Here is a 66,580-nt window from a genome sequence, read left to right on the forward strand (position 1 = left end):
GCAGCAGGTGAGGGGAGAGTGTGGGAGCAGCAGGTGAGGGAAAGTGTGGGAGCAGCAGGTGAGGGGAAAGTGTGGGAGCAGCAGGTGAGGGGAAAGTGTGGGAGCAGCAGGTGGGGGGAGAGTGTGGGAGCAGCAGGTAAGGGGAGAGTGTGGGAGCAGCAGGTGAGGGGAAAGTGTGGGAGCAGCAGGTGAGGGGAGAGTGTGGGAGCAGCAGGTGAGGGGAGAGTGTGGGAGCAGCAGGTAAGGGGAGAGTGTGGGAGCAGCAGGTGAGGGAAAGTGTGGGAGCAGCAGGTGAGGGGAAAGTGTGGGAGCAGCAGGTGAGGGGAGAGTGTGGGAGCAGCAGGTGAGGGGAGAGTGTGGGAGCAGCAGGTGAGGGTACAGTGTGGGAGCAGCAGGTGAGGGGAGAGTGTGGGAGCAGCAGGTGAGGGTAAAGTGTGGGAGCAGCAGGTGAGGGGAGAGTGTGGGAGCAGCAGGTGACGGGAGAGTGTGGGAGCAGCAGGTGAGGGGAGAGTGTGGGAGCAGCAGGTGAGGGGAAAGTGTGGGAGCAGCAGGTGAGGGGAGAGTGTGGGAGCAGCAGATGACGGGAGAGTGTGGGAGCAGCAGGTGAGGGGAAAGTGTGGGAGCAGCAGGTGAGGGAAAGTGTGGGAGCAGCAGGTGAGGGGAGAGTGTGGGAGCAGCAGGTGAGGGGAGAGTGTGGGAGCAGCAGGTGAGGGGAGAGTGTGGGAGCAGCAGGTGAGGGGAAAGTGTGGGAGCAGCAGCTGAGGGGAGAGTGTGGGAGCAGCAGGTGACGGGAGAGTGTGGGAGCAGCAGGTGAGGGGAAAGTGTGGGAGCAGCAGGTGAGGGAAAGTGTGGGAGCAGCAGGTGAGGGGAGAGTGTGGGAGCAGCAGGTGAGGGGAGAGTGTGGGAGCAGCAGGTGAGGGGAGAGTGTGGGAGCAGCAGGTGAGGGTAAAGTGTGGGAGCAGCAGGTGAGGGTACAGTGTGGGAGCAGCAGGTGAGGGGAAAGTGTGGGAGCAGCAGGTGAGGGGAGAGTGTGGGAGCAGCAGGTGAGGGGAGAGTGTGGGAGCAGCAGGTGAGGGGAAAGTGTGGGAGCAGCAGGTGAGGGGAGAGTGTGGGAGCAGCAGGTGAGGTAAAGTGTGGGAGCAGCAGGTGAGGGGAGAGTGTGGGAGCAGCAGGTGAGGGGAAAGTGTGGGAGCAGCAGGTGAGGGGAGAGTGTGGGAGCAGCAGGTGAGGGGAAAGTGTGGGAGCAGCAGGTGAGGGGAGAGGGTGGGAGCAGCAGGTGAGGGGAGAGTGTGGGAGCAGCAGGTGAGGGGAGAGTGTGGGAGCAGCAGGTGAGGGGAAAGTGTGGGAGCAGCAGGTGAGGGGAGAGTGTGGGAGCAGCAGGTGAGGGGAGAGTTTGGGAGCAGCAGGTGAGGGGAAAGTGTGGGAGCAGCAGGTGAGGGGAGAGGGTGGGAGCAGCAGGTGAGGGGAGAGTGTGGGAGCAGCAGGTGAGGGGAGAGTTTGGGAGCAGCAGGTGAGGGGAAAGTGTGGGAGCAGCAGGTGAGGGGAAAGTGTGGGAGCAGCAGGTGATGGGAAAGTGTGGGAGCAGCAGGTGAGGGGAGAGTGTGGGAGCAGCAGGTGAGGGGAAAGTGTGGGAGCAGCAGGTGAGGGGAGAGTGTGGGAGCAGCAGGTGATGGGAAAGTGTGGGAGCAGCAGGTGAGGGGAGAGTGTGGGAGCAGCAGGTGAGGGGAGAGTGTGGGAGCAGCAGGTGAGGGGAAAGTGTGGGAGCAGCAGGTGAGGGGAGAGTGTGGGAGCAGCAGGTGAGGGGAAAGTGTGGGAGCAGCAGGTGAGGGGAGAGTGTCGGAGCAGCAGGTGAGGGGAAAGTGTGGGAGCAGCAGGTGAGGGGAGAGTGTGGGAGCAGCAGGTGAGGGGAAAGTGTGGGAGCAGCAGGTGAGGGGAAAGTGTGGGAGCAGCAGGTGATGGGAAAGTGTGGGAGCAGCAGGTGAGGGGAGAGTGTGGGAGCAGCAGGTGAGGGGAAAGTGTGGGAGCAGCAGGTGAGTGGAGAGTGTGGGAGCAGCAGGTGAGGGGAGAGTGTGGGAGCAGCAGGTGAGGGGAGAGTGTGGGAGCAGCAGGTGAGGGGAAAGTGTGGGAGCAGCAGGTGAGGGGAGAGTGTGGGAGCAGCATGTGAGGGAAAGTGTAGGAGCAGCAGGTGAGGGAAAGTGTGGGAGCAGCAGGTGAGGGGAGAGTGTGGGAGCAGCAGGTGAGGGGAGAGTGTGGGAGCAGCAGGTGAGGGGAGAGTGTGGGAGCAGCAGGTGAGGGGAAAGTGTGGGAGCAGCAGGTGAGGGGAGAGTGTGGGAGCAGCAGGTGACGGGAGAGTGTGGGAGCAGCAGGTGAGGGGAAAGTGTGGGAGCAGCAGGTCAGGGAAAGTGTGGGAGCAGCAGGTGAGGGGAGAGTGTGGGAGCAGCAGGTGAGGGGAGAGTGTGGGAGCAGCAGGTGAGGGGAGAGTGTGGGAGCAGCAGGTGAGGGTAAAGTGTGGGAGCAGCAGGTGAGGGTACAGTGTGGGAGCAGCAGGTGAGGGGAAAGTGTGGGAGCAGCAGGTGAGGGGAGAGTGTGGGAGCAGCAGGTGAGGGGAGAGTGTGGGAGCAGCAGGTGAGGGGAAAGTGTGGGAGCAGCAGGTGAGGGGAGAGTGTGGGAGCAGCAGGTGAGGGAAAGTGTGGGAGCAGCAGGTGAGGGGAGAGTGTGGGAGCAGCAGGTGAGGGGAAAGTGTGGGAGCAGCAGGTGAGGGGAGAGTGTGGGAGCAGCAGGTGAGGGGAAAGTGTGGGAGCAGCAGGTGAGGGGAGAGGGTGGGAGCAGCAGGTGAGGGGAGAGTGTGGGAGCAGCAGGTGAGGGGAGAGTGTGGGAGCAGCAGGTGAGGGGAAAGTGTGGGAGCAGCAGGTGAGGGGAGAGTGTGGGAGCAGCAGGTGAGGGGAGAGTTTGGGAGCAGCAGGTGAGGGGAAAGTGTGGGAGCAGCAGGTGAGGGGAGAGGGTGGGAGCAGCAGGTGAGGGGAGAGTGTGGGAGCAGCAGGTGAGGGGAGAGTTTGGGAGCAGCAGGTGAGGGGAAAGTGTGGGAGCAGCAGGTGAGGGGAAAGTGTGGGAGCAGCAGGTGATGGGAAAGTGTGGGAGCAGCAGGTGAGGGGAGAGTGTGGGAGCAGCAGGTGAGGGGAAAGTGTGGGAGCAGCAGGTGAGGGGAGAGTGTGGGAGCAGCAGGTGATGGGAAAGTGTGGGAGCAGCAGGTGAGGGGAGAGTGTGGGAGCAGCAGGTGAGGGGAGAGTGTGGGAGCAGCAGGTGAGGGGAGAGTGTGGGAGCAGCAGGTGAGGGGAGAGTGTGGGAGCAGCAGGTGAGGGGAAAGTGTGGGAGCAGCAGGTGAGGGGAGAGTGTCGGAGCAGCAGGTGAGGGGAAAGTGTGGGAGCAGCAGGTGAGGGGAGAGTGTGGGAGCAGCAGGTGAGGGGAAAGTGTGGGAGCAGCAGGTGAGGGGAAAGTGTGGGAGCAGCAGGTGATGGGAAAGTGTGGGAGCAGCAGGTGAGGGGAGAGTGTGGGAGCAGCAGGTGAGGGGAAAGTGTGGGAGCAGCAGGTGAGTGGAGAGTGTGGGAGCAGCAGGTGAGGGGAGAGTGTGGGAGCAGCAGGTGAGGGGAGAGTGTGGGAGCAGCAGGTGAGGGGAAAGTGTGGGAGCAGCAGGTGAGGGGAGAGTGTGGGAGCAGCAGGTGAGGGAAAGTGTAGGAGCAGCAGGTGAGGGAAAGTGTGGGAGCAGCAGGTGAGGGGAGAGTGTGGGAGCAGCAGGTGAGGGGAAAGTGTGGGAGCAGCAGGTGAGGGGAGAGTGTGGGAGCAGTAGGTGAGGGGAAAGTGTGGGAGCAGCAGGTGAGGGGAGAGGGTGGGAGCAGCAGGTGAGGGGAGAGTGTGGGAGCAGCAGGTGAGGGGAGAGTGTGGGAGCAGCAGGTGAGGGGAAAGTGTGGGAGCAGCAGGTGAGGGGAGAGTGTGGGAGCAGCAGGTGAGGGGAAAGTGTGGGAGCAGCAGGTGAGGGGAGAGGGTGGGAGCAGCAGGTGAGGGGAGAGTTTGGGAGCAGCAGGTGAGGGGAAAGTGTGGGAGCAGCAGGTGAGGGGAAAGTGTGGGAGCAGCAGGTGATGGGAAAGTGTGGGAGCAGCAGGTGAGGGGAGAGTGTGGGAGCAGCAGGTGAGGGGAAAGTGTGGGAGCAGCAGGTGAGGGGAGAGTGTGGGAGCAGCGGGTGAGGGGAAAGTGTGGGAGCAGCAGGTGAGGGGAGAGTGTGGGAGCAGCGGGTGAGGGGAAAGTGTGGGAGCAGCAGGTGAGGGAAAGTGTAGGAGCAGCAGGTGAGGGGAGAGTGTGGGAGCAGCAGGTGAGGGGAAAGTGTAGGAGCAGCAGGTGAGGGGAAAGTGTGGGAGCAGCAGGTGAGGGGAAAGTGTGGGAGCAGTAGGTGAGGGGAAAGTGTGGGAGCAGTAGGTGAGGGGAGAGTGTGGGAGCAGCAGGTGAGGGGAAAGTGTGGGAGCAACAGGTGAGGGGAAAGTGTGGGAGCAGCAGGTGAGGGGAGAGTGTGGGAGCAGCAGGTGAGGGGAGAGTGTGGGAGCAGCAGGTGAGGGGAAAGTGTGGGAGCAGCAGGTGAGGGAAAGTTTGGGAGCAGCAGCTGAGGGAAAGTGTGGGAGCAGCAGCTGAGGGAAAGTGTGGGAGCAGCAGGTGAGGGAAAGTGTGGGAGCAGCAGGTAAGGGAAAGTGTGGGAGCAGCAGGTGAGGGAAAGTGTGGGAGCAGAAGGTGAGAGAAAGTGTGGGAGCAGCAGGTGAGGGAAAGTGTGGGAGCAGCAGGTGAGGGAAAGTGTGGGAGCAGCAGGTAAGGGAAAGTGTGGGAGCAGAAGGTGAGAGAAAGTGTGGGAGCAGCGGGTGAGGGAAAGTGTGGGAGCAGAAGGTGAGAGAAAGTGTGGGAGCAGCAGGTGAGGGAAAGTGTGGGAGCAGCAGGTGAGGGGAAAGTGTGGGAGCAGCAGGTGAGGGGAAAGTGTGGGAGCAGCAGGTGAGGGGAGAGTGTGGGAGCAGCAGGTGAGGGGAAAGTGTGGGAGCAGCAGGTGAGGGGAGAGGGTGGGAGCAGCAGGTGAGGGGAGAGTGTGGGAGCAGCAGGTGAGGGGAGAGTGTGGGAGCAGCAGGTGAGGGGAGAGTGTGGGAGCAGCAGGTGAGGGGAGAGTGTGGGAGCAGCCTGTGAGGGGAGAGTGTGGGAGCAGCAGGTGAGGGGAAAGTGTGGGAGCAGCAGGTGAGGGGAGAGTGTGGGTGCAGCAGGTGAGGGGAGAGTGTGGGAGCAGCAGGTGAGGGGAGAGTGTGGGAGCAGCAGGTGAGGGGAGAGTGTGGGAGCAGCCTGTGAGGGGAGAGTGTGGGAGCAGCAGGTGAGGGGAAAGTGTGGGAGCAGCAGGTGAGGGAAAGTGTGGGAGCAGCAGGTGAGGGGAAAGTGTGGGAGCAGCAGGTGAGGGGAGAGTGTGGGAGCAGCAGTTGAGGGGAAAGTGTGGGAGCAGCAGGTGAGGGAAAGTGTGGGAGCAGCAGGTGAGGGGAGAGTGTGGGAGCATCAGGTGAGGGGAAAGTGTGGGAGCAGCAGGTGAGGGGAAAGTGTGGGAGCAGCAGGTGATGGGAAAGTGTGGGAGCAGCCTGTGAGGAAAAAGTGTGGGAGCAGCAGGTGAGGGGAGTGTGTGGGAGCAGCAGGTGAGGGGAAAGTGTGGGAGCAGCCTGTGAGGGGAAAGTGTGGGAGCAGCAGGTGAGGGAAAGTGTGAGAGCAGCAGGTGAGGGGAGAGTGTGGGAGCAGCCTGTGAAGGGAGAGTGTGGGAGGAGCAGGTAAGGGAAAGTGTGGGAGCAGAAGGTGAGAGAAAGTGTGGGAGCAGCGGGTGAGGGAAAGTGTGGGAGCAGAAGGTGAGAGAAAGTGTGGGAGCAGCGGGTGAGGGAAAGTGTGGGAGCAGAAGGTGAGAGAAAGTGTGGGAGCAGCAGGTGAGGGAAAGTGTGGGAGCAGCAGGTGAGGGGAAAGTGTGGGAGCAGCAGGTGAGGGGAAAGTGTGGGAGCAGCAGGTGAGGGGAGAGTGTGGGAGCAGCAGGTGAGGGGAAAGTGTGGGAGCCGCAGGTGAGGGGAGAGGGTGGGAGCAGCAGGTGAGGGGAGAGTGTGGGAGCAGCAGGTGAGGGGAGAGTGTGGGAGCAGCAGGTGAGGGGAGAGTGTGGGAGCAGCAGGTGAGGGGAGAGTGTGGGAGCAGCCTGTGAGGGGAGAGTGTGGGAGCAGCAGGTGAGGGGAAAGTGTGGGAGCAGCAGGTGAGGGGAAAGTGTGGTAGCAGCAGGTGAGGGGAGAGTGTGGGAGCAGCAGGTGAGGGGAGAGTGTGGGAGCAGCAGGTGAGGGGAGAGTGTGGGAGCAGCAGGTGAGGGGAGAGTGTGGGAGCAGCCTGTGAGGGGAGAGTGTGGGAGCAGCAGGTGAGGGGAAAGTGTGGGAGCAGCAGGTGAGGGAAAGTGTGGGAGCAGCAGGTGAGGGGAAAGTGTGGGAGCAGCAGGTGAGGGGAGAGTGTGGGAGCAGCAGTTGAGGGGAAAGTGTGGGAGCAGCAGGTGAGGGAAAGTGTGGGAGCAGCAGGTGAGGGGAGAGTGTGGGAGCAGCAGGTGAGGGGAAAGTGTGGGAGCAGCAGGTGAGGGGAAAGTGTGGGAGCAGCAGGTGACGGGAAAGTGTGGGAGCAGCCTGTGAGGAAAAAGTGTGGGAGCAGCAGGTGAGGGGAGTGTGTGGGAGCAGCAGGTGAGGGGAAAGTGTGGGAGCAGCCTGTGAGGGGAAAGTGTGGGAGCAGCAGGTGAGGGAAAGTGTGGGAGCAGCAGGTGAGGGGAGAGTGTGGGAGCAGCCTGTGAAGGGAGAGTGTGGGAGGAGCAGGTGAGGGGAAAGTGTGGGAGCAGCCTGTGAGGGAAAAGTGTGGGAGCAGCAGGTGAGGGGAAAGTGTGGGAGCAGCAGGTGAGGGGAAAGTGTGGGAGCAGCAGGTGAGGGGAGAGTGTGGGAGCAGCAGGTGAGGGGACAGTGTGGGAGCAGCAGGTGAGGGGAAAGTGTGGGAGCAGCAGGTGAGGGGAGAGTGTGGGAGCAGCCTGTGAGGGGAGAGTGTGGGAGCAGCCTGTGAGGGAAAAGTGTGGGAGCAGCAGGTGAGGGGAAAGTGTGGGAGCAGCCTGTTAGGGGAAAGTGTGGGAGCAACAGGTGAGGGGAAAGTGTGGGAGCAGCAGGTGACGGGAGAGTGTGGGAGCAGCAGGTGAGGGGAGAGTGTGGGAGCAGCAGGTGAGGGGAGAGTGTGGGAGCAGCAGGTGAGGGGAGAGTGTGGGAGCAGCAGGTGAGGGGAGAGTGTGGGAGCAGCAGGTGAGGGGAAAGTGTGGGAGCAGCAGGTGACGGGAGATTGTGGGAGCAGCAGGTGAGGGGAAAGTGTGGGAGCAGCAGGTGAGGGGAAAGTGTGGGAGGAGCAGGTAAGGGGAAAGTGTGGGAGCAGCCTGTGAGGGGAAAGTGTGGGAGCACCCTGTGAGGGGAGAGTGTGGGAGCAGCAGGTGAGGGGAAAGTGTGGGAGCAGCAGGTGACGGGAGATTGTGGGAGCATCAGGTGAGGGGAAAGTGTGGGAGCAGCAGGTGAGGGGAAAGTGTGGGAGCAGCAGGTGAGGGGAAAGTGTGGGAGCAGCAGGTGAGGGGAGAGTGTGGGAGCAGCAGGTGAGGGGAGAGTGTGGGAGCACCAGGTGAGGGGAAAGTGTGGGAGCAGCCTGTGAGGGGAAAGTGTGGGAGCAGCAGGTGAGGGGAGAGTTTGGGAGCAGCAGGTGAGGGGAAAGTGTGGGAGCAGCAGGTGAGGGGAAAATGTGGGAGCAGCAGGTGAGGGGAAAGTGTGGGAGCAGCAGGTGAGGGGAAAGTGTGGGAGCAGCAGGTGAGGGGAGAGTGTGGGAGCAGCAGGCGAGGGGAGAGTGTGGGAGCAGCAGGTGAGGGGAGAGTGTGGGAGCAGCAGGTGAGGGGAGAGTGTGGGAGCAGCAGGTGAGGGGAGAGTGTGGGAGCAGCAGGTGAGGGGAGAGTGTGGGAGCAGCAGGTGAGGGGAGAGTGTGGGAGCAGCAGGTGAGGGAAAGTGTGGGAGCAGCAGGTGAGGGGAGAGTGTGGGAGCAGCAGGTGAGGGGAGAGTGTGGGAGCAGCAGGTGAGGGGAAAGTGTGGGAGCAACAGGTGAGGGGAGAGTGTGGGAGCAGCAGGTGAGGGGAGAGTGTGGGAGCAACAGGTGAGGGGAGAGTGTGGGAGCAGCAGGTGAGGGGAGAGTTTGGGAGCAGCAGGTGAGGGGAGAGTGTGGGAGCAGCCTGTGAGGGGAAAGTGTGGGAGCAGCAGGTGAGGGGAGAGTGTGGGAGCAGCAGGTGAGGGGAGAGTGTGGGAGCAGCAGGTCAGGGGAAAGTGTGGGAGCAACAGGTGAGGGGAGAGTGTGGGAGCAGCAGGTGAGGGGAAAGTGTGGGAGCAACAGGTGAGGGGAGAGTGTGGGAGCAGCAGGTGAGGGGAAAGTGTAGGAGCAGCAGGTGAGGGGAAAGTGTGGGAGCAGCAGGTGAGGGGAAAGTGTAGGAGCAGCAGGTGAGGGGAGAGTGTGGGAGCAGCAGGTGAGGGGAAAGTGTGGGAGCAGCAGGTGAGGGGAGAGTGTGGGAGCAGCAGGTGAGGGGAGAGTGTGGGAGCAGCCTGTGAGGGGAAAGTGTGGGAGCAGCAGGTGAGGGGAGAGTGTGGGAGCAGCAGGTGAGGGGAGAGTGTGGGAGCAGCAGGTCAGGGGAAAGTGTGGGAGCAGCCTGTGAGGGGAAAGTGTGGGAGCAGCAGGTGAGGGGAAAGTGTGGGAGCAGCCTGTGAGGGGAAAGTGTGGGAGCAGCAGGTGAGGGGAGAGTGTGGGAGCAGCAGGTGAGGGGAAAGTGTGGGAGCAGCAGGTGAGGGGAGAGTGTGGGAGCAGCAGGTGAGGGGAGAGTGTGGGAGCAGCAGGTGAGGGGAGAGTGTGGGAGCAGCAGGTGAGGGGAAAGTGTGGGAGCAGCAGGTGAGGGGAGAGTGTGGGAGCAGCAGGTGAGGGGAGAGTGTGGGAGCAGCAGGTGAGGGGAGAGTGTGGGAGCAGCAGGTGAGGGGAGAGTGTGGGAGCAGCAGGTGAGGGGAGAGTGTGGGAGCAGCAGGTGAGGGGAGAGTGTGGGAGCAGCAGGTGAGGGGAGAGTGTGGGAGCAGCAGGTGAGGGGAGAGTGTGGGTGCAGCAGGTGAGGGGAAAGTGTGGGAGCAGCCTGTGAGGGGAAAGTGTGGGAGCAGCCTGTGAGGGGAAAGTGTGGGAGCAGCAGGTGAGGGGAAAGTGTGGGAGCAGCCTGTGAGGGGAAAGTGTGGGAGCAGCAGGTGAGGGGAGAGTGTGGGAGCAGCAGGTGAGGGGAAAGTGTGGGTGCAGCCTGTGAGGGGAAAGTGTGGGAGCAACAGGTGAGGGGAAAGTGTGGGAGCAGCAGGTGAGGGGAAAGTGTGGGAGCAGCAGGTGAGGGGACAGTGTGGGAGCAGCAGGTGAGGGGAGAGTGTGGGACTAGCAGGTGAGGGGAGAGTGTGGGAGCAGCAGGTGAGGGGAGAGTGTGGGAGCAGCAGGTGAGGGGAGAGTGTGGGACTAGCAGGTGAGGGGAGAGTGTGGGAGTAGCTGTGAGGGGAGAGTGTGGGAGCAGCAGGTGAGGGGAAAGTGTGGGAGCAGCAGATGAGGGGAAAGTGTGGGAGCAGCTGTGAGGGGAAAGTGTGGGAGCAGCAGGTAAGGGGAAAGTGTGGGAGCAGCAGGTGAGGGAAAGTGTGGGAGCAGCAGGTGAGGGGCAGGTGACAATGAAGACCTTCTATGGCTCAGCCTAAGTGACCTTGAGAAGAATGACTTCCCATGGAATGTGGCTTGAACCAGAACAAAGGGGACACAGGTGAGAGCGGAAGCATGGGGCCGTAGGTGACAAGGCAGGTGGAAGCTGGCTGGGGCTGAGCACTCTGCGACCTGGATGAGGGAATTCCTGTGGACTTAGCTGCTTCAGCCTTCAGAGAAACTAAAAATCAAACTCCTCCAGCACTTCTAGACCCTTCTGGGAAAACTGGCATTCTTTGACCCCGTTTCTAACTCCCTGTGATTGCCCACAGGGCTTGGCCCACTGCTTCTGATGATGTGTGGTAAAAACACGCAGTAGGTATTCATGGTTGAAGCTAGGCTGAGCAAGGCTTCCTCTCCTCCTCTCCCTGCTGGTCCCCACTTCACTTTAGAGACAGCCAGGAAGAAAGGACCAGCCAAGTTGGGGCGCAGGGGTAGGGGGGTGGGGGGTGGGGGGGAAGGCAGAGGGTGGGGCGGATGTGGTGGAGGCGGGTCTTTGAAGGCACTGGTTTGACACAGAGACCCGGAGGGAGGTTAAAGGCAGCCCTGTATATAAGGGGGTGGGAGCTGTGATGGAGCCATGGGCATGAAACCCACCAACGGTCTCCAAAATAGGTACGGCGCATTGCTTAGTGCCAGGAGACCATCACTGGGCCAGACCCTGCATCACCAAAGCTAAGAAAGGGACAAAATGGATGAGAAGTGAGGCCTGGGCACTAAGAAGACCCTAGCTGTGGCTGGTACCCTGCCCTTCCTTCCTAGCTGTGGCAGGTACCCTGTCCTGCCCTTCCTTCCTCCAGACCAAGACATGGTCCAGCACTCAGGACTTTGTGAGTTGTACCTGTGGGGACATACAAAGGATTCTGGGTATCTGTTTTTGGTTTTTTGTTTGTTTTTTTTTTCTCCCTCAAGACAATGTTTCTTTCTGTGTCATCCTGGCTGTCCTGGAACTCCCTTTATAGACCAGGTTGGCCTCAAACTCAGACATCCACCTGTCACTCACTGCCTCCCAAATGCTAGGATTACACTATGCCTGAAGGATTCTGGGACCTTCCCAAAGGGGTTTGACTTCCAACATCCCCTTTGTTCTTCACTACAATGATAAAATTACTAAAAAGTAAAATAAAGGGAGCTGGAGAGGTGGCTCAGAGGTCAAGAGCACTGACTGCTCTTCCAAAGGTCCTGAGTTCAATTCCCAGCAACCATATGGTGACTCACAACCATCTATAATGAGATCTGGTGCCCTCTTCTGGCTTGCAGGTGTACATGCAAGGCAGAGCACTGTATACATAAATATATATAATGTATAAATAAATCTTTTTAAAAAGTAAAATAAGCTGGGCGTGGTGGCACATGCCTTTAATCCTAGCACTTGGGATGCAGGGGCAGGTGGATCGCTGTGAGTTCGAGGCCAGCCTGGTCTACAAAGCAAGTCCAGGACAGCTAAGGCTACCCAGAGAACCTTGTCTCGAAAAAACCAAACCAAAACAAAACAAAAAAAGTAAAATAATTTTTTTAATCAGCAATCTTTATTTTTCAGTGGGATTATTTTCTCTATCTACGTATTTTGGGTGCAGGGGATTGAACCAGGGCCTTACACACCCCAGGCATGTTCCACCTTGCTCTCAGAACTAAAGCCAAAGCCCTAGAAAGAGAGAAGAGCTAGAGAGATAGGTGGCTCTGAAGCTCACAGTTCCTGCTGCTCTTGGGGTGCGCCTGACTTCCGTTCCCAGCGCCCACCTGGGCAGCTCCCAGTGCTCGTAACTTCAGGACCAGGAGACCTAGTGCTCTCTTCTCCTCAGGCACCTGTGTTCCTGTGGTACCAATTCATATATATACTCAGCCCTATTCACATACAATAAATTTATTTATTTTTGTTTTGTTTTGGTTTGGTTTTTTTGAGACAGGGTCTCTCTGTGTAGCCTTGGCTGTCCTGGACTCGCTTTGTAGACCAGGCTGGCTTCGAACTCACAGCGATCTGCCTGCCTCTGCCTCCCGAGTGCTGGGATTAAAGGTGTGCGCCACCACGCCCGGCTGTTTTGTTTTTCAAGACAAGGTTTCTCTATGTAACAGCTCTGGCTTTCCTGGAACTTGCTCTGTAGACCAGGCTGGCCTCAAACTCACATAGATCCGCCTGCCTTTGCCTCCCAAGTGCTGGGATTAAAGACGTGTGCCACCATGCCTGGCTAAAATAAATACATTAAAAAAAAAAGTTTTCAAATTCCCAATGTTTTAGAGGCCAGCTTCTCTGAGCTTAAGATAGCATGGTAACTCCTGGAGTGAGTTCTAGTCCTCGGGTGTTGGCCAGGACACTTACGCCTTGCTCAGAGGCTCCCTGCAGGATGAACTCTCAGCTCTGCCGCTGAACCGGTGACCTTCACCTTGGACACCCAGCGACTTCCAGCCTCCTCCAGGGTGTGGCTAGTGAAGCAACAGTTGCAATGGTCACCTGCCTGAGGTGGAGATAAGGCACTTCAACCTGTCTCAAAGGCTTATTTATGAGCTCAGATGGCCATCCTAACGCCTATGGCTGACAAGTAAACGTGCAAAGGCCCCTCTGGGAGCGAGGAGGTGACACGGGAGCCTGTGGCCCCTGAAACTGCCTCCACCAAGTGTGACCTCATACCATCCACAAAGTACTCCGAGCCTCAGCCTGAGCCAGCAATCCACCAAGATACCGTCTTTTTTTTTTTTCTTTACGATTTATTTTTAGCTCAGCGGTGGTGTCACACGCCTTTAATCCCAGCCCTTGGGAGGCAGAGACATAAGGGTCTAATGAATTGGAGGCCAACCTGGTCTACACAGTGAGTTCCAGGATAGCCAGGGTTACACAGAGAAACCCTGTCTCAAAACAAAACAAAAGATTTACTTTGAACTATCTGTGGGTGTGTGTTTGCATGTGAGTGTGCACACCTGAGTGCAGATGTAACCCAGGACGAGAGACATCTGATACCCTGATTTGGAGTTACTGGAGATGTGAGCCACTGAGGGTGATAGAAAGTGCTGCTGATGGGGGCTGGAGAGATGGCTCAGCGGTTAAGAGCACTGGCTGATCTTCCAGAGGTCCTGAGTTCAATTCCCAGCAACCACATGGTGGCTCACAGTCATCTGTAATGAGATCTGATGCCCTGTTCTGGTGAGCATGAAGACAGTGTACTCATATACATAAAATAAATAAGTCTTAAAAAGAAAGTGCTGCTGACCACTGAGCCGTCTCCCCGTCCTCCCTTTCTCTGTTTTGACACTCCTATAGCTCTTGCCCACTATCATGATTAACCCTGATCGTCTCCAAGTGTGGTAGCATAGGCCTGTCCTCAAACTCAGCACTCTGGACCTATGTGAGTCTGAGTATAGCTGTAGTCCACATTTCCAGTTCTACACCAGACAGGGCTACACGGGGAGCCTGTCTACAGAAAAACAAAAGGCGGGCGTGCACCTTTAATCCCAGCACTCGAGAAGCAGAGGCAGGTGGATCCCCTGTGAGTTCGAGGCCAGCCTGGTCTACAAAGCGAGTCCAGGACAGCCAGGGATACACACAGAGAAACCCTGTCTCGAAAAAACAAATTAAAAAAAAAAGGAAGATGTCATTGTGACAGGGTCTAGTATCGGTAAATCTTGATTAGGCCTCTGGGCGCACCTTTGAGAGGTTATCTGGATTAGTAAATTAACGTGGGAAGACCAACCTAGCGCAACTCCGAGACCTGCCCCTCCTCCCTTCCCCTCCCCCACCCCTCCCGGGGCTGACTAAGCTGAAGAATCAATGACTGGGAAGGCAGCTGACGGCTAAGAGGGGTTTCTGTGAACACAAGAGGACAAGGGTTGGGCATGGCTGTGCCTGCCTGTCAGCCCAACCCTAAGGGTGGAGACAGGCAGATCCCGAGAGCTTCCGCTTCAGTGAGAGACCCTGTCTCAAAGGACACCGTGTGGGGCTTTTCAGGGGCTCGCTGTGCTCACCATCCCCCTCCCCCCACTTCCTTGCCCAGGGAAGCTGAACTTTGCTGCTGGGTGCCTAAGGCCTATACCAGGTACGGGAGAGACAGAGGCCCAAGGTGCCTGGCACGCAGGCTGACACTCAGCACCTGGCGGAAGCAGAACCAGGGGGACACCACACTGGGTCTGAGACCCCACCCAGGCCTTAGCAGACCCCACCACCCAGGAGAGGCCTGAGCTCCGGGGAACCTAAGACCCAGTGAATGAACCACAGCTGCCAACACTGGTCCCCTAATGACTTTAGGGCTCAAGTGTGCTCAGCTGTGGAGAAACCTTGCCTATCTGGGGAACGGTGGTACCCTTCCCTGCTGTGTAACTGTGAGCCTTCCTGAGCCCAGAGGGTGTGGACGGTTAGGCAGGGTCCATCGGAGGCCGGTTGCCTCTCAGAAGTGGATTGAGGCCCGGCATGGTGGCTCACGCCTTTAATCCCAGCACTCTGGAGGCAGAGGCAGGCGGGATCGCTGTGAGTTCGAGGCCAGCCTGGTCTACAAAGTGACTATTGGAGAGCAAAGGCTGACACCGAGAAACCCTGCCGCGGAAAAACAAAAAAACATAAACAAACAAAAGAAGTGGTTTGCAGCACTCGGGAGGCAGAGGCAGGCGGATCGCTGTGAGTTCGAGGCCAGCCTGGTCTACAAAGCAAGTCCAGGATAGCCAAGGCTACACAGAGAGACCCTGTCTCGAAAGACAACAACAAAAAAAAAAAAAGAAGTGGTTTGAGTGCCAGCCACCTCTCTCTTATTTTGTGGTGGTGTGTTTGTTTGAGACAGGGTCTTACTGTAGTCCTGGCTGGCCTGGAGCTCACTAAGGAGGGCAAGCTGGTCTAGACTTGGCCGCGACCCTCCTGCCTCTGCCTTCTGAGCGCTGCAGCTACAGAGAGTTCCACCGCTGCTCATGGTGTGTTGGCGGCTTGTGGTCTGAGCAGGGTCTGGGTATGTCAGCACACTGACCCAGAACCGGAAATCCTCCTGCCTCAGCCGCTGGGGTGTGTGCTGGACTTTTGAATTTATCCCCTCCCAACGGAAGGAGATGAACAGACAAATGAGTTTTCTATGGGTTGAGTTTTTAATATCTGCTCCCTACTTGACTAAGAGGCAAGAAGATGGATGAGGCCTCGTCGTGGGGAACTGTTGAGCAGATCCACAGAGTGCTGTAGATGAGGCAGCGGCAGATGGGTAGGAGCTGGGGTCCTTCCAGAGGGAGGGAACAAATCCGGCCTCCGATGCAGACAGCCCTGGGAAAGACAAGGTGCTGCCAGCTGAAGGCTCTGCAGGGGACAGGAAGCCACAGTGTGGGGCTCTGAAAGCTCAGGAGAGGGAGCCATGCAGGCCAGAGCCGCTCTGTCAGGGGTGTAAGGTTTACTAAGGAGCCTTTCAACAGAGCCCTGCTCTCCTAGAAGGTTTTTTTTTTTTTTCCTGGGCCACAGATAAGCAGTAGTTCTCAGAGGCGAGGAGAGAGTGCTGGATCCCCTGGACTTACGATAGTTATGAGTGTTCATGTAGGAGCTGGGGACCAAAGCCCTGGTCCTCTGCAAGAGCAGCCAGTACCATGTCTCCAACCACCAGTTAAAACAAAAAATATATATATATATTTGATTTTGTGAAACCTGTAAGTAACAAAGTGGTGTAGTTGATGGGGCCGGAGAGCTGGCTTCTTTGGTAGGAGCGCCTCTTCCAGCCTCCCAGGGCACAAGACACACATGTGCAAGACACACACACACACACACATAAGCCGGGCGTGGTGGCACATGCCTGTAATCCCAGCACTCGGGAGGCAGAGGCAGGTGGATCGCTGTGAGTTCGAGGCCAGCCTGGTCTACAGAATGAGTCCAGGACAGCCAAGGCTACACAGAGAAACCCTGTCTCAAAAAAAAAAAAAAAAAAAAGACACACACGTGCCTTGCGCAAACACACACGCTACACACACAGGCAGAATGTTCACACACGTGAAGTAAAATAATATATATATATATTTTTTTTATTTTTTTATTTTTTTTTGGTTTTTCGAGACAGGGTCTCTCTGTGTTATCCTTGGCTATCCTGGACTCGCTCTGTAGACCACGCTGGCCTCGAACTCACAGCGATCCGCCTGCCTCTGCCTCCCGAGTGCTGGGATTAAAAGTGTGTGCCACCACGCCTGGCTAAATATTTTTTTTAAATGGGGTGTGTGAGGGGGCTGGAGAGATGGTTCGGTAGTTAAGAGCACTGACTACTCTTTCAGAGGTCCTGAGTTCAATTCCTGGCAACCACATGGTGGCTCACAACCATCTGTAATGGGATCTGCTGTGCACTGTATACATAATACATAAGTAAATCTTTAGGGGTTAAAAAAAAGGTTAGCAGGTCCAGAGGCCCCTGAGCTGGCACTGACCTGAATGTTCCTCCCAGAGAAATAACAGAAACCAAAAGTCCACCTTTTATGCCTACAAGTCACAACCAGCACAGGACCCTACGCTACCGGTGCAGTGGCGGCACAGCTGCCTCGGTGGTGACCAGCAGCCCTCTTGGACTTCAGACCCACTTAACAGAAGAAATCATGATTGGTGACCCAGCCCACCACCTGGGGCTGTGAAGTCATGGACTCAGAGAAGCTAAAACCACTCCCCCCCCCCCCCACTCCGAGACAGGGTTTCTCTGTGTCACCTTGGCTGTCCTGGACTCACTTTATAGACCAGGCTGGCCTCGAACTCCCTGCCTCTGCCTTCCGAGTGCTGGGCTTACAGGCCTGTGCCACCACGCCCTGCTCAACCACTACTTTCTTAAACCAACACAGCCCCTAACAACCTTTTGAGTATTTGCCCTTATACCCACAGATAAGTGTAGTTCACACACACCAAGAAAACGTCTCTTTGCAATAGACAGAGGCCATTACAAACCCAAAGTGCTGAGTTACGGAACCCAGCCCTAACGAATGCATCTACCAAACGACTGCCACACCCCAAGGCTCAGGGAACAGTGTAAAAGAGAAGACGGGAAGATAGACCTGAGAGCCTGAGTACCAGGGAGTTAGTTCACCGTGAGACGCACCAACACGTAAACATGAGCCGGGCAAAGATCACACCAGTACATGCCAAGGTGGACAGAGGAAGCCCAGGCAGCCTCAACCCTGGACAAAGAGCCACAGAAGGCTAAGGGATGCTGGGAGCAGGAGAGACAGCCTTCCCCAGGGAAGAGCGTACCACTGGCTACCCAACACCAAAAGGTCAGCCCTGAGAACTTACATATGAAGACCATTATACAGACCGGGCAGTTATACTTAAGAATATATACATACATATATGTACCTATACAGATACATATACTCTCAGTGTGTAAGTATACACTGAACAATAGTTACTGAAAAAACAGGCCCTAAATATGAAAGAGAGTTGGGGAGGGTATCTGGGAGGATTTGGAAGGAAGAAAGGGAGGAGGGAAAAGATATGATTATATTACAATTTCAAAAGTGAAAACAGAGGCTGGAGAGGTGGCTCAGAGGTTAAGAGCACTGACTGCTCTTCCAAAGGTCATGAGTTCAATTCCCAGCAACCACATGGTGGCTCACAACCATCTCTTCTGGCCTGCAGGCAGAATGCTGTATACATAATAAATAATAAAAAATAAACACAATTTAAATTAACCCCTTCACAAACATAAAAACAAAGGAAAACAGACAAATATCTTCCCAAAGTATGTGGAACTGTTTTAATTATCCTCTCTGTAGGATCTGTTCTGCTCCGTGCCGGGCCTGTGGGGCTCTGGGCTCTGCTCTTCCCTGACATCCTGGTTATTTTCTTCTGCTGGAGGATTTTTATCCCTGACTTAACCCTAGCCACTCTGCAGTGCTGCCAGAGGCCTGAACATGGACACTTTCAAAGGGTAGGATGGGAGTGTAAGACCCACCTCTTCCTTCACTCAGAAATAGTTTTTTCTTTCTTTAGCCATTGCTTCCAGCCTTTGCTATAGGGGGAAAAAATCCAATTCAGCCTTTTCTTTCTTTTTTTTTTTAAAGAGGGTTTCTTTGTGTAGCCTTGGCTGTCCTAGACTCGCTTTCTAGACCAGGCTGGCCTCGAACTCACACTGATCCGCCTGCCTCTGCCTCCCTAGTGCTGGGATTAAAAGGTGCGCGCCACCACTACCAGGCCATAAATCGTTATTTTCATTATTGTTGCTATTTTACATTTATTTTATCGTATGAGTGTTTTGCCCGCATGTATGTGCATCACATGTGTGCCTGTTCCCCTCAAAGATCAGAAGAGGGCATTGGATCCCTTGGAACTGAAGTTACAGATGGTGTGAGCTGCCATGTGGGAGCTGAGAACGGAACCCAAGTCTTCTCCAAGAGCAGCCAGCGCTATTTAAATTGTGTGTATGTGTCTGCGCACCTGTGCTTGTGAGTTTACATACCCTCATGTGTGCAATGCTGTGGAACAGATCCTCTGAAACTAAAGTCACAGACAGTTGTGAGCTGCCATGTGGGTGCTGGGAAATTGAACCTGGGTCCTCTGCAAGAACAGCCAGTGTTCTTAGCCGCAGTCCTTAAATTCATGTGTGGATGTGTTAGTGTGTGCTAGGAGGTTAGCAATTGATCAGTCTAAGTCTTTTTCTTTTCTTTCTTTTTTTGGTTTTTAGAGACAGGGTTTCTCTGTGTAGCCTTGGCTGTCCTGGACTCGCTTTGTAGACCAGGCTGGCCTTGAACTCACAGCGATCTGCCTGCCTCTGCCTCCCGAGTGCTGGGATTAAAGGCGTGCGCCACCAGGCCCAGCTGAGTCTAAACCTTGAACATCTCTAAACAAACTCTACTTGGGACTATCATCTTTCCTAGATAAGGACAGCGAGGAGGTGGCCTGAAGGAGGAGAGCTGTGATGCTGGAGGTGGCCCCTGGCCGCAGGGACACAGGGGGGAGTGCAGCCTGGCTCCTTGCGTGGCTCCTGTGTGACACAGAATGAGTGAGTGTCTGTCAGTGCGGAGGGGAGAAGAGCTATTGCCGGGCTCTTTTGTAACAGCCACATGTGTTCTAAACCAGGATGGTCTTGTGAGCCGCTAGGAACCCAGGGCACCAGGGTAAACTCTTCACATGACCATAACTCGGGGACGCCTCTCTCAGCACAACGGAGAGGGGACAGGAAGGAAACGCTGCCACGACCCAGAGTGGCAAATCCTTTCTGGAAACCTCTGGGACCTGGGTCACCGAAATGGACGTTGGAGATGCTGAGGGCCTTTGGGGGAGGGCTGGGAGGGGAGGGGCCTAGGCCAGACACAGCACCCCCCTTCCACCTCTGGGCACAGTGGGTAGGGGGGACGCTTGTTGCCAACCCTGACAAGCAGCAGCTCAATTCCCAGCACCTGCGTGGTGGGAGAAGATAGCCCACTGCCTAAAGTTGTCTTTTCTTTTCTAAATAAAATTAAATTTTAAAAAATTTATTTTTTTAAAATTTTGGTTTTTCAAGGCCTAATTTCTCTTTGCACCCCTGGCTGGCCTGGAACTCATTCTGTAGACATTCTCCTGCCTCTGCCCCATAAGGGCTGGTATTGAAGACATACACCACAATGCCTAACTGTAATAGACATTTCATATATTTTTTTTCCTTTCTCTTTAGCCTCAGCTACAGCATGCAGCTGCCTGCGTCTCCTAAAGCCTGACCCTGACTGAGTGTGTGGTTCTGTCCTCCTGTCAACAAACTGACTTCACTCTAGCTCTTCTGAAGATTCTTTGTCAAGAATCTCAAAACTTGGGCTGGGCATGGCACACGCCTTTAATCCCAGTAGGTGGAAGCCAAGCCAGCACTACACAGTGAAACCTTGCTTAAAAACAAAGATTTCCAGAGGCAGAGGCAGGCGGGTCGCTGTGAGTTCAAGGCCAGCCTGGTCTACAAAGCAAGTCCAGGACAGCCAAGGCTACAATACATAGAGAGGCCCTGTCTCAAAAAAAAAAAAAAAAAAAAAAAAAGAGAAAAATTTTTTTCTAAAGCTATGTGCATTTCTGCAATGTCTACTCCTCACATGAGCAGGATGGGGAGGAGCTGAGGCTAGCTGCGAGTAAGGGGGACCCTCACAGCTATGTCAATCAAGGTAAAAAGGCCGGACAGGACGTCTGTTCACAGCATTCACCTGGCGCATGAACCCTCTCCCTCCTCCCGCTCTCTCCTGTTTTGGACACAAAGTTTCACCATGTGGCTGAGGCTACTCTTCAGTTTGCCACACTCAGGCCACAGTTTCCCAGGTGCTGAGATTACAGGCGTCCGTCCCACACCTTGCTGAGCTTTAGGATATTTCTCATGGGCATCTAAGTACCAAACCCCAAAACCAAACCCGGCTTTCAAACTGCTCACGTGGAGCTTGATCAGACTTGAGAAGAGACCTTGCTGGGCTTCCTAGGAGGCTGCATGGAGGTGTCAGGTGGGGTGGAGAAGGGGGTGCTCCCATCTCTCCCCACCCCCACCCAATGAGGAGAGAGGACAGGGGGATGTGGGAGAATGGGAAGGCAGTTTTCTTTCCAAGTTGGAAGAAAAGCGGAGTGTTAGGCCAGGCACAGCAGTCAACACACACACACATACACACACACACACACACACACACACACACACACACACACACACACACACACACACACACACACACACCCAGAGTCCTTAGTGTCCTGAGCGAGAAGAGTTATGTTGTATTACGCTGAGGGACATCACACGAGGTTCACACTAAATTCCTAACTACTCTCCTAAGCCCCTGTGGCCACGGCTGCTGGCCTGGGCAGCGTATCTCAGCGGAGGGTCAGGTCCAGTCTCTAACAGTGTCTCTGATATGAGAGTCAGGATCCTGGGGGAGACGCTACAGCAGCAGAGCAGGTCAAGGTGTCTGGTTATCTTAAGTGAGTGATGTCACTGGGTCCTCGCTATCAGGGGCAGCCTTGGGTAGAGTGGGGTTCAAGACTAAGCTATTTTTACATGTCTAAAAGGCATCATTGTTGACTCAGCTCACTAGAACTGGAAAGTCAGAGTGATCAGAAATTCAAGGCCCTTCTTGGATACATGTAACCCTGTCTCAGAACAAAAAGGAAACATAGAATGCATTTCTCTCCAGTGGGCCTTCCTTTATCCTTCCTCCTCCTCCTCCTTCTTCTTTTTGTCTTCTTTCCTCTCTTTTTTTTGGGGGGGGGGGTAGCACCTGGGTTTGAACTCAGGAACTCAGGCATATTTTGCAAGCGTTCTGCTTTGCTACTGACCTACACTTTCTTCTTCTTCTTCTTCTTCTTCTTCTTCTTCTTCTTCTTCTTCTTCTTCTTCTTCTTCTTCTTCTTCTTTGTGTGTGTGTGTGTGTGTGTGTGTGTGTGTGTGTGTGTGTGTGTAAACAGGGTTTCTCTATGTAACAGTTCTGGCTGTCCTGGAACTCCCTCTGTAGACCAGGCTGTTTTGGAACTCACATCAATCCTCCTGCCTTTGCCTCCCAAGTGCTGGGATCAAAGTCCACTACTACCAGGCAACCTATACTTTCTTTCTTTCTTTTTTTTTTTTCCAGACAGGGTCTCTCTATGTAGCCTTGGCTATCCTGGAACTCGCTCTGTAACTCAGGCTGGCCTCAAACTCACAGAGATCTGCCTGCCTCTGCCTCCCAAGGGCTGGGATTAAACACGTGCACCACCACTGCCTGACCTTACTTTCTGCTCCTAGATCTTTTCCTTTAATTTTTATTTCATGGTGTCTGTGTGTGTGAGTGTGTGTGTGTGTGCACACATGCACCCATGTGCCGCAGCGTGACTCTGGAGGTCAGAGGACAACATGTAGAAAAAGGAGCCAGGTGTCTGCTTCTACCAAATGGGCTCAGGGATCAAATCCAGGTTGTTAGGCTCAGCGAGGGCCTGCTTCTCTCTGGATGTGGCTCCTAGGTTTCTCTCCAGCCTCTTCCAAGTCTTTTTTGATCCGGCAAAATAAATAAATAAATAAATAAATAAATAAGCAAACAAATAAATAAAAACCAAGGCAACAAGGAAAGAGAGGCAGTCAGCAAATGGATCCATGCCAGGGTGGAGAGCTCAGGCTTCTTCCCACTTCCCACTGGCTCTCACCTGCCACCCAGAGTTGCCTACACATCCCTTCCAGATCAGATCGGCTGAATTGGGGGGGGTACCCTGCCCCCCTTACCCCCCATCCCACAGAGCAGGTAGAGGGGCAGCTGCTGACCAGGGAAACTGTTCTTGAGTGAGCCGGAGCCTCCCTTGCTGTTTTCTCTTCCTTTAAGGTCTCAGCAACACCTCAGCCAAGCGAGGGGGCAGGCTGGGCTAAGGTAACAAAAATGCCCCTCAGAGCCTTTTGTTTATTTTGTTTTAGACAAGGTCTTCTGTGTTGGTCTTAAACACTCCTCTCACACTCTTCCTCTCTAAAGGCATATAAGGAGCTGGAGAGATGGTTCAGTGGCTAAGAGCACTGTTGAGTTCTTCCTGAGTTCAGTTCCCAGCAACCACATGGTGGCTCATGACCATCTGTAATGAGATTTGATGCTCTCTTCTGTGATACATGCAAACAGAACACTCATATAAATAAATATTTCTTAAAAATGTGTATATTGTGTGTCTGTGTGTGGGTGTGTACATACGACTGCAGATGCCCACAGAGGTCAGAGATTTGGGTCCCCTACAGCTAGAGTTGTATGCCCCCCAAAGTGGGTGCTGGGAACACAATTTTAAAAGGCTCCTCCAGAAGAACAGTATACACTCTTAAACGCTGAGCTGCTCCTCCAGCCACTGCCCTCGGACTTTTGATCTTACTGTGAGGATTTACAGGTGTGGAGTACCGTGTCTGGCTTCCCCTAACTTTTTGCCATGTTGGTGGGCCACCTTTGTTTGGCTGGGAAACTGTGGGGCTCATCTGCCCTTCTTGGTTCCTGGGACGAAGCTAGGCTTGATCCTAAAATACAGGTATTTGATTAAATTTAATGATTGGTAGCTCAAATTTAGGGGATTTAAAATATTAGGGTGACTTTTTTGTTGTTTTTGTTTTTCGAGACAGAGTTTCTCTTGTCTATCCTTGGCTGTCCTGGACTTGATTTGTAGACCAAGCTGGCCTGGAACTCACAGTGATCTGCCTGCCTCTGTCTCCCAAGTGCTGGGATTAAAAGTGTGAGCTACCACTCCCAACTCATATCCCAGCACTTGAAGGGAAGAGGCAGGCAGATCACTGAGTTCAAGGCCACCCTGGTCTACAAAGCCAGTCAGAGACCCTGTCTCAAAAAATCAAAAAAATTCTCATCAGTGTGAGGGTGTGAGATCCCTTGGAATCTGGAGTCATGGACAGTTGTAAGCTGCTATGTGGGTGCTGGGAACTGAACCCAGGTCTTTTGGAAGAGTAGACAGTGCTCTTAACGACTGAGCCATCTCTCTAGGCCCCTCATTGTGACTCTTAAATTGGTTATAGTGGCACAGGCCTGTAATCCTAGCATTCAGGAGAGAGAAGCAGGTGGCTCTCCGTGAGTTCAAGGCCAGCCTGCTCTACATAGTGAGTTCCAAGCCATCCCAGGCTACCAAGACAAGTGAGTCCTTGTCTCAAGCAAAAGACATGATTCTCTAGGACCCAGGGGGGTTAGAAGCCTTAGCCAGCCAGCTTTCCAGTTCCCAGGGACAACAGGCTGACAGGGGAGAGCCGGGCCAGGGAGCATCTCAGCTTCAGGCTAGCTTTGAGAAGGCTTGCTAGTTCCGTTTCCGGCCTGGCGTGTTGGCTTTTTGGCGTTTCCTAGTAGCGGTTGGTGGCCAACAACTGAGCCTAGATGCTGCGGAATCTGCTTGCCCTTCGACAGATTGCCCAGAGGACCATCAGCACCACGTCACGAAGGCAGTTTGAAAACAAGGTTCCGGAGAAACAGAAGTTGTTTCAGGAGGATAACGGGATCCCAGTACATCTGAAGGGCGGGGCGTCTGATGCCCTCCTCTATAGACTCACAATGGCTCTGACAGTCGGTGGAACGGTCTATGCCATCTATCAGTTAGCTATGGCTGCATTTCCCAAGAAGCAGAACTGACGTCATCATCCCAGCCTTGACATGGGTCAGTTCCATTCAGTGCACAGTGGGCCAGGCATCTAATGAGTAACTGAGCTCTTCTTTGGGGATCAATATTTATTAACATGTACATCTGCCACCAATAAAGCAGTCTTTACCATTAAAAAAAAAGAGAGAGAGAAGGCTTGCTGAGACTTCAAACACACTTACCTTGCTGTTAAAGATCCGCATTAGAACCCCAGGCATGCTTAGGGTCAACCTGGCTCGGACGGCCAGCCACTAGCCAGCCAGGGACTCAGAATGTGCCTCTTGCCCAGGCCACCGAGTCACCACGTAGAGCAACTACACATTAATGTACATAAAACAAGGTTGGTGTTGGATAGGGATGGGCCTCTGGGAAAACAGGGCAGTGGGAGAGCGCTCTGGGCCGGCTTGTGGGGGAGCCAGGTGTGGGGCATTCTAGCGTGCCCCTGCCCCTCCCCCTTAGGCAGGCTGAGTCTCAGGGCAGACAGCAGGCAAATGCATGACAAAGGACTGCTGGGTGGCTCTGTCCTCGGGGCAGAGAAGATGGGTGGGGAGGGGCCCATCTTGTGCTTCCCTTCCCTGCCTGTGGGGCAGTTCCCGGCTGCCATTTTTTTAATTTTTATTTTTCCGAGACAGGGTTTCTCTGCGTAGCCCTGGCTGTCCTGGACTCGCTTTGTAGACCAGGCTGGCCTCGAACTCACAGTGTGCGGCACCACTGCCCGGCCCCTGGCTGCCTCTTAAAGTTAGCTCTGGCTTCACTGCCTGTAGGTCTTAAAACTAACCTATGGGAAGCTCTACAATCGATGTGTAGAACTCGGGAGCTGGGCGCGAAGGGTGTGATGCAGGCTCCGGATGGGAGAGTACAGGTCGGAGCATTCAGTGATGGCTCCGTGGCAAAGGCCCCAGCCACCAAGCTAGGCCTATCTGGTGAAGGAGGGGACCTCCACACACGAGCTGTGGTACACACACACACACTCTTAGAATGCAGCTTTTAAAAGTCTCGCAGAGAACTGGGAGAGGCCGGTGCTCATCCTGTAATCCCAGCTATGCCAGCTTTTTTGTTTGTTTGTTTGTTTTTCAGAGATAGGGTCTCTCTGTGTAACCCTAGCCGTCCTGGACTCGCTTTTGTAGACCAGGCTGGCCTCGAACTCACAGAGATCAGCCTGCCTCTGCCTCCCGAGTGCTGGAGTTACAAGTGTGGGCCACACGGCCTGGTTTAGCTTTTTTTTTTTTTTGTCTATGCCAACTTTTGAGAGGTTGAGGCAGGAGAATTGTTCAAGGGCAGCTTGGTATTGAGAGTAAGGCTCCCTCTCACATAAATAAATGATGAAGATCAGGTGACTCCCCAAGACATAAAGAGCCATTGACCCTAGCAGGTGGTCAGGACCCAGGCTCAGAACTCTGGTCTGGCTGTCTACACTGTGGGGTGCTCGGGCCCAGAGCCTTTTGGGGGGCTGTGTGATCCTCCCTGGGGGCCTTCATTTAGGACAAGATGTCGGAGCAGACAGACAAACACCATCCCTTGCAGACAGGCGCAGCTAGGGCTATTCTCTTGCAAAACCGGCCAGCAACCAGGTCCTGGAGGAAGCTCAGACCAGAAAATCCCTCCAGGGAAGCTTAGGTGGGCCTCCAGCACCCCCTCCTCCTAATCCCATCTCCTCAGCATCTTTCCGCCAGCCGATCCCCCCCCCTCAAAGGTGTCCTCGACCTGGGGGCTGGGGGAGGGGTGGGTGAAGAGGCAGGACACCAGAGGAAGGTTAGCAGGGTACCTCGGTCTGAGGCGCAGTCTTTGAGGAAAGGTTGGGAGGAGAGCTTGCTGAAGAGCTGAGGGGAATCTTGTGTAGAAGGATTGGGGCTGGGGGGGGTTGGGGAGCAGGAAGTTGTCCCCAGGGGAGCCATTCAAGGGTCGAGCACTTGTTTAGGGTTAGAGCTGCCCCCTCTGGGGACCAGGATTGTCCAGCCAAGGCCATTGTCCTGCCCCCTCCCCCAACCCCTCCCAGGCTTCTTTGAACCTGAAGTCAGATTTTTTTTCCCCCTCTCTCTGTCCCTACACACTTCCCACCCTTTGGGTTTCTCCACCCAGGAACTAGGCCGGAGGCCTGGGATGGGGAGGTGGGGGGAGGGAGCAATGGGATGCCTAGGTCTTGACTTTGAAGGAACTGGGCCTGAAGCACAGGGCTTACGATGGGGGGAGGGGAACCCCTGAGGGGCTTGACATCTGCCTCTAGAGAACTTAAGTTGGAAATTTTATGCTCCAAGAACGCAGAGCTAATACTTCTCTGGTTATGCACCGTGTTGGGGCTCCGAGTCCCATGGTGAAGAACTCCTAAAGCCTGGGTGACTGGGACGGAGTGGCAGCCTTGTCCTGCCACCCAATACCTAGAACCTAGGATTCTCGATGGGTGTGGGAGCAGCTGGCTAGTGGCCCCAGAAATACTCTGCACTTGAACACTCAGTAAATGTCTTAGGCTCTGAGAGGGTAGAGGAGCTGCAGAGAAGGGACTGTGCTTTGTGGTGGGACAGAGGAGCCAAGCACCTGGCTCCTGAGGAATGTGGAGGTGTGTAAGGCATCGTGGTAGGCTCTGAGGTGTTCGGGGGGGCCGGGGTAGAGGTGAGAAGACATTGCGGGGGTTGAAAAATGAAGGCCCCCTGGGGCGCTGTCCTAAGGGTTGCCGGGTTAGGATGTTTCTCCTACCTTCCGTTTGCAGACCCAGGCAAAAACATCTTTCGCCTCAGTTTCTCCCACCCCCATGGCCTACTCTTCCATCCGTCCAGGGGGCGGGGCCAGAGGTCAAGGCTAGAGGGTGGGACTGGGGAGGGAGGGAGAGAGGTGAAGCAGTCCGTAGGCCAGCCCTCCTTCCGTCAGGGCCCCGGCTTGGGGTGCCCGCCTAACCCCATGGCCGGACACCTGGCTTCAGACTTCGCCTTCTCACCCCCACCAGGTGGGGGTGATGGATCGGGAGGGCCGGAGCCGGGCTGGGTGGACCCTCGAACCTGGCTAAGCTTCCAGGGGCCTCCAGGTGGGCCCGGAATCGGGCCAGGTGTTGGACCAGGCCCAGAGGTGTTGGGGATCACCCCATGCCCCCCGCCTTATGAGTTCTATGGGGGGATGGCGTACTGTGGCCCTCAGGTTGGACTGGGCCTAGTGCCTCAAGTTGGCGTGGAGACTTTGCAGCCTGAGGGCCAGGCTGGAGCAGGAGGGGAGAGCAATGCAGAGGGGGCCTCCCCTGCGCCCAGTGCCGTCCGCCCCAGTGCCGTGAAGCTGGAGAAGGTGGAACCAAGCCCGGAGGAGGTAAGTGAGGTGGGCCTGGGACCACCGAGGGGACATGGCGGGGCTGGCAGAGTGGAGGGGATTGGGAGCCTGTAGGAGAAGGTTTGAACTAGAAGCCAGAATTGCACATTCTGGCCTGGTCTTTGGGGTTGCAGGTCACTTTCTAGGCCTGGCTTGTGTCCGGGCACTTAGTTGTTCTTACCGTCACTGTCTGCACCGGTGTTTGGTAGGATTCATTCAGCTTTTTCTTCCACCATATTAGCCCTTTGGGCGCTTGGATCCTTGTCAGACCCGGGATCTCTGCCTTAGCATGGCTGGAGGGTAAAAAACCGCTGCTTATCCTCGAGTTATTGTTAGTGAAACGCTTGGGTGTGACCGGCTGCTGATAGCAGCTCCTGTTTGGGCAGCGTGTGCTGGAGTGGAGCTCAACCTCCAGTCAAGTTTACGGCCTGTCTGCCCTCTACTTCTGCCTTCTGGCCCGTGAGTCACCTTCACACCGAGTGAACATCCTGGCGACCCCTGCCTGGTAGAGTGCTGGAGGTGAAGGCCTGATCGATTTCAGCCTTCCTTAGGTTGTAAACAAGCAACTGACAAGCTTGGGTAGGCGCTTGTTATCTCCCAGGCCATCTCTAGATGGTTCTATGAATGCTCAGGCTTTGCTGAGCGTCTGTGGCTTCCAGTCAGCCCTCGGAGGCAAGTGCAAGCAATTAGCCATCAAGAGGAGGTGATGAGTGGAGACAGATGCCAGCCGCAGCCCCTGACCGGCGCTTAGCCATCGGGTGTATTGGGAGTCCCCTCCCTAAGAGCCTGTTCATGTGTTACCTCACGTCCTTGTGGCCCCCAGGAGCCAGCCCCCTAGGAGGGCATTAGTAGTTTAGCTCACGTCTTAAACGGCCTTAGTGAAACAAGGGATTTGAACGATAGTTTGGCTTATCCCCAAAATAGGATTGGTGAGGGCACTTAGAAGTTTTGGTATTTGGGGGGGGCAGTTGGAGATGGGTGTCTGTTGGAAGCTGATCGAGTCCTTCCCCGTTGAAACACCTTCCAGAAGGATTTTTAAACTTTATTGAGGCGTGCCTAGCTGGCTGCTGCTCCTGTTCCCTGGGTCGGCCGGCCTTACCGCAGCGCCTCAGAGAGAGCTCAGTCCTGGACCTCTCTCTGCTCTGCCAACCTTTCCAGGCTTCTCTTCCACCCTCAAGGCTCACGTGCATCCCCAGAAATACCACCTCCTTTTCTGTTAGAGATAGATTGAAATGCCGCCAGCCATTTTGTTCCGGTCACCGCTCCTTAGAACACACATTCCACCGGCCAACCATTATGCCCTCCCCACCTGGTCCCAGCCACCAGGGGCTACGGATGTAACACCCTTGCTTCCCCAGGCCGTTCTGTTGCTGTTCCATCAACTGGAATTGCTGTTTTAATTTTGTTTAAAAAAAAAAAAATGTGTGCCTGCCTGTCACTGTGCACCTGAGGGCGATCCTCCATCTCAAACTCAATTTATCCGGCTAACACCAAATCTATGTTTTTTTGCTTTGTATTGACTTTAGTTTTTGTTTGTTTTGTTTGCTTTTGGTTTTTTGTTTGTGTTGCTTTGAGACAGGGTTTCTCTGTAGCCCTGACTGTCTTCCAACTCACAGTGATCCACCTGCCTCTGCTTCCCTCATGCTGGGATTAAAGGAGTGTGCCACCCCACCGCCCGGCTTTATTTATTTATTTATTTATTTTTAATGTGCACTGGTGTTTAACCTGTGTGTAGGTCTGTGTGAGAGTGTCAGAGCTCTTGAAGTTAGAGTTGTGTGTGCTGCTGTGTAGATGCTGGGAATTGAACCCTGGCCCCTTAGGAAGAGCAGTGTAGATGGTGGGAATTGAGCCCTGGTCCCTTAGGAAGAGCAGTGTAGATGGTGAGAATTGAACCCTGGCCCCTTAGGAAGAGCAGTGTAGATGCTGGGAATTGAGCCCTGGTCCCTTAGGAAGAGCAGTGTAGATGCTGGGAATTGAGCCCTGGTCCCTTAGGAAGAGCAGTGTAGATGCTGAGAATTGAGCCCTGGCCCCTTAGGAAGAGCAGTGTAGATGCTGGGAATTGAACCCTGGTCCCTTAGGAAGAGCAGTGTAGATGCTGAGAATTGAGCCCTGGCCCCTTAGGAAGAGCAGTGTAGATGCTGGGAATTGAGCCCTGGTCCCTTAGGAAGAGCAGTGTAGATGCTGGGAATTGAGCCCTGGCCCCTTAGGAAGAGCAGTGTAGATGCTGGGAATTGAACCCTGGCCCCTTAGGAAGAGCAGTCAGTGGTCTTAACCACCGAGCCACCTCTGCAGCCCCAGATCTGCGTTTTAAAGTGAGCCAGATGGCTCTTGTTTGGTAGACCCACAGGCCTCTCCCCTGCGGTCTTGGCTTTCTCCATAGCACTCCAGTGAGACGGGGTTTTTCCTCACACATTGGCATGTCAGCTCATGGGACCAGGGCACTTGTCTGCTTTGTAGTTTCTAGGTTTTTATTTGGAGCCAACAGAGATGAGTCCCATTGCCCCAGGGCTTGAGAGACTGAGGTGCGGGGCAGGTAGTCCCAGTGTGAACAGCACTTGTGGTGGGACTCTCAGAGCAAGCTGGTTAACCCGGTACTCTTTTCTTTCTTTCTTTCTTTCTTTCTTTCTTTCTTTCTTTCTTATTTTTTTCGAGACAGGGTTTCTCTGTGTAGCCTTGGCTGTCCTGGACTCACTTTGTTTTGTTTTTTGTTTTTTGTTTTTCAAGACAGGGTTTCTCTGTTTAGCCTTGACTGTCCTGGACTCACTTTGTAGACCAGGCTGGCCTCGAACTCACAGCGATCCGCCTGCCTCTGCCTCCCAAGTGCTGGGATTAAAGGCGTGAGCCACCACGCCCGGCTCTTTTATTTCTCTAGCTTCTCTGTTTGAGCCAGGAACTATCTTTGTGTTCCTCCTGCTGCTTGTGTTTTGTTTTTCGAGACAGGATCTCTCTGTGTAGCCTTAGCTGTCCTGAACTCTGTAGACCAGGCTGGCCTCAACTTTAGAGAGATCCACCTGCCTCTGCCTCCCGAGTGCTGGGATTAAAGGCGTGTGCCACCACCACACCCAGCTGCCTTTGTCTCTTGAGTGCAGGGATTACATGTTTGTTCTACCCTGCCTGGTTATCTCTTAACTTCCTCAAACCTGAGGTAACATTGTGTCAATGAGGCTTTTTAGAAATAGTCAGTTAGCAGCTGAGAACTTGCTGGGATCCTGGACAGGTGTGCAAATGCATGGAACTCTGGGTAGTGTGTGCCGGTGACTTTCTGGGGAGAGAGCCGTCCCTGTCTCTCCCTGTCTCCCAGCAGACAGTTTTTAGTGGGCTGCCCGGGAGGCTGAGAGCCTTGCACAGACGGCCCTGGGGTCTCAATGGCGGAGGCTGAACGCGCCCCCCCCCCCCCATGACTCTCAAGTCCTTCCTTGCATTTTTGGGGGGTGTTTTTGTTGTTGTTGTTTTTGTTTGTTTGTTTGGATTTTTGAGACAGGGTTTCTCTGTGTAGCCTTGGCTGTCCTAGACTCGCTTTGTAGACCAGGGTGGCCTCGAACTCACAGCGATCCGTCTGCCTCCGCCTCCTGAGTGCTGGGATTAAAGGCGTGCGCCACCACGCCCGGCCCTCAAGTCCTTCCTTTTCTCTCCTCAGTCCCAGGACGTGAAAGCCTTGCAGAAGGAGCTGGAGCAGTTTGCCAAGCTGCTGAAGCAGAAGAGAATCACCTTGGGGTACACCCAGGCCGACGTGGGGCTCACCCTGGGCTTTCTCTTTGGTGGGTCTCCTCAGCATGCTTTTACCCTGGGCGGGGGTGTGTGTGGGGGCTGGCACAGCTCTGCGTGCAGGTGCACAGGGAGGGGGAGGGGGAGAGCATTGGAAGCTTGCAGGCTCGAACTGCAGCAGGTCTGGCGGGGGGGGGGGGCGGGTAGGGGGGTTGCCCACCCGCCGGCATCACTTTCCCTCTTTGACTGGCTTTTCCTTCAGGAAAAGTGTTCAGCCAGACCACCATCTGCCGCTTTGAAGCTCTGCAGCTCAGCTTCAAGAACATGTGTAAGCTGCGGCCCCTGCTGGAGAAGTGGGTGGAGGAAGCCGACAACAACGAGAACCTTCAGGAGGTGAGGGGCCCCCAGATGTGGGGGGCAGTACCGGCCAGGTACTGTCCTGTCTGCTGCTTCCATTCCTGGTTTGACATCTCCCCCTCCAGCCAGAGCCAACAGTTAAACGTTGTCTTAGTTGTTTCTTCTGGTACTGACAATTGGAACCCAAGCTGCTGATCAGGTTCTCCCGAGTCGCCCTCGGCAGGCTAGCCTGCTGATTGGCTCTTAGCCCCCTCCGTGTGGAGGGAGCTATTGCCTCGTCAAATCCTAAGCCCGCCCTTGTCAACCCCTCTTCCCCCCGGGCCCCAGATATGCAAAGCGGAGACCCTGGTGCAGGCCCGCAAGAGAAAGCGGACGAGCATTGAGAACCGCGTGAGGGGGAACCTGGAGAATATGTTCCTGCAGTGCCCAAAGCCCACCCTGCAGCAGATCAGCGCCATCGCCAAGCAGCTTGGGCTGGAGAAGGATGTGAGTGCCAGGATCCCGCCCCGTGGTGTCCGCCTCCCCGTCGTTGCGTCCCCGTCCTGCCCCGTGGCGCCCATGTCCAACGCCCCCTCTGCCCCCTGTGGTGCCCTCCTCCTCATTCCGCCCCGTGGTGCCCTCCTCCCCATCATCAGTCCTCCCTACCTTTGGCTCCAGCATCCCTGAGCTTGTGATCTGATGTCAGTCTCTGTGCCCTCCGTCCTAGGTGGTCCGAGTGTGGTTCTGTAACCGGCGCCAGAAGGGCAAACGATCAAACATTGACTATTCCCAACGAGAAGAGTATGAGGCCGCGGGGTCCCCTTTCCCGGGAGGGCCCGTATCCTTTCCTCTGCCCCCGGGGCCCCATTTTGGTGCCCCAGGCTATGGGAGCCCCCATTTCACCACGGTGTACTCTTCAGTCCCTTTTCCTGAGGGTGAAGCCTTTCCCTCTGTTCCTGTCACTGCTCTAGGCTCTCCCATGCATTCAAACTGAGGCGCCGTCCCTGTCTGGGGATGCGGTGAGCCTAGGCAAGGGGAAGGAGGCAGGCAAAGAGAAACCTGGCAACCACCACAGCTTTGGGATTAAGTTCATTTCCTGAGGAGGGATTGAAAGCACAAAAAGGGGTGGGGGGAGGATAAAGTTCCATGATGCCGTTGTGATGGTGAGTCACCCATCATTTTGTTCTTAAATAAAAATAAACTTAAATTTATTTCATTATTATTTTTATTTCTATGTGCACTGGTGCTTTGCCTGTATGCAGGTTTGTGTGAAGGTTTGAAATCCCTGGAACTGGAGTTACAGACAGTTGTGAGCTGCCATGTGTGTTGCTGGGAACTGAACCCAAGTTCTTTGGGAGAGCAGTCCCTTGGAGAAAATCTGGGCGTCGTGGTGAATACATTTAACCCCAGCACTTGGGAGGCAGAGATCCACCTGCCTCTGCCTCCTGAGTGCTGGGATCAAAGGTGAAAAAAATCCAAATCTTTAGGGGAATTGTATTCTTTCTGGTTATTCAAGATGAGTTCCCCATGTAGTGTTGGCTGACTTGGAACTTGTGCAACAAGCTCGTGTCTGGCCTCAGATCCCACCTGCGGCTGCCTCCTCAGTACTCAGAGGTGTACAGGACCACGCCAGCCTAAGTTGTTACGCCCTTATTCCATCTAGTAGGCTCTTTTTCTCTGTAATGACAGTAAAGGTCAGAAGAGGTCATATAGGATCCCCTGAAACTGCAGTTACAGGATGTTGTGAGTGGCCAAGTGTGTTCTGGAAGCCAAACCTGGCCCTCTGGAACATCAGTTACTGCTTTTGTGAGTGGGGTGTTTGCTGAAGACATTTCTATGTGGGAGGCTGGAGAGGTTAAGGGCACTGTATTTTTGGCTATCCTGGAACTCTGTAGACCAGGCTGGCCTTGAACTCAGATCCAGCCAGCCTCGGCCTCCCAAGTGCTGGGGTTAAATGGGCCGCCACTGCTCTTAACTGCTAATTGCTAAGCTATGTCTCCCACCTAAAAGCCAAGTCTTGGAGCACTTCTGTTGCCTGTTGGCCCTACCAGAACTCCACCCTTTGTGAGTTTGTTTTTCTGAGGCAGTGTCTCATATAGATCAAACTGGCCTGGAACATCATGTCTGTAAACTTAAGCGAGTGCCACAGTGTGAGGTTCTCCCAGTGTGGGTCAACTATAGGCCATCAGGCAGCAAGCACCTTTACTTGGGGCGTCGCGCCTCACCCTGCACTGTCCTTAACACCACAGGTCCCTGTGCTGTGGAGAACTCAGCCTCTGGACCTTACCAAGTCTAGTCTTCCCATCATTTGAAAAGCAGGCTTAGGCTAAGTGAGGTGGTGTACGTCTTCAATCCCAGCACTCGGGAGGCAGAGGCAGGTATGGATCGCTGTGAGTTCAAGGCCAGCCTGGGCTACAAAGTGAGTCCAGGACAGCGAAGGCTACACAGAGAAACCCTGTCTCAAAAAACCAAACCAAACAAAACAAAAAAACAAACAAACAAAAACCAACACAGGCTGAGATTCAATAATAAATGCCCCCACATAATGAAGCAGTTTATTTGGAAACAAAGGCAAAGCTCTGAAAAGCCAGTCACACATTCAGCCGGTAACAGTCGTCACCACAGTGTAAAGAAGTTTGGGGCTGAGTTCCAGGTCTCCAGGCTGCCTAGCAGATGCTATCCAAGAACACTGATGAGGCTGGGTAAGTGCAGCTCGTTGACAGGGCACTTGCATGCTGGCTTCAGCAAGCTAAAAAGACATTTAGCAGCCTCTCCTGTTTCTTCTAGGGATGGGCTCTGTGATGGGCACTTTTAACTGCAACTGTGGATGTGCCTTACTCCTTGTTCCTGGCTGTCCAGCTCATGGGTAACTTGGAGGCAGCAACATCTTTGGCAGGAAGCTATCCGTTCTTCACCTCAGCCATGAGGGTTCCCCAGTCCTGCGTCAGTCTACAGCAATGGAGCTTTGCCTGTGGTCAGTCCCTTTGGAGAAAGACATTTCTCAGGATCCACTTTTTTATTTTGGGAATGGGTGTTTTGTCCGTATGTACACGCACGCACACACACACACACACACACACACACACACACACACACACACACACTCTCTGGTCACAGAAGGGGTTGTTGGATGGTCTCTGACCATGAACTGGAGGAGTCACGTGTGTCTCTGGATACCAACGCGGCATCAGCCAATGCAACGTCCTGAGAAACCCACTGAGATAACTCGCCTCTGGGTAACGGATACACCTAGCTAGACCGGTGACACCCGTAGTCCCAGTAGGAGGATTGTGTCCCAGTGTGTCCCCTCAGCTTCCATTTGGAATGCCCTATCCTGACCATTATATTTACCTGAGGAATATGAAGCTAGCCTGGGCTACAGTGAGCCCTTGCATTAAAAAAACAAACAAAACAAAACAAAAAACAAGATGATGCTCGGAGGGAGCTGGGAGGAGTCCCAGCACCTACTACGGAGTGGCTAGCAGCCAGAATCTCTCCAGCTCCAGAGGAGAGTTCCAACGCCCTCTCCTGGCGTCTGAGGGTACTGCATGCACATAGTGCAGGCAAAACATCCATGCACATAAAATTGTAAAGACCAAGCAACCTAAGTTGAGCTGCTTTACCCTAGCTTTGTCTCAGCACCAGGCAGGCTGGTCTCATACTTGGTGAACCCTGTGTGTGTGTGTACCTCAATTTACCAAGTGGTGGGATTAACAGGGTCTTATGCATACAGGTGCACGCTGGGCAAAGGTCCCCCAGTGAGACACTCCCGCAGCCCCCAGGCTGTCTTTTAGCGGTTCTAACCTTTACTCCCCCAGCCACAGACGGAACTAGCTTATCTCATGCTGTGTGCTGACTGTGCGCCGCCGCCTCATCCCTGCCTGCCAGGACTTCGCAGTCTGAGGCTGTAAAGGGGTGGTCTGGGCTGTGAGGTGCTAACAGAAGGTTAACACTGGGCACCCCACTTACCCACTGGACATCAGGGCTGCTTTCTCCACACGGAGCTTCTTCCTGGGCTCCGTAAGGAGGGACAGGGGGCCCAGGGAAGCCTCGCTCTCATCGTCTGGTTCCGACAACACTCTGTGAGCCGACTTCCTCCGGTTTCTGGCGGGTGGAGCAGGCGAAGCTCCCACTTCCCCAGGCTGGGTGGGAGCAGCCAGGCTCTGTGGTCGGCCACCGCCTCTGGAGAAGGTGAGGGGCTGGGGCCGCAGCTTGCTGAGGCTGCCGATGGAGTTGAGAATCAGCGTGGCCTTGGGGGCGGAGGAGAGGGCACTGAGTGGCCGCTGGGGTGCCCCTTGCGGGGGCAGCATAGGCTGGAAGCCGGCCCCAGCTTCTCCCTTAGACCGAGGGATGGTAATGGCAGCAAAGTCCTGAGGTTTGACCCGGACTTGTTGGAACATGAAGTAGAATTCCGAGGAGCTGGTTCCTGCTTGCCCTTCGGGGCCAAAGGTCAGAAGGTCACCGTCGCTCAACTCCAGCCTGTGGCCTCTTGGGAGCCGGACGTTATTGACCAGAGTCCCTGTGGACGGCGAGGCACAAGACAAATGACAGGAACAGGCACAGAGGTGTGCAGTCAGAAGAACCCTGATGTGGCCATTAGGTTTTTAGTGAAAAGGCAGCAGTGGCGGCATTAAACTGGAACCACCCCCCCTCCTGCCCACCCTCCGCACCCCTCACCCCAGGGCGCATACAAGCCTTGTCAGCTGGAAATGAGTTTATGTTTCTCGCCCACAGACGGGGAGCTCCTGCTTCAGCAGGTATATACCGCTACACAACTTCATTTCTTCCATCTTTTCGAGACAGAGGCTCAGAACTCATGCTCCGATCACCGGGTACACCACCCACTTGCCTCCTGCTGCCGTTCTTAACCCTTCTGCCTCATTTTCCCTGACATTGGACTGAAGTGTGAACTCCCGCCTTCTGAGGCTGCCTTGAGCTGGGACGGAGTGCCTAGCCCACTACAAACACTCGTAACTGCCTTAACGGGAACAAGACGCTTCTTCAGCAAACCTGGAAACTGAGTCAAGTCTGAGCTTAGGACTGGATCGTCCCTCTTTAGTGATGACAGACACCCAGCGCCTCCCTCCTGGGTCCCCGTGTGAGCTAAACCAGGCTAACAGGTTAGCCCTGTGAGGAGCTGACAGCGCTCAGTTCTGATGGGCAGACAAGACCGGATCTGCTTCCCGGAGCCTGACAGGGACTACTGAGTGGGGAGACCCATAGCGGGGTGCCTACCTTGGCTGCTATGGTCCTCCAGGCTGACCCGCCAGTCGTCCCCCTGGAGCTCAGCATGCAGCTCTGCATGGACCCCAGAGATGAGGCCGGGCTCCTGCTGGGGCCGCAGGGCCACGTCGCACAGGTCAGCCCTGCAGCCTAGCCGGTAGGTGCAGCCAGACCTGGACGGGGGGTGGAAGGTGTAGAGGTCCCCGCCCCTGCCGCCCCCTATGCGCAGCAGTTGGAAGCAGGGCAGCATGAGGGTGCCCCCCTCGGCGGCGCCGCTTGCCCGACTTCAGCAGCTCATCACCTCTCCTACTCCCGGGCTGTGCACCGCGGGCGTGCGCGTCGGTTCAGCCCCATCGGATGACAACCGCCTGTGCTGCTAGCGCCAAAGCGAGAAGTGCAGATTCAGAGCGCTTAAGAGGCGGTGGCCGTCAAGATGAGACTGTTTCAGAGAGCCAACCCCAGTTAAGTCCCGACGCGATGCACAACCAGGAAGGCGTCCTGCGGATCCCCTGGCCCTGAATGTCCGGGAGCCCTTGGCAATCTGTGCAAGGCAAAGACGCTTTTAACAGCAGCTAGGGACACGCCGGACGAGCGACGCGAAGCTGTACCCCTCAGGGGCGACCCTGGGGCCAGGACTTCCTAATCCAAGTGGGGCACCCCGACCATCCTCTCCCGACATCGGGCCAGTTCCCCCGGGGGAGAAGTGAATCCGCTGTCACCACAAAAAGGCGGCGGCGCAGGCGGGTCCCTAGTTCCGTTAACAAAGTGGAGCTCACCCTCTCCTTCCTCGCTTGCGGGGTAAACTGAGGAAGGGGGGCTCCGCGTCCCGCGCTCCGGCCGAGGTTTGACAGCCAGCTAGACGCCCGGAGGGCGCGGCCTGGGCGCGCGCGCGCCGCGCAGACCCCGCCTCCCCAATTCCCGGGTCCGCCTTGGCGCCTGCGAGCCCGAACCCCGCCCCCCAGAGGGCTGTGATTGGCCATCCGGCTCGCACCCCTCCGTTCTATTGGACGATGCTCAGGGAGGAGCCGCCCATCTCCCGTCCCCCGCCACTTCCGATTGGCCTACACGTTTTCCCGGGTTCCCGGGTTCGGGAGGGGCCGTCAGGGCGCGGAGAGGGCCTTCGGCGTCAGTGTGCCAGTGTGCGTCTTTCTTCTTCCTCCTCGTTTCCGGTGGGGGAGAAATGGTGCTTTTAGAGCAGCCCGCCAACCCAGCCGCCTCGCGCATGCGTGATCTGCGTGTTTTAGCCTAGCCCGGGGCGAGCTAGGTGTCAGGGGCGTGGCGAGAAGGGCGCGTCTCGCGCTGGGTAAGGGGCGCGTTCGGGGGAGAGTCGGTTGGGGGCGGAAAGGGTCTGAGAGGGGGTGCTCTCGGGTGGGTGGAGGGGGTGCACGGGGGAAGAGGGGTGCAGGAGCCCAGGCAAAGATGAGGGGTTCGAGACAGTCTTAGATCTCAGGGTCCTGAGGGGGCGGGGGGGGGATGAGCCAGGGGTGTGTGCAGGAGAGCAGAGGGGAGGCAGGAGAACAGGGAGAGAGACCAGGATAATTACGTCAAGGAAAATGCAGAGTAGGACTAGGAAAAGGGCACCGGGAATGGAAGCTGAGGGGATAGAGAGAAACTGAGGCCGGTTACAGAGACGCTGAGGTGAGATAGGAGGAAGCTGGCTTCCCAAGCAACGGGCTGTAGGCTGCTTGGGTTCCCCAGGGAGCCGAGGGAAGCCGCCTAACCCCCACATGTGGCCCCATTCTCGTGGAGCCAGGCCTTGGGCTAACGCTTTAATAGGAAATTACTCAGAAATCATGGCTCGGTGGTGCCTACATGGGCTTCCCAACGGCCCTACCATATCATGGCGAGAACTGTGGAGACTGGGCTCCCTGCATTATGTACGGCCCCTCTCACCTCCAGCCCTGAGCCGCAGGGACCGTAGTAAACACGTAAGGAGGAAGGTAAAGGCACCATCCTGAATCCCGTAAGTAGAAGCAAGCCTCCAGAGCACCCCCTTCCCCCCCCCCCCCCCGCAGTAAATCCACCTTATGGTTGCTGTCTGGCTCGTTCTGTCAGGAGCAAGGTTGGGCCAAGCAAGTGGTTTGCTTATCGGCTCCCTCCTCATGGAAGAAGGGAAAGAGAAGCTCAGACCCGGATAGAGCCGTCAGTCACTCAAGGCTTTGCTGTTATAGGGCTTTCTCTTTGGAAGTGGCCTGAACATTGAATTGGGTTGTCCTTGTTTGTCCTGTTGTCCAGGGTACCATAGGTGACTGGAGACAAGATCTAGAGGCTTTGGATAGCATGGAGATGTTGCCACCTTCAGGTCAGTGAGGCCAGTCAAGGTGGCTGGGGACGGATGGGTCACCTCTCCAGGGAACTGACGGTCTGCTCGTGCGACCCTTCAGGTTTTGCTGGGCTGGTTCCTCCCTCCCACTTCCAAGCGCGTCCTCTTTCCACTCCACCAAGACTGGCCCCGACCTGGGCTTCAGACAATCCCCTGGCCCGACCCACGGCCGGCCACGATGTCTTGGAGAGACGGCTAAGTGCCCAGAGGCCCACAGGGACCCTGTGGGAAGATGATGTCTGTGGAGAAGGGCAGGGGCCAGGACGGAAAGGCAGGTAGGGACGCTTCGGTCACCTGTTTCTCAGGCTTGCTAATGATCCTTTATGCCCACAGCATTCCGTTATTTCAGTCCTCTGGACCACAGCTTGTGTGGTTTTCCACAGGCAGTTATTGGTGCCTGCAGTGCGTGTACCAAATGCACTGGGGATGACAAAAAGAAATATCAGGGTTTAATCTCCCAACTAATAAGGAATGTGAACGTTAATGTCTTCTTTTTGTTGTTCTTGGTTTTTTTGTTTTTGATACAGTTTCTCTGTGTAGCTTTGGCTGTCCTGAACCCACTTTGTAGACCAGACTGGCCTCAAACTCACAGCAATCCACCTGCCTCTGCCTCCCACATGCTGGGATTAAAGGCGTGCACTACCATGCCCGGCTAATTTTGTTTGGTTTTGGGTTTGGGTTTGTTTGGGTTTTTTAATATCTTCTTTTTGTTGTTGTTTGTTCTATTTCGAGACAAGGTCTCTCTGTGTAGTCCTGGCTGGCCTCGAACTCACAAAGGTCCATCTGCCTCTGCCTCCTGAGTGCTGAGATTCATAAATATCTTCTTAAGGGAGGACATAGGTGGCCCAGGAGCTGTTCTGGTGATGTGCAGCTTAGACATACCGGAGTGGGTGGCATACTGGCTTTGCCTTTCGGTGGCGCTGATGCCCAGACCCTCCGGCCTCGGCTCCTTCACGTACATCCTCTTTGCTGCCTCCACCCTCCCGGCCACTCACCTGGGCCTGCCTGTCTTTGAAGGTCTCTGGAGCTGGGGATCTCGGGTGCCCTGAGCCACCAGGCTGAGCTGATTTCCAGGCAGCTCCAAGAGTTGAGGCGTCTGGAGGAGGAGGTCCGGGCCCTGCGGGAAACCTCCCTGCAGCAGAAGATGAGGTTGGAGGCTCAGGCCGTGGAGCTGGAAGCCCTGGCAGTGGCAGAGAAGGCTGGCCAGGCTGAGGCCGAGGGCCTACGCGCAGCCCTGGCCGGAGCAGAAATGGTTCGGAAGAACCTCGAAGAGGGGGCCCAGAAGGAGCTGAAGGAGATTCAGAGCCTGCACCAAGAGCAGGTGAACGCAGGGAGGGGCTCGGGCTAGCGCTTTTCAGGGGACACCGTCAGCACGCTGCAGCCAAGCCTTGGGATCTGGGAAGGAAAATTTGGGCATTGGGTTCTTTCTCCTTAGACTCCTTCCCCTTTTTCTGGGGAAGGGAGTCGGGTGAGCTTGTATCATTTTGAAACTGTCAGAAGTAGTGTTTCTCCTACTCACTGCCAAGTACTCTTCTGGGGGTGTGGTGGAGGGAGGGGAGGGGGCAGCGGGGTTCCTGGGGACGACTGGGAAAGGTAGACATTGAGCTGTTCGGGACACCCAGTGCTTCCCTTTGCCGTCCCTGAGGTAGGGGCTGGCTGGACAGTCCGTTACCTGAGTCTCAACAGCCTAGCGTGGGACATGCTCACTGTGGCTGTAGCCAGACGCAGCTGGGAGGGTGCTGAGAGCGCAGGACCACTAAGGTAGTCTAGGGACAGAGAGAGGGCCACCCCGGTGATGGAGGGGTCAGGAAGGGAGGCATTGTAGCACACACCCTTAATCCCAGCACTCTGGGAGGCGGAGGTAGGTGGATGGCTGTGAGCTGGAGTCCAGGACAGCCATGGCTACACAGAAAAACCCTGTCTGAAAAAAACAAAAATAAATCAAGATGAGCTTCTTTTTTTTAATCTTTATTATTTTTTAAAAGATTTATTATATATACAATGTTTTGCCTGCATGTACACCTGCATGCCAGAAGAGGGCACCAGATCTCATTAAAGATGGTTGTGAGCTACCATGTGGTTGCTGGGAATTGAACTCAGGACCTTTCGAAGAGCAGGCAGTGCTCTCAACCACTGAGCCATCTCTCCAGCCCAAGATGAGCTTCTTTATAATACCGGAGCAGGGACAGCCTTGTTGCCTGCGAGTCTTCACTAAGAAGGTTTCTGAATATGTCCCTTCACTAAGCGAGCGCCGGGCTCTGATGACCTATGTGACTGGTACCGTGTTCAGAAGTCGGCTCTGCAGTCATCATGAGATGAACTGTTGATATATCAGAATGACAGATGACCATAATTTAAAGTATTGACCAACTGAGGGTGCAGCTCAACCGCAGAGGGCTCACCTGGGGTGCTCGAGGCTATAGGTCCCGCCCCAGTGTCGTCAGCAGAGGACTGTTTCTGTTTTTAGTTGTTGCTGTTTTCAAGGCAGGGTCTCACTATGTAACTCTGGCTGGCCTTGAACTCACGGAGATCCTCCTGCTTCTGCCTCCCAAGTGCTGGGATTAAAGGCATGCACCACCACGCCAAGCTTCAGAAAAGAGGCAGGAAACAACACATATTTTATGTCTAAAAGGAGTCTGTGCCCCATTTCACAAACGTGATGCTGATCTTGGAGGCGGGCAGGCTCATCAGCTCCAGAGCTCTTTTGTTCTTTTTTAAAGATTTATTTGTTTTATGTATGAGTGCCCTATCTGCATGTACACCTGCAGACCAGAAGAGGGCACCAGATCTCATTATAGATGGTTGTGAGGCACCATGTTGTTGTCAGGAATTGAACTCAGGACCTCTGGTAGAGCAGCCAGAGCTCTTAACCTCTGCGCCATCTCTCCAGCCCCCAGCTCAACACACACACACATTCTCTCTCATTCTCTCTCTCTCTCTCTCTCTCTCTCTCTCTCTCTCTCTCTCTCTCTCTCTCTCTCTCTCTCTCACTCACACACACACACACCTGGCACTGCTTGGGGTCTTGTGGGAAAGGCCCTCCCTCCATCCCTAGTAGACAGCACCTCCTGAACACACGCCCAAGTAGGGTCGGACAGGCAGGCGTGCAAGAGGAACAGGGGAGAGCCTGGAGGAGTGTGTTGTTCGGGCACGGCAAGTCTTCAGGGGAGTGCTAAGACAGGGTCTTGATATGTAGCCCAGGCTGGCCTTAAACTTGAGGCAATGCCCCGACTCAGCCTCCCAAGTCCTGGGCTGTCCTAGGGTTTCCACTGCTGTGATGAAGCACTGACAAAGCACCTTGGGAAGGAAAGGGTTTATTTATGGCTTACATATCCCTGCTCACAGCCCACTAAGAAACATCAGGGCAGGAAGGAATTGAAGCAGAGGCCTAGGAAGAGCACTGCTTACTGCTCAGCCTGCTTTCTCCAGTCCTGCCTGCATGTGTGCCTGTCCACCAGAAGAGGGCACCAGATCTCATTATAGATGGTTAGGAGCCACTCTGTAGTTACTGCGAATTGAGCTCAGGACCTTTGGAAGATCAGCCACTGCCCTTAACCTCTGAGCCCTCTCTCCAGCCCCCGTCAGCCTGCTTTCTTAATCTAACTTGGGACCACCATTGTAGGAGTGGAGCTACTCCATCTCACTGCAGGCTGGGCCCTTGCACATCAGTCATTAATCCAGAAGATGTCCTACGGGACAGTCTGATGGATACATCTTCCCCATTAAGTTTCCCTTCCTAAATAACTAGCTTGTGTCACATTGACCAAAAAGTAACCAGCGCATGGGATTATCAACATTTGCTACCACTGTGCTCAGCACCACTAAAGGGTCCGTGTACATTCATGTGGGTGAGGATGTGAGTGTGGAGGTCAGAGGTCAACCTCAGGTGTGGCTTCTCAAGCTCTTTGACACAGGGTCTTTCACTGGCCTGCAACTTTATCGCGTAGACTGGCTGGCCTGGGAGCCTGAGGGGCCTGCCTATGTCGCCTCCCTTCCCACAGAGCTGGGGTGATTACAGGGGTATGCTGGCCTGCCCAGTCTCTTGCATTGGTTTTGGGGATCCCAGCTCAGGCCCTCACACTTGTAAGGTAAACACTTTACCGACTGAGCTGTCTACCCAGGTCACAAGCACCAGGCACGAGGGGGCGTAGCAGGCTGTCAATGGTGGGCATGGAGAGACAGGGAAGTGAACCAGCAGGAAACTAACTGGGCAGGCACTCGGGAGGCAGAGGCAGGCGGATCGCTGTGAGTTCGAGGCCAGCCTGGTCTACAAAGCGAGTCCAGGACAGCCAAGGCTAACACAGAGAGACCTTGTCTCGAAAAACCAACCCCCCCCCAAAAAAAAACCAAAAAAAAGATTTATGTATACATAATTATTTATGAGTGTGTACAAGCAGATCCAGAAGAGGGCACTGGATCCCATGACATGCCTGCCCTGGGTGCTGGGAACGGAGCCAGAGTCCTCTGGAGGAGCAGGGAGCACCCTCCCTGCTGAGGTCCTGTCCTTCAGGCTGAACGCACCCTTCCCCCACAGCTCTCCTCCATGACACAGGCTCACCAGAAGGCTCTTGCCAATTTGACCAGCAAGGCCGAGGGCTTGGAGAAGTCCCTGAACAGCCTGGAAATGAAGCGGGCGGAGGAAGCCAAGCAGCTGGCTGCGGCCCGGAAGGACGCGGAGCTCCTGAGGAGCCAGCTGAGGTCAGTGAGCAGGGGTGCTAGGGAGGGGCTTGTCAGGCCACAAGGTGGTGGGGGGGGATGCGGGGCACTGAGGACTGTCCCGTTTCTGCCTCACCCTTAGCAAGACCCAAGAGGAGCTGGAAGCTCAGGTGACCTTGGTGGAAAGTCTGAGGAAGTATGTGGGGGAACAAGTCCCTCCCGAGGTTCACAGCCAGGCATGGGAGCTGGAACGAAAGGAGCTCCTAGAGACGGTGCAGGTGGGGGGGGGGCTGGGGGGGGCGGGGAGGATGGCGGGGGGGAGGGGCTGGGGGAGGGGAGGACGGCGGGGGGGAGGGGCTGGGGGGCGGGGAGGACGGCGGGGGGGGAGGGGCGGGGGGCAGGGGCTGGGGGAGGGGAGGACGGCTGGGGGGGAGGGGGAGGGGGAATAGAGACCCTGACTGACTTGTCCTTTCTCCCAGCACTTGAGGGAGGACCGGGCTGACCTTCAGGCCACCGTGGACTTACTGCAGATACGAGTGCAGAGCCTCACGCACGTGCTCGCCCTCCAGGAAGAGGAGCTGACCAGGAAGGTAGGCGGGCCCCAGCCCTGCTGCAGCGGCCTTGCCTCTCTGCGGGCAGCAGCTGGTGCACCGTGGGGACCCACTCTGATCCCATCCCTCCTGAGCTCCTCACTGTGGTCCCCCGCTTCCCGAGAAGAACCACCCCCTCCTCCTCACACGCAGATCCAGCCTTCAGACGCCCTGGAGCCTAAGTTCCCTAAGAAGTACCAGTCGCTGCTGCACTGCTGGCGGGAGAAGGTGTTTGTCCTCATGGTGCAGCTCAGGGCCCAGGACCTGGAGCACAGGCACTCCATGCAGCGGCTGCAGGACCAGGTCAGGGCTCCGCGTCTCACCCGTGAGGACAGTTATCCTCTGTCTGGTGGGGCACACAGCCCTGAACCGATGGGCCCGTGACCGCGTGGAGTTTCATTTCTAGAGAAGGGAGACGCACGGATAAGTGGAAAAAAGGGGCAGCGTCAGACAGTCAGAGGCACTATAAAGAGAAAATGTGGTGTCAGGACCGGAGTGGATAGGTAGGATGGTCAGGGATGGCCCAAAGTGTGGGCACCTGGGACACGAGTCAGAAAGACGGTTCCAGGCAGGGTCTTTGTGAAGTGCTGGCTGTCCTGGAACTTGCTCTGTAGACCTGACTGGCCTCAGTAATCTGCTGCCTCTGCCTCCCCAGCGCTGGGGTTAAAGGTGTGCTCCCCCGTGCCCTGCTTTCCTTTCCTTAACACTTAGACACTTATTTTTTTTTAGCCGGGTGTGGTGGCACACTTCTTTAATCCCAGCACCCAGGAGGCAGAGGCAGGCAGAGCTGTGAGTTCCAGGCCAGCCTGGTCTACAAAGTGAGTTCCAGGACATCTAGAGCTACATAGTGAGATCCTGTCTTGGGGGCCGGCGAGGAGATATTTTTGTGTTATGTCGCTGAATGTTTTTGCCTGCATGTATGTCTGTGCACCATGTGCGCATGGGAGTCAGGGCGTCTGCTCCCCTGGAACCGGAGTCACAAATGGTTGTGAGCCATCACGTGGGTGAAGGGACTGGAACTCTGGAAGAACAGCCAGTGTTCTGAGTCACTAGCCACCTCGCCAGCCCCACTCGGAGACCCCTGCCCTGCCTCCATAGTCCCCCTCTCACCTCCTGCTCCTGTAGGTAGCAGAGCTCCAGGAACAAGTGGCCGCCCAAAGCCGGGAGCAGGCCATCTTGCAGCGAGCCCTACAAGACAAAGCTGCGGAGGTGGAGGTGGAGCGGATGAACGCCAAGGTCTGAGCCAGGAGACTGAAGGCGGGAGGAAGACGGCCCTGGCGGGGGGTCTGTGGGCCTGAAGCCAGAGAGGGAGGCTTGAAAGAAAACACACACAAACAACCTGCCTCCTTACCAGACCCTGCAGGTGGAGCTGAGTCGGGCTCAGGAGGCCGGGCGGAGGCAGGAGCAGCAGACCGCCTCTGCTGAGGAGCAGCTCAAGGCCGTGGTCGCTGCTGTGAACAGGTAGCTTCCGAAAAGGAGGAGGAGGGAGCATCTTAGCACAGCAACGTCACCTGCTGGGATCCTGCTTCCTGCAGATCCTTTGAAGCTAAATAAGGCGGGGCTAGAGCCATGTGCAAACCTCCCTTCCTTCCTTACACACACACACACACACACACACACACACACACACACACACACACACACACACACACCCCACACATGTCCTTTTTAACTGGGGAAAATGGGTTATACAGCTGGACTGGTCTATAGCTCTGTAGCAGAGCGCTTGCCTAGCAGTCAAGAATCTCTGGTTTCAGTCCCCAGTGCAGGGAAAAAGTGAAACTTTTAAGCTTGTACAGAATCAGACTAGTTTAGAAGAATCACTGCCCAGATTCAAAGCACCACACTCGGCCTGCTGCCTCGCGGGGGCCTGAGGTGAGCCTTGTAGAGGTTTTACTTTGTTCCAGATCACAGACACGGCTCTAGTTAGTAGTGACTTCCAGGTGTTGAGCACCACAAGCCCCAGTTGAGGCAGACAGATCCCCAGTGCCTGGGGCCTGAGTGGCAGGCTGCAGTTAAAGGCCTCTGGTGCCTGCTCTTGGCCCCTGTAGAGCTGTTGCTGAGCACTTCCCTGGGCTACCGATCGTGGTAGGACAGGGTAATCCTCGACCGCGGGGCTGTTACTAAAGACACTGCACGCTAAGCGTGGCTGTGCAGATGAATTCATAGCCAGCCTGTCTTGACCCTCCCTACCCAGACTAAGGAACCAAGCCAGGCGCCATAGGCCGGGGCAGGATTTTGTTTTCAGCTACATGTTTTTTACCTGATAGATACCAAAGCTCACGCACTTAGCGTCTCTTTAGGGGCCTAAGGAGCTAAAGTGACCTGCTGTGACTTGCCACTTCCCCACTCATGTCACAGGACCTTCAGGGCAGATGTGTCCTCTGCGCAAGACCCTGCAGGTCTTTGAGAGATGAGGGGAGGGTGGAGGGTGACCACTCGTGACCTGTGCCTCTCTCAGCACTCAGGCCGATCTCCATAACACGATGACCAGGGTGGACCAGGCTGTAGCCCGGATTCCCAGCCTCAGCAACCGGCTCAGCTACGCTGTCCGGAAGGTCCACACCATTAAGGGTAAGTAGAGCAACTGTGGGTTTCCGGCCTGTCCCCACTGGCCTGGGCTGCCTCCTCCCACGTTTGTCCTCTGTGGCCTCGGTATCCCTCACTCTGTCCTGTGGCCCCGCCCGCCAGCCTCTGTCCGTGTGTCGCCATCTTCCCGTCCTTCACTTTTCCCTCTCAGGTTTGATGGCTCGAAAACTGGCCCTTTCTCAGCTGCGCCTGGAGAGGTGACATGCGGGCACAATGAGGGGGAGGGCTGTGTGGGGACGTCTCGGGGGTGGGGGTACGGTGGGGGCCTGTTGGCTGCCGGGACCCAGGGGGACCTGGGTGGGACGGAGACACCAGCCAGGCAGCTTCCAGGGGAATTTTCTCTGGCTCTGTATCATTTCTGGCCCAGCTCGTCCCCAGCCCCACCTGCACCCCAACCGGATGCAAACCTGAGCCTTGAGTTGGAACAGCTACGGGAAGAACGGAACCGCCTGGACGCCGAGCTGCAGCTGAGCGCCCACCTCATCCAGCAGGAGGTGGGCCGGGCGCGGGAGCAAGGTATGCCTGCATGGGCGGGTGGGCAGGCGGAGCGGGAGAGGGAGGATTGGTCTGGGGCTCAGGGGCTAGGAGAGCTTTGTGTGACTCAGTAACCTCACTTCAGGGGAGGCAGAGCGCAGGCAGCTGAATGAGGTGGCCCAGCAGCTGGAGCAGGAGCTGCGGCGTGCCCAGGAGTCCCTGGCCAGCGTGGGGCAGCAGCTGGAGGCGGCTCGACAGGGCCAGCAGGAGAGCACAGAGGAAGCAGCTAGCCTCCGGCAGGAACTGACACAGCAGCAGGAGATCTACGGGCAAGGTGTGGGGGTGCCGGGCAAGGTGTGGGGGTGCCGGGCAAGGTGTGGGGGTGCCGGGGCACATGGTGGTGCGAGGTCATGGCGGTGCAGGGGGGCTGGGGGGGAGGTGATTATGGTGGTGCCCGGGCATGGCGGGGGCATGGCGGTGGCATGGCGGTGTGTGTGTGTGTGGGGGTGCATGCTACCCAGCAGGATGGGCAGCCCCCCTGACACACTGCCTCGTACCCTCACCACAGCTCTTCAAGAGAAGGTGGCGGAGGTGGAAACTCGGCTGCGGGAACAGCTCTCAGACACAAAGAGGAGGCTGAACGAGGCCCGGAGGGAGCAGGCCAAGGCCGGTGAGACGTGCAGGGAGGGCTTGGCCCCTCCCAGCAGGAAAGAGTCACTGAGACAAAGGCTGCAACCCCACCCCACCCCACCCCAAGTTTTTTTGAAGCTCTTTCGTTTTGTTTTGTTTTTGGAGACAAGAGTCTCTCTGCGTAGCCTTGGCTGTCCTGGATGTGCTGTGTAGCCCAGGCTGGCCTCGAACTCACAAAGATCTGCCTGTTTCTGCCTCCCGAGTGCTGGGATTAAAGGCATGGGCCACCACCACCCGGCTGGTCTTTGAAACTTTTTGTTGACACACACATGTAGTGAAGTAAGAAGTAATGGGAGGGTGACATGGGTGCACTCTTAGTTAGTGAACACACCGCAGCCATCCCCGGATCCAGAGACGGCTGGTTACAGCTTCGGCTCCTGGCCTGTGCTGCCCCTCACCACACACTTTGCCTGGGGTGAGTTAGAGCCGCAGGTTAAATACCCATGTCTTCTCTAGCGTCTGCACCCACGGCCACACGCGTAGACACTTGAATCATGTAAGTTGCACACATGATGGTTGAGCTGCGCCAGTAGAAAATTCTTTAATGATGCCAGTGTCCTAAGCACATGAGTCGTAGCCACACACGGTGGTGTTGCCTGCCATCTCAGCACTTGAGAGTAAGAGGAGGGATAGTTTAGGGCCAGCCTGGGCTACATAGCGAGCTCTGTTTCAAAACAGCAGCAACAACACAAATCACCTGAGTGAGTACTAGCAACAGGAGACAGGACAGGTGTCAGGGATGATGGGGCGCAGGATCCCACGGCATCCGCCCTCCGCCCTCTGCGGGAGAGACCCCGAGAGCCAGAGCTGAGAACTCAGCCTCTTTGCCGGGCTCGGGGCTGACCCACTCCCATCTCCTTAGTGGTTTCCCTGCGCCAGATCCAGCACAAGGCCACTCGGGAAAAGGAGCGCAACCAGGAGCTCCGCCGCCTGCAGGACGAGGCCCGGAAGGAAGAGGGCCAGCGGCTCGCCCGGCGCCTGCAGGAGCTGGAGCGCGACAAGAACCTCATGCTGGTAGGGACGATGGCGGCGGGCGCAGGGTCACGGTAGCTGGGGGCGCGGCGCGGCTGACCCTCTCCTTCCCAGGCCACCTTGAAGCAGGAGGGTCTCCTCTCCCGTTACAAGCAGCAGCGTATGCTGGCCGTGCTTCCCTTGAGAACGCAGAGGAAGCCCGCGGGGTGCAGCCCCCAGCCCTCCGAGTCCCCAGAGCTGGAGTCTCCAGCCGCCGCCGAAACATCCGAGGAGTGTATAAAAGGTAGCCGCGCACTGGCAGGCCATCGCGCTCCTTCCGGGCCCCGCGCACCCCATGCCCTGGGCAGCGCGCGGCCGCTCTCACCCTGATGTCCTTCCCTCAGCGTCCTGTGTGTCAGGCTCATCAGGGTCGCTGGCTGTCCTTTTCGAAAACCTGCAGGGCCTGAGTGAGGCCATTTCCAGAGAGGACGCTCTTTGTCAGGAAGATGATGTTGCTGCTCAGACCCCTTCTCCTCCGGACCATTGCTGAGCTGGGCCTGAATCCCCGCCTGGACCTGGACTCCTCAGAAGGGCTGGAGTGGGAGGACACAGGGCAGGGGCCAGCGTATCCCTGTTGCCCAGCAAGCCTTGGGACCCCAGCTTCCACCAAGTCTGAATTCCACAATAAAGATGGCTGTGGTGGGGACCTTGCTTGGAGATGTCTGGGAGGCTGGCATTCGTTCTCCCTGAAGCCAGCTCCTGGGGCTGAAGTTTCCAGACACCTTTCCTAACTGCTCTGAAAGTTCAGAGACGCTCCCAGGTTTTGTTTTGGCTTTTGAGGCAGGGTCTCCACACAGCCCTGGATGCTGGCACTCGCGCCTTAGATCAGGCTGGCCTCCACACCCACCACCACCGCCAGGCTGGCCTCCACACCCACCACCACCGCTGTGTGCCACTGCCTGCCCAGACCACATTTTTTCATCTTCACTTTTTGTTTTCGGGTTATTTTCCTTGGTGATGGTGAGTGCCTGGAGCAAGTTACTAAACATTCAACACCGAAGATGAGTCTCAAAGCAGATGCCATCGGAGCCCAGGGCTGTGTGCCGGCCTGCCTGGGGGGAGGGGCACACAGGACAGAGGACGCTAGGCTGAGAGAGAGGCTTGGGGCGAGCTGGAGACGAGTCTCTGAGGCCCAGGTCACCAAGGTCACCGGCTGCTCTTGCAGAGGACATGGCTGCTCACAACTGACCCTAACTCCAGTTCTGGTGCCTTCTGACCTGTGCTTGCTTGCATGTAGTGTGCAGATAATCATGCAGGCAAAATAACCCACTCACATAGAAAAACAAACCACTTTGGGTGTGAGGAAGGAGGAGGGCTAACAGTGGGTTAAATGGGAGCCTGCACGGGGTGGTCCATGGTCAAGATGGGGCCCAGGCGGACTCTCTGGGAACAGGGCTTGCAAGCGGAGATGACATTTCCCAGCGCAGCCACAGGCAGTAAGTATCCTAGACAGAGCAGGCAGGGAACAGTGTGTGGGGGCAGTGGAGTTGTACGGAGTTCAGATACTCAAAACCTAAGGAATCTGTTGAACCTGGCAGTGGTGGCGCACGCTTTTAATCCCAGCACTCAGGAGGCAGAGGCAGGCAGGTGGATCTCTGAGTTTGAAGCCAGCCTGGTCTACAAAGCGAGTCCAGGACAGCCATGGCTACACAGAGAAACCCTGTCTCAAAAACAAAACCTTAAGGAATGTCTTGGGGTCGGGGTGGGGTTGCAGGCCCTGGTGCTCAGGGCGATCCTGAGGAAGGAAGAAACCAGTTTACATCATGGGAGCCTCTTCCTGATCCTTCGGGGTTGGTGTAATGATCTCTGCATGGGGTCAGGAACCAGGATATCCTGGCTTCTTGTCACCCAGGTGGCTCCCCGTGGAATTCCTTAGATGTCACTGCCTGGGAGGTCCCTGTGGCTGAAGAGACCAGCCTGCGAGGTCCGGAGGGAAGTGGGGGGAGGGGGGACCTGAGGCTGGGATGCTAGCGCAGGGGGTGCTGGCTGACCCAGGCGTCCTGCCTCCACCTGTAATTACCAAGCTTCCCCACGCGGGGTTCACCCCGTTTGTGGCTTCCAGTAACAATCGCGGATGAAAGGGCCTTCCCTGTGATTATAAAGATGGTGGTGCCACAGGGTGTGGATGGAGGAAGTGTGAGACAAGGGTGGGGCCTCCTGGGGTCTAGGTCACCGATACGGGGACCTGTCTGATGGGACCAGGGCTGGGGGACCTTAGGAAGAAAAGAGATGTAACTGGAAGATTTTTTTTTATAAACGGGTTTGACCAGTTAAGCTCTGATGGGGAACTCCTCACGTCATTGGGCGGCGGGCCCCTCCCCACCGACTGGCCACCACCTCTCCCTCTGCTATAAAGCCTCTTGGGTTCCAAGCACCTAGACTCAGAGCATCCCGCCTCGGGGGGCCAGTGGACAGCCACGATGCTCAACTGGAAGCTGCTGGGGTTCCTGGTCCTCTGCCTATGCGCTGGAGGTGAGCGGGACAAGCACGGCCGGGGGTGACTCACCCTTAGTGTGCAGCGTGGAAGGGATCCTGGGGTGTCCTTAGTGGGGAGCCCAGGGAACGCAAGCGGAGGTGGGGGCGGGGGGAGGGCTCCTCGATTCTGAATCTGCTGCTGGGTCAAGTGGACGGATGTGGCGGGAGCTTGGGTGCGTGGAGCCACTGGAACTGGGGTCACTGAGATGGGGCCTGAGTGACAAGTGGGACCAAGGCCACTCCAGGTGCACGCCAGCCTGGGGCAGTCCCAGTGAGGCACCCCAACCAAGGCTGGGTCAGGTCGTCAGGAGGTTTCATCGCGTGGGGGGTGGGGTGGGGGACATGGCTCCCGTGTGGATATGTACATAGAGCACTTTGGGGTCACTTTGAGGTCTGTCTTGGGGGCAGCTCAGGCTGGGCTGGCCGGAGTGAGGCTCAGCCTTTGGGTCTGAAGCTGGGTGGGAAGTGATCCTTCCATGACGGTTCCCTAACCTTTCTCCTTCCTCCTCCGCTACAGGCATCTCAGGCAGTGGGGGCCCCTCTCCCAGACCCACAGACGCCCAAGAAGAAGAGGACTCCACAGCACTGCCTCTGGGCCCGCCAATCCCTGGTGACCCTTGGCCAGGGGTACCGCCTCTGTTTGACGACCCTCCACCTCCAGGCTCCAACCGCCCCTGGAGAGATCTGCCTAATGCTGGTGCCTGGCCCCCAGAGCCCCCTAGCACGAATCCCCCTCACCCCCCTCTGCCTGATGACCCCTGGCCGGCAGGGACCCAACCGCCAGAAAACCCCTGGCCACCTGCCCCTGAGATGTACCATGAACCTCAAGAGGAACCAGACCTTGACCCACCCCAGGAGGAATACAGATAGAGGGGGGCCCCACAGAACTTGAGCCTCCACAGAGCACACCCAAGCCCACCCATTTGTCCTGCTGCCCCCTTAATCTCAGTTTTTCCTACTTTCCTAGTTCCCTTCCTCAATCTCTGATTGGATTGTACTCAGGTGTTCTGCACCCCCCCACCTCGAGGTCCATGTTCAAGCCCCCCACGTTGTCGCTATGCTTTACTTGGTCAGCAGAAAGCAAGCTCGCTCCTTCCTCACTCACCCCACCAGTTGCATCCTCGTCCCAAGGACCTGAGCGCTGTGCTCCGTGCTGCCCCCTGGTGGCCTCAGCTGGGAACGGACCGTTTGACCAGGACGGTGCTTCCAGTGGAAAAATAAAAGCTATGTTTTTTTCTTACTTCTGAATCTAGGTCGCCTTTTTACCATGGCTTAGGTTTTTAAATATTCAGGTCCGCTCCTCTCAGCCCTTAGCTTGTGGAGATCTAGGAGTGATGCGTCTTCCTGGCTTGTTCATGTGCAGGGAGGAGGGCTGGGTGTGTAATTTCACATCGCCAGAGTAGGCAGACCCATGTTCCCACTTTTTCAGAATCTCTGTGAAGAAAGAGAAAGCTGGCTGCTCTCGAGTGGCTCTGGCTTGTCTGCCACAGGTGGCACATGTAAACTGCTAGGGTGTATGGGCACTTTGTTTTGTTTTCGAGGCAGGGTTTTCTCTGTGGAGAGTTGACTGTCCTGGAACTTGCTTTGTCGAGCAGGCTGCTCTCGAACTCACAGAGATCCACTTGCTTTTTTTCTCCCAAGTGCTGGGGCTAAACGAAAACCACTAATGCCCCACTCTTCCCAGCCTCTTGTATACTAAGTGCTCTGCCTGCATGTACACCTGCGGGCCAGAAGAGGGCACCAGATCACATTATAGATGCCAACCGTGAGCCACCACGTGGTCGCTGGTAATTGAACTCAGGACTTCTGGAAGAGCAGCCAGTTCTCCTTAGCCGCACAACAAGTCTGAAGACAGTCCGAGATCCGCGAGACCTTCAGATACACACAGGAGTGGAAAAACACAAGAGGGAGACGCAACGAGAATAGACTGGTGCCAAAGCGCCACCAGGGAGGCTGCTCCCGGAGCTGATGGGAGCAGATGCCGAGACCGGACAGCCAAACATGAGGTGGGGAGAGCCCAAATCCGAGACCTCCACTGCGTCCCTCCCACTCGAGCTCGAGACACGCCCCAGAAGAGGGGAAGGCGGAGCTGTAGGAGCCAGAGGCGGGGAGGACGGCAGGAGAACACGGCCCACGGAATCCACCAAGCAGGGCTCCACGGGGCCTCAAGCGGCAATCACAGAGCCTGCGTGGGTCGGCTTTAGGTTCTCTGCCTGGTGGCGCACGCCTTGAATCCCAGCACTCGGGAGGCGGAGGCAGGCGGATCACTGTGAGTTCGAGGCCAGCCTGGTCTACAAAGTGAGTCAGCTCTCCAGCCCCTATATATTCTTTATATGTATAATATATATTATAGATAAAGAAATACAATGAAGGGGGCTGGAGAGATGGCTCAGCAGCTAAGAGCGCCGGCTGCTCTTCCAGAGGTTCTGAGGTTCAATTCCCAGTAACCACATGGTGGCTCACAACCATCTATAGTGAGATCTGGTGCCCTTTTCTGGTGTGCAAGTGTGCATGCAGGATACTGTATACACAATAAATAAATCATTAAAAAAAAACAAGAAAGAAAGAAATACAACGAAAAACTTGTTCCACTAGGGTAAAATCCCAGGGACTGGAAAGGAGGGAGGCTAAAGAAAACAGGAAGACGGTTAAAAGGCTTGCACCCAGGGCTGGAGGGACGGCCGACATCAAGAGCACCGGCTGCGCTTGCAGAGGATCAGGGTTCTTTCCCTGCCTCCACTAATTCTAGGTCCAGGGGATCTGACGCCCTCTTCTGTCCGCCATGGGCACCGCGTGCATATGGTACACACACACACACACACACACACACACACACACACACACACACACACACGTATGCCGGCAAAACAATCATACAGATAAAAAAAAAGTTAAAGGCTTGCACACCCATTTCTTTACAGATGGAAATGAAAGTGTCAGGATATTTGTTTATTACCTTCCATCTGTAAAAGGGGCGTGTAACTTGTCGTTTTGTTGTTTGAGACAGAGTCTTAGCTCTCCTGGAACTTGCTATATAGACCAAGCTGTTTTCCGACTTACAGAGCTATGCCCGCCTCTGCTTCCCAGGTGCTGGGTCAAGGCATGCGTCACTATGGCTGGCTCTTCCCCCGCCCCCCATTTCTGAGATAGAGTCTCAGTATGTGGCTCAGTCTAACTTCCACTTAGAGATCCGTCTGTGTTGTGGGTAATTTTATGTCACCTCGACACAGGCTAGAGTTGTCTGAAAGGAGGGACCCCCAATTGAGAAAATGCCTCCATGAGATCCTGTTGGGCATTTTCTCAATTAGTAATTGATGTGGGAGGGCTAGGAGGGCCCAGCCCATGGTGGGAGGCGCTGTCCCTGGGCTGGTAGTTCTATAAGAAAGCGGGGGGCTGGAGAGATGGCTCAGAGGCTCAGAGGTAAGAGCACTGACTACTCCTCCAAAGGACCAGAGTTCGATTCCCAGCAACCACATGGTGGCTCAAAACCACCTGTAATGAGATCCGGTGCCCTCTTCTGGCCTGCAGGTGCACATGCAGACAGAGCACTGTATACATAATAATAAATACGTCTCTAAAAAAAAAGAAAAAAAGAAAGAAAAAGAAAAAGCCGGAGCCGGGCATGGTGGCGCATGCCTTTAATCCCAGCACTCGGGAGGCAGAGGCAGGCGGATCGCTGTGAGTTCAAGGCCAGCCTGGGCTACAAAGCGAGTCCGGGACAGCCAAGGCTACACAGAGAAACCCTGTCTCAAAAAACCAAAAAAAAAAAAAAAAAAAAAAAAAAGAAAGAAAGAAAAGGCCTCCTGACTTCCTTCAAGGAAGTTGGATGAGTAATTCAAATTAACCCTTTCCTCCTCAGGATGCTGTTGTTCATGGTGCTTCGCCTCAACAGCAGAAACTCTGAGGCCGCCTGCTCCAGGACACCTGAGTGTTGGGATTACAGGTACCTGAAATTTATTAAGGGATCACCCACGTTCAAAGAGAGCACCCATTTTCAAAGGGAGCACCCTCGTTCAAAGGGCAGGAGGAGTCCCTGTATCCCTGTGATCTTGTGTCAGCCCCGAGGCTGACCAGGCTTGGGGTTAAAGAGAATCTAAAAAAAGTTGATGCTCAGCCAGGCATGGTGGCGCACGCCTTTAATCCCAGCACTCGGGAGGCAGAGGCAGGTGGATCTCTGTGAGTTCAAGGCCAGCCTAGTCTACAAAAGCGAGTCCGGGACAGCCAAGGATACACAGAGAGACCCTGTCTCGAAAACCGAAACAAAACAAGAAGAATGTGCTCTCATTTTAATCCCAGGTGTGGGGCGTGGGGGTGCTTTGTATCAGCTGATTTGCCTCCTGCCCTGGTGGGGCGTGGCTTTTCCCAGCTGCAGATAGTTTCTGCGATTGTGTGATGTTTGGAATTCTGGGGACTTCTCAGAGGGGACTTATAAATGCTAGGGCCCCCGAGAGGCAGGATGGGATGTTGGTTGTGGTTGGTCAGGGCTTGCTAAGTAGTCATGCACAGAAAGGAACAACAGGGAGAAGAGGGGCTCAGTGGTTAAGCGCTCTGCCTGCTCTTCCAAAAGACCCGGGTTCAATTCCCAGCACCCACATGGCAGCTCACAACTGTCTGTAACTCCAAGATCTGACAGTTTCACACTAATGCACATAGATTAAAATTAAATAAAATATTTTAAAAAACCAAAAAAACAAAACAAACAAACAAAAACAAACAAACAAACAAACAGGGAGAAGAAATTAGATATCCTGACGGCTTGCCGCCCGTAATCGGCAGGATGTGGTCTAGTGATAACGTCGCACCCTTTCCCTGGCTTGATTCGGCGATCTCTTTTCTTTCCTCTCTATTCTTTTTTTCTCTTATCTAGGGTTGAAAGGGTGGAAGAAAAAAAGAAAAGAAAAGAAAACAGAACAAAACAAAAAAACCCACACAAATTAGCAAAGTCAGCTGCATTCTCCTCAGCTTATTCATTCTCTCTTGATTTCTTTTTCTTTTTCTTTTCTCGAGACAAGTTCTTTTTACACAGCTCTGGCTGGCCTGGAACTTGCTTTGTAGACCAGGTTGGCCTCAGACCCTCAGAGACCCACCTGCCTCTGCCTCCTGAGGGCTGGGATAATGGCATGCGTCTGTATACCCTCCCCTCCCTTTCTCATGTCACCCATGGGCTTTTTGTGTAGCTAAGCTGGGGCTTGGGGATTTCTGGGTAGGATTACAGAGGGTCACCACCATGCCCAGGTTTTTTGTTTTTTAAAGATTCATTTAATTATTATGTTGTAGACAGTGCTCTGCCTGCATGTACACCAGCAGGGCAGAAGAGGGCGCCAGATCGCATTATAGGTGGTTGTGAGCCACCATATGGTTGCTGGGAATTGAACTCAGGACCTCTGGGAGAGCAGACAGTGCTCTTAACCTCTGAGCCATCTCTCCAGCCCAGCCATGCCCAGTTTATATGCTAGAGTCTAGCCCAGGGTTCTGTGTATGTCAGGCCTTCCATCTGAGTTCTGTTCTTAGCCTCCCATAAAACAACAACAACAACGCCCCAAAAAACCCAACCAACCAACAAAACAAAACAAAGACAACAGCCACGAAAATTGGGCTCATGAAGCCGGGCGTGGTGGCGCACGCCTTTAATCCCAGCACTAGGGAGGCAGAGGCAGGCGGATCACTGTGAGTTCAAGGCCAGCCTGGTCTACAAAAGTGAGTCCAGGACAGCCTAGGATACATAGAGAAACCCTGTCTTGAAAAACCAAAAAAAAAAAAAAAAAAAAAAAAATTGGGCTCATGTGGTCCAGGCTGATAGCCTGGAACCCCTGTGCTTTTTTTTTTTTTTTTTTTTTTGTTTATTTGTTTGGATTTGAGACAGAGTTTCTCTGTGTAGACTTGGCTGTCTTGGACTCGCTTTGTAGACCAGGCTGGCTTCGAACCTCGAACTCACAGTGATCCGCTTGCCTCTCCCTCCCGAGTGCTGGGATTAAAGGTGTGCGCGACCACACCCGGCCGGGTTTTGTTTTTTACAAGTACTGAGGTTACAATGTCCCAACCATCCCTGGTGCTCATTCTTTCTGGGGGAGACTATTCACTGAGGGGTCCATCTCAGACTACTGAGGGAGTGGGGCCTGAAGAAACAGAACAGCTCCTCAGTCCCTGGCGTGGCCAGGGAAGGAGCAAGGGCTCTGGGCCCCATGATCCGTATTTGATTCTGTGTCGTCCTGTTTGCTGTGTTCTCTCTGTGCTAAGCACGAGTTCCTAAGACAGGGACTGGGGCTCGCCTGGCTCTGTGTTCTTTTTCTCCTCCGTAACACTTAGCCAAGAGTTGTTCAGCAGCAAAGCGAGTTCTTAGCTGTATTCCGAAGTTTAGGATACTGCGCTGGAGCCCAGTGTAGGCATGTCTGTAGTTCTAGCTGCTTGGGAGCCTCAGGGTGCAGGACTGGGGGTTTGAGACCAGCCTGGGCCATGTAGAGAGAGAGCCTGGCTCAAGGGAAAGGCAGGCAGGAAGGGGGGGGGGGGAGGGAACAGATGGGGGCAGAAAACAAGACTACATTGATTGATGCCAGCGCTGAAGTCAAAGGCAGTGCGGGGCTGCCCGGCTCCAGCGTGTTCTCAGTTGGCCCCGGCAGGGGGATGCGTGGGATGGAGAAGACAGATGAGGTAATTGGGGTTTCAGTTCCTATTAATAGACTATGTTTGCGTGGACACGCGGCGTGTTTTACTAGCTGGGAGGGCACTGAGTGGGACTGGGTGGTGAGGAGTCCCTAACAAAGGGAGGTCCATTCTGCCAGGCCGGGCCACTTCCTCTCACCAGAGAGTTCATGCAGTGGGGACACGCACTCTTGGGTCAACAAAATGTCATGGAACCAAATGATGAAACAGGACCCGCAGATTTGCATAAGAGCAGCAAAGCAGACGTGAGTGACAGCCAATAAATGCTAGGCCGAGGGAGAGACCAGAGAGCCGAGCGTTCCTTTCCCGGGATAATCTAATTATAGAAGCCGAGCACCTGAGGAAACACTGGGGCAGCCCCGGGGCTGGAGGGTGTCCTCCTGGCACGGCGAGGAGAGAGATGGTTGTCGTCGTTCGGCTTTGAAGATCTCTGGCAGGAAAACCTCTAATTACTCACTTGTTCCCACTTCCACACATTAAGCACGTTTATCCACCTGCTGCCACGTGGGGTGTGGTGACAGACCCAGGAAGCAGTTAGTCCTCCCTGCCCTCGAGGGGCTTCGCGTCTAGGGAAAAAAATAAACATGTCAGTCACGGTCTCCTAGTCAGAGCATCTCCTCGTGTCATCTTCAAATTCTCCTGACCGAGGCTTTGCCGTGAGCTCAGCCTCTCTTGCTGTGTTGTTTTGCGCCCCTGTCTCTTCTTTCTCTTTCAATTCTTGGGATGGTTCTCAGAAACCCTGAGCCGCACTGGCAGACTCACTGGGTATGATGCCTCTGATGGTTGCTGTTTGAGACAGGGTCTCATCTGGCCCAGGCTGTCTTCCCATTCTCCATGTGGCTATGGATGACCTTGAACGTCTGATCCTCCTGTCTCCGCCTCCTGAGTGCCGGGGTCGCAGCTGTGTGAGCACTACCGTCTGGGCTTTGAACCCAGAGCTTTATGCATGCTTGGCAAACAAGCACTCTACACACGGAAGGCACAGCCCCAGACTTCCTGTTTGTAGTTGTTGTTAAGGGATGGTTCTGTTCTGTTGCTCAGGTCTTTTTGTTGTTGTTGTTTGGGTTTGGTTTTTCAAGACAGGGTTTCTCTGTGTATCCTTGGCTGTGATGGACTCACTTTGTAGATGAGGCTGGCCTTGAACTCACAGAGATATCCGCCTGCCTCTGCCTCCCAGGTGCTGGGATTAAAGGCATGCGCCACCACCGCCCAGCCATAGCCCATGTTTGACTTGAACTTGCTATATGATGATGACAACCTCAAACCTGCCTCCAGCTCACAAGTCCTCAGACCAGATTTCTTTGAGAACTCAGTGCTGTTCAGAGCCCATTTCTCCTGTGTGGTGTCCCTCAATCCACCACCAGAGGGCAGCAGAGAGTTTAATATCCTGTGTTTTCTTTAAGGAGCCCTCCTTTGTTCAGACCCATTGTCAGCACCAGGAGGCCCTCTTGGTCACCAAGGTGACCTCCTTTTTAAATATTTTATTTATACATATACAGTGTTCTGTCTGCATGTACACTTGCACGCCAGAAGAGGGCATCAGATTCCAGTGTACATGGTTGTGAGCCACCGTGTAGGTGCTGGGAATTGAACTCAGGACCTCTGGAAGAGCAGACGGTGCTCTTAACCACTGAGCCATCTCTCCAGCCCCTCAAGGTGACTTCTTTAAGGTGAGCCTGGGAACCGAAGTGCGGTGAGAGAAACTGGAGACTTCAGGGAAATTTGATATAGACTGGTTGGCTTTGCCATCATGCCCTTTATGTCCTCTTCCATTTGTGTGTGCGTGTGTGTGCATGCCCATGTGTGTATGTGCATGTGTGTTCATATGTGTGTGTGCACGGGTGTACATGTGTGTGGCCACATGTGTGTGCATGTGTGCCTGTGTGTGCATGCACATTGTGTGTATGTGTGTGTGTGCGCATGGGTGTACATGTGTGTGGCCACGTGTGTGTATGTGTGTGTGTGTGCGGGCGCGCGCGTGTGTGTAGGCTGGAACTTGATGTCAGGAATCAGTTTCTATGGACCCTTTCACCTTATTCACTGAGGCAGGGTCTCCCAGTCACACTCAGAGCTCAGGTGGATGGCTAGTCTTGCCAGCACTGTTGATCTGGGGGCTGGGACTGCAGGAGAGCCACCACGCCCACCTGACAGGACCTGAGCTCAGGTCCCCATGCTTGCACAGTGAGTGACTTAACCCCCAGTGTCTCCCCAGACACAGCCATCCCTTTCTCTCTCACCCATTCCTTTCATTCTTTCAGACGCCAACTAAAGCTGGTGACAATTGTTAGGGCCTTGAGAGTGGCCCTGCTCCCCGAGTGGGTGATGTGACTGCTTAACAGATGAATACAGGTAGGCCGGGCGTGGTGGCGCATGCCTTTAATCCCAGCACTCGGGAGGCAGAGGCAGGCGGATCGCTGTGAGTTCGAGGCCAGCCTGGTGTACAAAGCGAGTCCAGGATGGCCAAGGCTACACAGAGAGACCCTGTCTCAAAAAACAAAACAAAACAAGGGCTCAAGAGATGGTTCAGAGGTTAAGAGCACTGGCTGTTCTTCTAGAGGTCCTGAGTTCAATTCCCAGCAACCACATGGTGGCTCACAACCCATAATGAGATCTGGTGCCCTCTTCTGACATGCAGGTGGACATGAAGGCAGAACACTGTATACATAATTAGTAAATAAATCTTTAAAAAAAAAAAAAACAGGAACAAAACAAAAACCCAAAAATGTTATGAAGCCCAGTAACACACACATAGTCGGGCGGTGGTGGTGCACCCCTTTAATCCCAGCATCAGAAAACAGAGGCAGGTGGATCGCTGTAAGTTTGAGCCCAGCCTGGTCTACAAAGTGAGTCCAGGACAGCCAAGGCTACACAGCAAGACCCTGTCTTGAAAAACAAAACAAGCAAACAAAAAGCCAAAACCCAAACAACAATAACAAAACCAACCCCCCCACATACATACATACTTGCACATATATACACAAACACACACATGTTCATACGCACACACACGCACATATACACACATACACATATACTACTGACAAATACACACATAGCACAGACACAGTCATACAAAAACATACACATACATACACAAACACAAGCACACACACAGAGGCAGGGACAGAGCCAGACATTGAGACAGGAGACAGAATCAGTGAGAGTCAGTCCCAGTGCAGGCTGGGAGTGTGGTGATGTACTTTCAGTGTCACTCATGTGTGTGCCACAGACCGTGTGGGGGTCAGGAGCTATTTCTCAGGAGTTGGTTCTCTTTGACCTTGTTGAGTCAGGGTCTTCCTTGTTTCTGCCACGATGGCACACCCTAGGCTGTCTGGCTCACGAGCTTCTGGGCAATTCTCTCGTCTCTGCCTCCTGTCTCTCTCTGTGATTGCTGGGATTGAACTCTGGTTGAGCCATCTTCCCAGTCTTGACGTATTTTTAAGTGAAAGAGTCATGGGGGACTGTTCCGAGGAGACAACAGGTGACAAAACAGACTAGAGCGAGGGAGCAAGGCATCATGGGAACATCTTGGAGAATCAGCAACTCTGTATCGTGGTCAGTGTTGCGTTGTTCGGCGTTGTTGAGAGTGCGGGTCGCTGTTTTGGGGTGAGGTCCATGGTTGGGTGGTGGGTGTTGTGCTGCTGTTCTGACTTACGTTGGCCACCGCAGAGGAGAGAAGTCTGCGTCTCCGTGAGCCACAGAGAACCCGGGGGCCTGGCTATGAGGATGTTAGAATGCTGCAGTGTCCAGGGCCTGCATTTGTTCTCTGACGGGAGGTGGGTGTGTAGCCCTGAGGGCTGTCCCTCCAACAACAGCACCCCTTACCTTTCACCTGGTGTGCCAGACTCCGGGGAGAACAGTCCAGAAGAGCAGAGAGAAGATGGCCCACAGGGAGGCCACACCTGGCCTAGCAGCTGCTCTCAGTACTGGTACTGGTCCTTCCAGCCTCCCTGGAGGCCATGAAACCACGTGCAGGCTGTGCTCCCTCCAATCCTTCTCTGGAAGGGATGGCCTGGCTGGGGAGGGAACTGGGTGTCCGGTTCCAGGTGACCAATAAAAAGCATTAATGGGCGCAGTGGAAGAATTGAGTGTTTAGCCGGCGTGCTAATTGGCAGGCGATGAGTGTAGGTTTCCATGTGCTCGTTCCACGAAGCAGACAAGAGAAAAATATTTTGTTACTCTGAGAGCTAATCACACCCTCACTCTGTGTCTCGTCACTTAAATAGGGCCAGTCGTTGATGGAGCTCAGGGTACATGGCTGCTCCTCAGGTGACTCTGTACGGCTGTGGGGAGAGGGATGTGAGGTGACGAGAGCCCAGGTGCAGGTGGCCTGGTCATGGGGCCCCCGTTACTACTAATTCTTTCTCTTTCAGAGTACAAGCCTGAGGATGCGCGGGCTCTTAACGCAGTCCCCGTGTGGAGGGGCCAGTGGGCTGCTAAGAGCGGAAAGGCTAGGCATGGGCGATGTCAGAAATAGAGACTGGCCAGGTTGGGCTCGCTCACACGGCAGTCCTGGCCAGATGGTTGGCAGCTCCGGGGCACAGAGGTGGGGAGATCTGATAACAACTCACACCACACCTTCTGAGGGAGGACCAGGCTCCTGGAGAGTGGCTCTCAGCCAGGGACAATATGTTATACAGGGAGGGGGCACCCACCGGAGCCCCTAGGGGCTTTACAGGATTGCTCACTACTCTAGCCTGTCCTCCTTGCAGCCGCATGAGCATCGCTGTCGACATGTCACATCCCCCGGAGGGGGGAGGGGGTACAGGGAAGGGGGCTCAATCCACTAGGGAGAAGAGAGGCTGAGGAGAGTCAGTCACCTGGGAGGAGTGAGGGCGGCACAGATGAGCTAAGAGCCAGTAAGCCTGGGTATCTGCTCTCTGCTCACCAGCGCAGAGCCCCTGGGGGTCCCCCTCAGCGCCTCGCCTCACGTGGCTTTACACCCGGCAGAAAGAGAAGGGTGGGAGAGCTGGGAAGGAAGGTGTGAGGTCCTGAGAGAGGCACCGTGTAGTCCTGAGGAAGCAGCAGGAAGTGGTGCGGTACAGCCCACAGCACATCACCAACCACTGGGCTCCAGAGACGGTTCAGTCAGCAAAGTGCTTGTTGTGAGGACCCCGTCAGCATCTGTGGCATCTACATAAAAACCTACAATCCAAGAGCCAGCCGGGGAGCCGTAGCCAGGTGGACCTAGCCGGTCTGGCCAATGAGTGAGCTTCAGGCAAGTGAGTGATCTTGACTCAAAAGAAGAAATTTAGGGCTGGAGAGATGGCTCAGAGGTTAAGAGCACTGTCTGCTCTTCCAAAGGTCCTGAGTTCAATTCCCAGCAACCACATGGTGGCTGACAACCATCTATAATGAGATCTGGTGCCCTCCCTGGCCTGCAGGTGTACATGCAGGCAGAGTAGTGTATACATCATCATCATCATCATCATCATCATCATCATCATCATCATCATCATAATAATAATAAAATCTTAAAAAACAAAAAGAACAAATTTAAAAGGTAGATGGTGGTTGAGGAAGACAGGGAAGACCTCTGGCTTCTGTGTGCATGCACATGAGCACACCCATGTGTATGATGCACACACACACACACACACACACACACACACACACACACACATCACATCTGCCTCCCATGCAGAGACACACACATGTTACTCTCTGTCTCAGAGTCTGAGGGCCTAGGGAAATGTCCCCAGTGTTTGGAAGCGAGACAGCATGTTGCAAGGGCCGTGTGAGGAGAGAGTGAAGGCTGGGAGTCGGCCGCTGCAGGTGGCGGTAGGGTGCTCCCAGGAGGGCAGCTAAGCAGAGGTGAAAACCCCGGGAGCCACTCTCTGCCCACGGGGGCTCCTAGTCTACGGACTCTACACAGAGGCAAACCCTGTCCCTCTGTGCTCTCGGTCATGCGAGCCACCAGGTGAGGGGTGTGGGTCACTCAGGGCCACCCACCCCCGCTGCAGGAGAGACAGCTCAGAGGGCATGCACAGTGGGTGTGGGCCAGGAGTGCCACCTTCTGCTCAAGGGAGAGGAAGGCATGTGACATGGGGCGAGTCCAGCTGGGCTGATGGGGGATGGAGGAAAGGGGCAGGGGAGGGAGGGCCCTGACCGTCCTGACACAGATAAGCTCCCTCAGCCTCTCCTCCCTCTCGGTCCCCTCCACTTCTCTCTCCCCAGCCTAAGCCCCACGCCTACTAAGACCCCTCTATGGAATTCTTACTCTAGAATTTCTGTTTTAGGTGGCAGTGGACGGCCAGTGTAGGGGCTTTCTCGCCTCGGCCTCCTCTAGGCGTCCTCCCACCCACATCTCCCCAACCCTTTGCAGTCTGGGGCTGCTGGGATGAATAGAGGCCCCCCAACCCCTCTCACCTCCACCAGACACTGTTTCTCTATGTAACAGGTTTTCGTGTGTGTGTGTTTTTAAATGTATACAGTGTTCTATCTTTATGTACACCTGCAGGCCAGAAGAGGGCACCAGATCCCATTATAGATGACTGTGAGCCACCATGTGGTTGCTGGGAATTGAACTCAGGACGTTTGACAGATCAGCCTGGTGCTCTTAATCTCTGAGCCATCTCTCCAACCCCTAGGGCTCCTGGTCTTTTTTTTTTTTTTTCTTCCTGAGACAGGGTTTCTCTGTGTAGCCTTGGCTGTCCTGGACTCACTTTGTAGACCAGGCTGGCCCCGAACTCACAGTGATCCTCCTGCCTCTGCCTCTGCCTCTGCCTCCAGAGTACTGGGATTAAAGGCGTGCGCCACTGCGCCCGACTGGGTTCCAGTTCTTTTTTTTTTTTTTTTTTTTTTTTGGTTCCAGTTCTTATGACCTGGACTTTCTAACTGTCAAAAGGTTCATGCACTGAACTTGGGTTTCCTCTGGGGCAGTGGTCGCTCCATGCCACCCACAGTTTCTCACCCAATCAGTTTGTTGCACCAGGTACGCGTGCAGTACTCACTTGCCCAAAAGAGAGCCCAGATCCCCCTCTGCCGCAGTGAGCAGCCTCTCAGCCAGTGTCCTCCCCATCCTGAGACACACCTGCTTCTAGGGTTTCACTGCCTGAGGTGACAGGAAAGTTAATGGTGACCCTGAGTGACCTGGCAGAGTACAGCATCCCCTTTCTCTGCAGGGGGTACAGTCCAAGATGCAACAGCCTACTGGTGCCTGAGGTAGCACCAAACCCTCTCTGTGTTGTGACACATCCTGTTTGCATGGGCTGTGATAAAGAGAGAAGACAATTATAATACACTATGTTGAAAGCTATTTACAAATAACAAGTTGATTATTTTGGAAACTTCCCATTAGTTATTAGTATTTTAAGAATCATTTGCTTAATGTACACTGCTTGTATATGTGTGTAAGTACACCTCATGGGTGCACCAAAGAGACCAGAAGTGGGCCCCGGACCGTCCCCTGGAACAGGAGTTACAGCTGCGAGCCTCCATATGAGTGCTGGGATTTGAACCCGGGTCCTCTGGAAGAGCAGCCAGTGCTCTTAACCACTGAGCCATCTCTCCGGCCCCTGCCATGCATTATTTTCAGACAACGGATAATGGGCACAGTATGGAGGGAAACTGGGTAAGGGGGAACAGACAGAGTTTCAGTAAGAACACAGAGAACTGGTTGGAGCTTCTAGTTCCCAGATATGGGCAGGGCAGTGAAGGATGGAAAGAGGGTGGACAGGGAAGTTAGGAGGACAGAGGCCAGGTGAGGAACGTGACTGTGTGGGTGGCTGGAAGCTGGCTAGAGGCCGAGAGAGACTGTGCCTCCTCCAGCCTGCCTGTGTTGGCCAAGGTCTGACGGCAGCAGGGAGGAATGCGAAGAGGAAAACAAGGCAGACAGGATGCCTGCTCTGATGTCGGGGGAAGCTGTGCTGGAAAGCGTTTTTTGTTTTCTCCCCACCCATTTGGGGGTGCCCACGTACTCAGGCCACAAAGGCTCCTTTCTCTTGTCTCGTCCCTGTCACTCCTCCCCCTGCCTCAGTCCTAGCTGGGGCCTGAGAGTCTAGGGAGGGGTGGGGGAGGCACCACAGGCTCCAGACTGAGGCTGGGTGTCTGGTTAGCCTTTTCCAAGAGGACACAGAGCAGAGAGCAGCTGGGAACTCCAGCCGCTGAGCCAGGCGGCCGGAGACCACATCCTGGTCCCATTTAATTTATTCTTTCTGAAAATCGCCTGTCTAATCTTTACAAACCTTTGAAAGCAGGCCATGTTTTAAAATAATTCCAGTGTGCCAGAGTGGTGGATCAGCAGTTAAGAGCACTGGCTGCTCTTCCGAAGGTCCTGGGTTTGATTCCCAGCACCTTCCAGGGAAGCTCACAGCGATCTGTAACTCCAGTTCCCGGGGATCCAACGCCCTCTTCTGACCTCCTTAGGAACTACATGTACGTGATGCACTTACATACATATAGGCAAAAACCCACGTACACATTAAATTACATTAAAACAGAACAGGACAAAAACAAAACTCAAAAAAGTTACAAGAAAGCTGGGCAGTGGTGCACGCCTTTAATCCCAGCACTTGGGAGGCAGAGGCAGGTGGATCGCTGAGTTTGAGGCCAGCCCAGTCTACCGAGTGGGTTCCAGGACAGCCAGGGCAACACAGAGAAACCCTGTCTCGAAAAACAAACAAGCAAACAAAAAAACCCAAAACTCAAAAAATTATGAAAAATAGTCCCAGTAGTAAGAGTGGTAACTCAGTGTTGTGCCACGCTTGCCTCACGTGTACAAGGCCCTGGGTTCCGTCCTCA

At 55.0% G+C, this 66,580-nt stretch overlaps 5 protein-coding genes across 12 annotated transcripts; 4 read left to right on the plus strand and 1 right to left on the minus strand.

Annotated features, from left to right (window-relative positions):
- Nucleotides 1–23,489: 23,489 nt before the first annotated feature.
- LOC311581553 (cytochrome c oxidase subunit 7A2, mitochondrial) lies at nucleotides 23,490–23,972 on the plus strand. Its single transcript, XM_084753952.1, has one exon. The coding sequence runs from the start codon at nucleotides 23,560–23,562 to the stop codon at nucleotides 23,809–23,811; it is 252 nt and encodes an 83-aa protein (XP_084610078.1). The 5' UTR covers nucleotides 23,490–23,559; the 3' UTR covers nucleotides 23,812–23,972.
- Nucleotides 23,973–26,633: 2,661 nt separating this feature from the next.
- On the plus strand, nucleotides 26,634–32,361 carry POU5F1 (POU class 5 homeobox 1). 2 transcript variants are annotated; one of them, XM_084753896.1, is made up of 5 exons: nucleotides 26,634–27,106; nucleotides 30,744–30,864; nucleotides 31,074–31,204; nucleotides 31,496–31,654; nucleotides 31,875–32,361. In XM_084753896.1, the coding sequence occupies exons 1-5, from the start codon at nucleotides 26,711–26,713 to the stop codon at nucleotides 32,139–32,141; spliced, it is 1,074 nt and encodes a 357-aa protein (XP_084610022.1). In that variant the 5' UTR covers nucleotides 26,634–26,710; the 3' UTR covers nucleotides 32,142–32,361. The 2 variants fall into 2 exon arrangements, with proteins under 2 accessions (XP_084610022.1, XP_084610023.1); XM_084753897.1 differs by lacking the exon at nucleotides 26,634–27,106 and adding an exon at nucleotides 30,175–30,323.
- Nucleotides 32,362–33,668: 1,307 nt separating this feature from the next.
- On the minus strand, nucleotides 33,669–37,291 carry TCF19 (transcription factor 19). Its single transcript, XM_084753939.1, has 4 exons — nucleotides 37,147–37,291; nucleotides 36,383–36,911; nucleotides 35,117–35,666; nucleotides 33,669–34,129 (listed from the first exon to the last, which is right to left on the minus strand). Exons 2-4 carry the CDS (start codon nucleotides 36,618–36,620, stop codon nucleotides 34,123–34,125), a joined length of 795 nt encoding a protein of 264 aa, XP_084610065.1. The 5' UTR covers nucleotides 36,621–36,911; nucleotides 37,147–37,291; the 3' UTR covers nucleotides 33,669–34,122.
- Nucleotides 37,292–37,469: 178 nt separating this feature from the next.
- On the plus strand, nucleotides 37,470–49,349 carry CCHCR1 (coiled-coil alpha-helical rod protein 1). 7 transcript variants are annotated; one of them, XM_084753837.1, is made up of 18 exons: nucleotides 37,470–37,673; nucleotides 38,606–38,672; nucleotides 38,755–38,968; nucleotides 39,711–40,014; nucleotides 43,228–43,391; nucleotides 43,492–43,627; nucleotides 43,829–43,939; nucleotides 44,093–44,242; nucleotides 45,065–45,175; nucleotides 45,294–45,400; nucleotides 46,401–46,513; nucleotides 46,680–46,725; nucleotides 46,896–47,044; nucleotides 47,148–47,336; nucleotides 47,571–47,672; nucleotides 48,555–48,706; nucleotides 48,779–48,947; nucleotides 49,048–49,349. In XM_084753837.1, the coding sequence occupies exons 2-18, from the start codon at nucleotides 38,651–38,653 to the stop codon at nucleotides 49,191–49,193; spliced, it is 2,385 nt and encodes a 794-aa protein (XP_084609963.1). In that variant the 5' UTR covers nucleotides 37,470–37,673; nucleotides 38,606–38,650; the 3' UTR covers nucleotides 49,194–49,349. The 7 variants fall into 7 exon arrangements, with proteins under 7 accessions (XP_084609963.1, XP_084609958.1, XP_084609959.1 ...); XM_084753832.1 differs by lacking the exon at nucleotides 37,470–37,673 and adding an exon at nucleotides 37,838–38,310; XM_084753833.1 differs by lacking the exon at nucleotides 37,470–37,673 and adding an exon at nucleotides 37,838–38,310 and having other exon boundaries at nucleotides 48,818–48,947.
- Nucleotides 49,350–50,813: 1,464 nt separating this feature from the next.
- On the plus strand, nucleotides 50,814–52,418 carry PSORS1C2 (psoriasis susceptibility 1 candidate 2). Its single transcript, XM_084753943.1, has 3 exons — nucleotides 50,814–50,839; nucleotides 51,060–51,175; nucleotides 51,696–52,418. Exons 1-3 carry the CDS (start codon nucleotides 50,829–50,831, stop codon nucleotides 52,046–52,048), a joined length of 480 nt encoding a protein of 159 aa, XP_084610069.1. The 5' UTR covers nucleotides 50,814–50,828; the 3' UTR covers nucleotides 52,049–52,418.
- The last annotated feature ends 14,162 nt before the right edge of the window (nucleotides 52,419–66,580 follow it).

Source organism: Acomys minous, assembly GCF_964271855.1.
Source record: "Acomys minous genome assembly, chromosome: 13".
Classification (NCBI taxonomy): domain Eukaryota; kingdom Metazoa; phylum Chordata; class Mammalia; order Rodentia; family Muridae; genus Acomys; species Acomys minous.

Bases quoted from the DNA above. Each gene is read 5' to 3' on its own strand.
- LOC311581553 (XM_084753952.1), top strand. From the start codon at position 23,560: ATGCTGCGGAATCTGCTTGCCCTTCGACAGATTGCCCAGAGGACCATC.
- POU5F1 (XM_084753896.1), top strand. From the start codon at position 26,711: ATGGCCGGACACCTGGCTTCAGACTTCGCCTTCTCACCCCCACCAGGT. The intron at 27,107-30,743 runs GTAAGTGAGGTG...TTCTCTCCTCAG, and splicing joins TGGAACCAAGCCCGGAGGAG to TCCCAGGACGTGAAAGCCTT. The intron at 31,655-31,874 runs GTGAGTGCCAGG...CCTCCGTCCTAG, and splicing joins AGCTTGGGCTGGAGAAGGAT to GTGGTCCGAGTGTGGTTCTG.
- TCF19 (XM_084753939.1), bottom strand. From the start codon at position 36,620: ATGCTGCCCTGCTTCCAACTGCTGCGCATAGGGGGCGGCAGGGGCGGG. The intron at 35,667-36,382 runs GTAGGCACCCCG...CGCCGTCCACAG, and splicing joins GGAGGACCATAGCAGCCAAG to GGACTCTGGTCAATAACGTC.
- CCHCR1 (XM_084753832.1), top strand. From the start codon at position 38,098: ATGTGGCCCCATTCTCGTGGAGCCAGGCCTTGGGCTAACGCTTTAATA. The intron at 43,628-43,828 runs GTGGGGGGGGGG...CCTTTCTCCCAG, and splicing joins AGCTCCTAGAGACGGTGCAG to CACTTGAGGGAGGACCGGGC. The intron at 48,948-49,047 runs GTAGCCGCGCAC...TCCTTCCCTCAG, and splicing joins ATCCGAGGAGTGTATAAAAG to CGTCCTGTGTGTCAGGCTCA.
- PSORS1C2 (XM_084753943.1), top strand. The intron at 51,176-51,695 runs GTGAGCGGGACA...CCTCCGCTACAG, and splicing joins CCTCTGCCTATGCGCTGGAG to GCATCTCAGGCAGTGGGGGC.